This window comes from Lonchura striata, chromosome 2 (genome assembly GCF_050655825.1).
Source record: "Lonchura striata isolate lonStrDom1 chromosome 2, ASM5065582v1, whole genome shotgun sequence".
NCBI lineage: Eukaryota > Metazoa > Chordata > Aves > Passeriformes > Estrildidae > Lonchura > Lonchura striata.
The window spans coordinates 154,827,944-154,898,737 of NC_140704.1; the positions used below are offsets into that span (position 1 = coordinate 154,827,944).

General features: G+C 47.0%; 1 protein-coding gene and 4 non-coding genes across 5 annotated transcripts; 2 read left to right on the plus strand and 3 right to left on the minus strand.

The window, feature by feature from the left end:
* Positions 1-13,575: 13,575 nt before the first annotated feature.
* ARC (activity regulated cytoskeleton associated protein) lies at positions 13,576-20,194 on the minus strand. Its single transcript, XM_021539103.3, has 3 exons — positions 16,523-20,194; positions 15,686-15,852; positions 13,576-15,332 (listed from the first exon to the last, which is right to left on the minus strand). Exon 1 carries the CDS (start codon positions 19,277-19,279, stop codon positions 18,065-18,067), a length of 1,215 nt encoding a protein of 404 aa, XP_021394778.1. The 5' UTR covers positions 19,280-20,194; the 3' UTR covers positions 13,576-15,332; positions 15,686-15,852; positions 16,523-18,064.
* Positions 20,195-36,067: 15,873 nt separating this feature from the next.
* On the plus strand, positions 36,068-36,140 carry TRNAF-GAA (transfer RNA phenylalanine (anticodon GAA)). Its single transcript has one exon. It is a non-coding gene; the product is annotated as a tRNA-Phe (tRNA).
* A 632-nt stretch (positions 36,141-36,772) lies between these two features.
* TRNAF-GAA (transfer RNA phenylalanine (anticodon GAA)) lies at positions 36,773-36,845 on the plus strand. Its single transcript has one exon. It is a non-coding gene; the product is annotated as a tRNA-Phe (tRNA).
* A 12,549-nt stretch (positions 36,846-49,394) lies between these two features.
* On the minus strand, positions 49,395-49,467 carry TRNAF-GAA (transfer RNA phenylalanine (anticodon GAA)). Its single transcript has one exon. It is a non-coding gene; the product is annotated as a tRNA-Phe (tRNA).
* A 4,467-nt stretch (positions 49,468-53,934) lies between these two features.
* On the minus strand, positions 53,935-54,007 carry TRNAF-GAA (transfer RNA phenylalanine (anticodon GAA)). Its single transcript has one exon. It is a non-coding gene; the product is annotated as a tRNA-Phe (tRNA).
* Positions 54,008-70,794: the final 16,787 nt, after the last annotated feature.

Below are 70,794 nucleotides of genomic sequence, written 5' to 3' on the forward strand. Positions count from 1 at the left end.
TGTGCTACAATTTTTATTTTTTTCCAGAGGGCATGAATAAGAAAAGGAGACAATATAGAAGCTTCTTCCTAACTTTGTCTTCTCCATAAAAATCACCTTAAAACCAATGGAAACATGGAGTTGCTTGGGTTGGAAGGGACCTTAAAGGTCATCCAATCCCAGCCCTTTCCATGGGCAAGGACACCTTCCACCATCCCAGGTTGCTCCAAGCTCCATCCAACCTGGCTTTGGACACTTCCAGGGATGGGACAGCCGCAGCTGGGAATTACATTCCAGACCCTCCTCACCCTCTCAGGGAAGAATTCTTCCCAATTTCCCATCTAGGCCTGTGCTGTACTGCAGACTGAACTCTGGTTCCTGTGAGCTCATGGGCTGCCAAAACTGTGAGTGATCCTAGAGGAGAACCATGAAAATTATTTGAGGCCTGGAGCACCTCTACTGTGAGAAAAGCTTGAGAAATGTGGGGATGTTCAACATGGAGAAGGGAAGGATCCAGGGAGAGCTCGGAGCCCCTTCCAGTGCCTGAAGGGGCTCCAGGAGAGCTGGAGGAAGACTTTGGACAAGGGATGGAGTGACAGGACAATGGGGAAAGGCTTTAAAGTGTCAGAGAGCCGGGTTAGATGGGATACTGGGAAGAAGTTCCTCCCACTTCTGGACAGGAACAGCTGCTCTTGATGTTCCAAGACCATCCCATGGCCCAGAAATGAATGGAGGCTCTGTAGGATCGGGAGCTGAGCAATGAAAGGAGCCTCCTCACCCTGCAGAACCCATGCAGACAGGACCGGGGGAGGAAATGGAGACCCAGGGAACAAAGGGATTCCTGAGGGAACCCCTTCAGGCTCTTCCCTCTGCTCCTGCTGCTGTGGCCCATATGTGTCCTTGTGCCTGCTCCCTCTGGAGCTCCATCTGCTCCCAGGCTGCTCTTTCTGCTGCCCGCTCGAGGAGAAGGCAGAGCTGGGAGACAAAACAGAGATGCTGGGTCTGGATCTCGGCCTGGTGGTGGCCAAGGCTGGCAGATGACATCAATTATCAGCTGTTGTTGCTGAATGTTCAACTTGACGCTGTCCATGGGGCTCTCCCTGCCTGGTTTTGGCTTTGTTCTTCTCGGTGAGTGGCTCTGAGGGGACAAAGACCATATTTAGAATTTTCATGGCTATGGCAAGGCCTCTTTTTCCCCCTGAAGGAGAATCCTTCCCTCTCCTGCTGCCCCTCTTCCACATTCCCATTCCCAATTACATCCAGAGATGCTTTTCCTTTAGCAGAGCTGAACTAATGCTGCCTCTTTTCCCCTTTATCATTTTGATAAGCTCCATCTGTCTCAGAAGGGAGAGTTTCAGAATATAATGATGGACCTCTGGAACCATCTAAAAAATAAAACCAAAAAAAAAGCAACATGCGAAGGAGAAAAGAGAACTGCAAGGGCTTAGCCATGGTGCTGGTACAGATTGTGGATGGTTGATCTGTCTTTCCATGAGGTCATTAATCATAATTTTTGCCTAGCTTTTCTTTTTTTTTTTTTTTTTTTTTTCCTTAATGATTTCTTTTTAATCCTGCAGTAAACAGGCAGGAGATGTGAGGGAAAATATTCAAGCTTCACATATGTGAGGCCGAGAGCGAGCTGGGAACAGGCAGCAGACGGGGAGTTTCAAAGGAGCAGACAAGATAAAAGCCCCTGCAGTAAAAGAAAACCTTGGAGACAGAACAGGAAGCTCCAGCTGGGATGATATTCAGGAGGGTTTTGTCAGGAGTCTGTACAACTCCAAGCAGAAGAGTTGAGCTGGTTTGTTTTAAGGGATGGGGGAAAGAGATTTAGATTATCCTAGACAATTCTTAATCCCTGCCAAAAATAAGTGTTTGGTATGCTGCAGCCACTCCTGAATTGGGGTTGTGTGGTGAGGAAAACACCCACTCTCCTGTGGAGCCAGGCTGGGAGAGCTGGGAATGTTCACTCGGAGAAGAGAAGGGTCCAGGGAGATCTTAGAGCCCTTCCAGTGCCTGAAGGGGCTCCAGGAGAGATGGAGAGGGACTTGGGACAAGGGATGGAGGGACAGGACACTGGGAATGGCTTCCCACTGCCAAGAGGGCAGGGATAGATGGGGTGTTGGGAAGGAATTTTTCCCTGTGAGAGTGGTGAGGCCCTGGCCCAGGTGTCCCAGAGAAGCTGTGGCTGATCCATCCCTGGAAGTGTCCAAGGCCAGGTTGGATGGTGCTTGGAGCAACCTGGGACAGTGGAAGGCTTGACAGGGCATGGAAAGAGAATCCTGAGTGTCCTTCTCAACCCAAACCATTCCATGATTTTGTGTCTTGGACAAGAGCAGGTTGATGGTGGGAGGGTTGGAAGTGTCAGCCTGAGCACCTGTGACTGGAACACAAGCAGCTCTGGAAGCATCACTGTGAGCAGTTAATACCCAGCCAGAGACTTCTCAGCATCATTTCCCAGTTTGAAAAGCATCCCAGCGGTCCAACACTGGGAAAAGTGTGTGATTAACAGGTCAACAAAGCAGCATCTTTAATCATGCCAAACAGGCAGCTGAAAGGTTCAGGGGCTGACAGGAAACCTGAGGTTCTCCGACAAAAATCCTTGTCTAGAACTGAGTCATCCTGGCAGTATTAATGATAGGGAATAAAGTCAGGGAAATAATGAGAAAATGCTTTTACTGTGTCAATTCAGGAAAAGGGCACAATGCAAATTAAGCCACTATTGCAGATAATTAGAGGTGAAAGAGTGTATGTCTGATTAAAACTGGGAGCTAAGGCAGACTGGAGCTGAAGAACAATGCCTTGTTTTCCCTTGAAAAATCCCAAACTGAAGAAAAGATAAACACGGATATCAGGGAGTTCAAAATTCTCTCTTCCAGGGGCAGCTTTGGGCTCACTTATTAGAGACACTTTAAAATGCTCAGCGTGTCACTCCAGATAAGTGGAAAAAAATCTATAGACCAGACCATAGATAGCTGCTTTCCCAGAAGATTCTGGAGCTGACCCGAAGGCCAGGCACAGCAGGAGAGCAGGAAAAGACAACCCAAAGGACACCAGGGCTGAGACCCCCTTGGAAACATCTGACAGAAATGGGTTCTCCAAGGTCTGAAAACCCCTTGAGGACTAATTCTGATCTGAATTTCTAAATTCTCTGCAGTCGTGTTGTTCCATCTCCTCCAGCTGCCCCAGCCATTCCTATCTTACATCTCCTGAGGTGCTGAGCCAGTCCCACACCATGGGAACATTCCAACATGTGGAATTGTCTCTTCTGTGGAGGGATGAAGGGACAGGGCCTGGATTCACAGCCCATTTCACACAGCATGGATCTTCCTCTTGATGTGTGTAATGCTCTGGATACATTTGTGGAAACCTTTCCTACCAATGCCAAGTTGGATGGGCCTCTAAGCAACCCAGTCTAGTGGAAAGTGTCCCTTTGCAGGGGAGGTGAATGATCTTTAAGGCCTCTTCCATCCCAAACTGTTTGATATTTTTATGCTTCCTCCTTCTTAGCCTCCAAAACGGCTCATGGCAGAGAATTCTTGCTGGGAAGAGTAGAAAAGCCAAACTCCACCCAAATGCAGAGCATCTCATCTCCTGACCTATATATTTGCTGCATGCAGAGGAAAAAAAAATTAAAAAAAAGTGGTTCAGGTCTCTCTTCACCATCCTCACCCTGCATCTGGCTCAGAGGCTCCATCACACCAGAACAGCAGCGGTGTGGAAACCCCTCCTCAGTCCCACGCATGTGTGAAGAGCCCTGGATTTGTTTGGTTGCTGAAGCCTCCGAGGGTGTTTTCCCCCTTAAAATTCCGGCTCTTTCTGTCTGTCTCCTCATCACTCGGTACCTGGGAGCCTCGTTTCTCCCGGAGTTAATGGTAGGGGAGTGCTCCCTATGCAGATGCCAGGGAAGCATCTCCGTAGCAACAGCAGCCATGGAAGCGCTGGGATCTCATGGAGCTCCCCAAGCCATTCATGCCCCTTGCACTCTCAGCAGTGTCCTGCCTGAGGGACAACTTGGCTCCTGCATTTTTTCACACATACCGACGTACAGATAATTCCCTAAGTGCAGATCTGAGCTCACCCCCACCAGAAATCTCTCTGCGTTGCCATTAAAAAATGTATCACTTTAAAAAAAATCAGCTTTGGCGCTCAGAAATGCGTCCCAACAAAAGCATGGACAGAGGAATATTCCCAGGAAACAGATGCAGGTGGAAGCTGGGGAATTGCCTTCAAGTTTGGTCCTTCCAGTGATGGAATCGTCTCAGGGAAATTCAGATTTCAAAAGGGAAAAGCTTAGTCTCTGACATCCCAAAATGGTGTAAGTTGTGACAACAGAGAGATTTAATTGTAGGCTATAGATAAATACCCTCCAAAATCATGGATGGTGATGTCAGATGTTCCATCAGCAAAATGCAAGCCCTTGGCAGCTGCTCTGTCTGGGCAAGCACCTACTGAGGAGACACAGGACAGGTCCAAGTGGAGCTGAGACATTTGTAAAGTTTAAACCAGGGACTTAACTGGGTGAGAAATATGAGTGGGAGGACAGATTAGGAAAAAAAAGGGTTGCACAAGGAGGAACTCCTGTTGCAGAAAGTATTTTTGGTGTATTGATAATATCAACCTGAAGAAAACACCTGGATCAGAGCAGCAGCGTTGTTTAGGACACGGCCCCATGGACAATCTAATCAGTGAACAGGGAAGGAGCCAAAATGAATCTCCTGTATCTGGGAGTGTCCATCAGAGAAAGGAATGTGGAGAAAATTTACACCTATTTCTACAACCCAATTTCCCATATTCTGAAACTTCCAGCACAGAAAGCAGGAAGGGGCTGTCTTGCTCTCTCCAGCCAGTGGCAAAAATGAGCTAAACTGAGAAAATGTCAGGTCTCCACTACTAAAAGAGTTTTAAAAATAGTTTAGGACATGATCTGTGAGTTGCAATGTGCTTATAAATAATGTTCCTCTGAAGCAGGGGCACAGTACCATTCCCCCTAAGGGAAAATCTGTTGGAGCAAGTCCAGAGAAAGCCATGGAGATATTCCCTCTGCTCTGGAGCCAGGCTGGGAGAACTGGGGATGTTCAGCCTGGAGAACAGACGGTTCCTGGAAGATCTTAAAGCACCTTCCAATGCCTAAAGAGGCTCCAGGAGAGCTGGAGAGGGACTTTGGATGAAGAATGGAGGGACAGGACACAGGGAATGGCTTCCCACTGCCAGAGGGCAGGGATAGATGGGATATTGGGAAGGAATTCTTCCCTGGGAAGGTGGTGAGGCCCTAGCACAGGTTTCCCAAAGAACTGTGGCTGCCTCTGGATCCCTGGAAGTGCCCAAGGCCAGGCTGGATGTGGTTTTGAGCAGCCTGGCCTAGTGGAAGATGCCCCGCAGCAGAAAGGTTGGAGCAAGATGTTCTCCAAGGTCTGTTCCAGCTCTGTGATTCCATGAAAACCTCTGGCACTTCCAGGCAGTAGCACAGCAAGTGGGTGGGTGGCCCCTTCCCTTCCCATGGCATGGGATGAGCTACAGGGAAATCTTCACAGCAGGGGCCAGGCTGTGAATGGCATTTAAGGACCAACGAGCAGCAGGATTCAGAGCTGACACCATTCCCAGGGTCTCCTGCAGGGACATTTGTTAAAGCCCCACCCCAGGTGTGGCAGCTCCCGTTGGTTTGCAGTCGGTTTTTGGAGGGGATTTAATGACTCTGTGAGGAGCAGGGCCAAGGTCCTCATGGTTTGTCACCTCCACTGTCACTGCGTGGTCGTCACAGCCACGTCACGGTGCTTTTTATATCCACCTTGTGAAGTCTGTCTCTTGACCCTTCACTCTGTCCCCTCCTGGCACCCCCCAGTTCTGCCCTCCAGATACTCACTGCGTGGGAGCTTTTTAATTTGAAGATCTGCCTCTGAATCTTTCAGCCCTGTGACCATTTCAAACCCCAGGCTCCTACATGGCGGGCACAGAACAAGTCCTGAACTTTTCTCCAGTGGTGAATTCACCCCTTCAGCTCCTCAGATGTTGAATAACTCAACAATTTCTCTTTTTGTCTCGCTCAAGAGCTGGAAAGGGAGCAACAAAAGAAAAAAGGAAACCACCCACCCACAGAGCAGCTCTGAGGGCTTTGTTTCCTGGCTTGGCTTCTGGGAAGAAAAGGAACTGTGAGCAGGATGCTCCTCTGGGATGCTCAGGATGAGATGCTGGAGGGTTCTGAGATCAGCTGCCTAACAGGAAAATGTGGGGCTGTGTTTCAAGAAGTCAGGGCTGAATGAAGTCAGGACCTGATACTTTTTGAATTGAAAAACTCCTTTTTCATGTTCTCCCACGGACAGTTGTGCTGCAGTGGGGCCCCTGCCTACTCCCAAAAAATCCCTTCTGCTTGCACATCCCTGTTCAAATCCATCCTGCAGGGATGCAAATCCTCATTAGATCCTGACATCCTCTGTGGAAAGGATTCAGTGGACTGGATTAATTTTTCACCTACATCTGTAATTTAATCTTTTCTAATGTGGCACTAAATAAGTTAAACCAAAGGATTCACTGACGGAGGCTGGAGGAGGGAGAAGGAGAGGGAACAATGTGAGAATGTGCAGTCCAAGGAAGACAAAACACTTTTTATCTTTTCGAGAACTACAGTGGCAATAAAATCTCTAGCAAATGTAAACTGTGAGGATGGGAATCTATGCAGAAAACCTTTCCATAGGCACCGTCACCTCCTTCTGGTTTCCATAGAGATTTGGGTTCCTGCTTCCAGCAGAGAAAATCCTGATTGACACCTTGTACTTTCTGAAAGGTAAAGCCTCAGCAGCACAGGAACAAGCTCTGAATGTTTATTAAAGTCCTACATGGCAGGGCCTTAGCATTTCAGGGCTTCCTTATTTTATTTATTCTGAAAATAATTCCTTATTGCTTTTTATTTTTTTTTCCCCCAAGCTTTTCTCATGCCATGGCAAAGGTGCTGGATTGGCAGCTTTGGACTCTGTGATCACACCCCAATTTCAGCAAACAGGTAAAACTGCAGACAAATGGCTGAACAGGAAGGGAAAACAAAATTCCTTGATTTCTCCTGATAGTCTGAATTGCAAGGAAATTTAGATTAAGCAATGACTTCATGAGCTGTGGGGAGAACCTTTAATAAAGGCAGAAAAAAGTGGATGCCTAAAGCCACATCAGTGTCAAAAGGGGCAGAAAATTAGATTTTTCTTCTATGCCCTGAACATATTGGAAAGTTTTGGAGGACTTGGGTCCAATGAGTGGTAAAAAGAACTGATGTCCAGGTTTGTGACATCCATGGGATGCTGATTTTGGAAATCAGGCACTAAATATGTCCAGTTCCTGGAGAGGCAGCTCTGCCTGAGTTCACTGGGTCAAAGGAATTCAAAATAACCTCACCAGGCAGACATCCCCCTGTTTGTTTTCCTTTCTCCCATCTCTTCTGTTTCTCTCTGCAGATTTTAGCCAGCACAGCTCCACTCTTTTTCTAGAGGGGATGCCAGGCAGTGATTTCTGCTGACACAGGTAACAAACATCCCAGATTTCCTGAGGTGATTCTGTGTATTGATATTCCCCTGTTTTTCATCCTCTTGGTGCCTTGATCGAGGAGGCAACATCAGGGATGTTGAAAGGGCTCAGCCTCTTTATCTGACTTGATTTAAGGTAAAATAAATAAAAAATCCGGTGATGATTGTGAAGGAAAATGTAGATTTTGCATGATATTGCTTGATTCTATGTGACATATTAAAAAAAAAAAAAATACATTTAGCAGCTGTTCCAAACTCGTATAGGAAAGGTGTAGAGGAAGCAGCATTTCCTGGATTTTCATGGCATTTCTCTGCCATTCCAGTTGCTGAGGTTGTACAGTCAATATGCAAAGCTGCATCAGTCTGTGCTGAAGTGAGCTTTAACTTGAATTTCATTTGTATTAACTGTGATGGAGGCAATATCCTGGTGCTCAGCAAAATCTGGGAATATTTGGGAGGTCTTGTCCTGGACAGGCACTCATGGATGAGTGGGAAAGAGAAAGACAAGATGCCTGCTCTTTCAGTATCACAGAATCATGGAATAATTTGTGTTGGGAGGGACCTTCAAGAAGATCTCATTCCAAACCCTGACATGGACAGGGAAATCAACACAATCCCAAGTCTCTCCAAGCCCCACCCAACCATTCTGTGATTCCCAGGAAAGCGTCCACGGCGCCACGGAGCAGAATTTGCCGGTGACAGGTTTTAGCAAAAAATATTATCTCAGCCTGGATGTTCTTCCAGCAGTTTCTGTGCAGATTTCCAGCCTTCCCTCAGCCCTCAGCACTGATTTTTGCAATGAAAGAACTTAGGCTGGCCGAAACGCCCGGGTGTCCAAACTTAATGAGTATCAAAGGTGGCATTAATTCAGCCAAGCTTAATTCATTCCCAGACACGCCTTTCTGATCAAGCCAAAGGGAAGTGAACCACACTGCATTCAGGTCACCTTAATTCTGAAATTAAATTGAAGACACGGGTCTGAAATTCTTCCAAGTAATTTCCGACATGGCCATAGCTCGGTTCGCTTTGGATTTGTTTTTTCTGGAACTCTCTGTGCAGGGGAGTCCTCAGGGACAAAGATCTTTGGGAAATAATGAATTGGTGTTTCCTTTTCTTGATTGCAAGGAGATTTAGGAATCTTTACTGAACATAAATGGAAAAAAAATGGTGATTTCTGAGGAAACTGGGTAGGGGAAGCACAGAGCAGTGATGGAGATGCTTTCCGGGAAAGGCCACCCTGTCCTCTGCTTCCAGTTCATCCACGTCCTTCATTTTCTACACCAGGAAATGGGAAATGTTCTGCGTGAGGTGGATGTGAGCTCAGAAAATAAGATATTGGTGGAGGTCCTACACAGAACAGAGAGGTCTGCAGTCATTTTCCTTCCTGCCTTCACCCTTGGATATTTAGTAAATTCCCCTCTCCAACCTCTGCCTCCTCTGGAAAAACAGGGAACACCACCTGGAATGTCCCCAGTGACTCTAGGACTGCAGGGAATGCAGGTTGATGGTCTTTCTGTGATTGGAGAATCATGGAATTGTTTAGGTAGGAAAAGAGCTCCAAGATGATTGAATCCAACCTTTAGCCCAGAACTGCTGAGGCCACCACCAAGGACACCTTGCTGTGGCCTTCCAGGGCCTGAAGGAGCTCCAGGAGAGCTGGGGGGGGACTTTGGACAAGGGATGGAGGGACAGGACAAGGGGAATGGCTTCAAACTGCCAGAGGGTGGATTTAGAAGTGATGTTAGAAAGGAATTCTTCCCTGGGAGGGTGGTGAGGCCCTGGCACAGGTTGCCCAGAGCGGCTGTGGCTGCTCCATCCCTGGAATTGTTCCAGGACAGGCTGGATGGGGTTTGGAATACCCTGAGATAGTGGAAAGTGTCCCTGCCCTTGGCAGGGGTGGAATGAGGTGATCTTGGAGGTTCCTTCCAGCTCAAAACATTCTGGGATTCTGCGATCAGCACAGACTTCCTCAAGTACTGCCCTGACACCACCGCCCAAACCTAGGATGGATTTTAAGGCTGTTATTTAAGGTAAAAACCTGAAGTTTGGCTTTTTTTCCTGCTGTCAAAATTACCAGTGAATTTGGGCCCTCCACTAGATTTGTAATTTTCTAAGTGTGTAAAACAGGTTTTGTAATCCTGGTCACAAAGAGAAATTATCCCTTCACCCTCTTGGGCATATATGTTCTGGGTGAGGAAGGGTTTCACACCATTCCAGTGACACTCAGAATATTCTAAGTCCCTGAAATTCCCACAGCAGAAGAGCACAGAGAGTGGAAATCCTCAACAAGGGAAATATCTGAGTTTATTTAGTTGAATAATCAAATCAGGTAAGGGCAAAATAAACCACAGTCAGGTCAGATACTCTCCTGATATTTCCGTTGATTAAAATGAAGCTGGAAAAAGACATTTCTTCTTGCACTAACTCAGCACAGACCTCAGAGTCCTAAACTAGTAAATTCAAGTTCTTTTTTCAGCTTTCTAACCTTTTTCTTACATTTTTTTCTTTCTTTCTGTTCTTTTTTTTTTAAATTGAAGTCAGTTTTTAAGTGCTGTTTTTCAGAAAGAAGAAGCCAAAAAGCTCATTTTGAAGATGTCAAGATTCAATTCCCTTAGAAAAATACAAAACACTTTATGCCACTAAGTGGTTCTGTAAGATTCATAAATACTGATTTTTTTACATTATTTCAATTTTTTTGAATGTAGTATTGTCTGAGCATGTGTAGGAGGGATGGAATCAACTCATCAACTCCGTATCAGAAAGATGAAGGCTTTCAGTGAGCTTGGGAATTCCTGGTTTTGCAGGATATAAATTCATGGGATCAGAAAATTGTTTGGGTTGAAGTGACCTGAAAGATCATCTAATTCCACCCCCTGCCACGGGCAGGGACACCTTCCACTGGACCAGGCTGCTCCAAGCCCTGTCCAAAGGGTCTTGGACATTTCCAAGGATGGGGCAGCCACAGCTTCTCTGGAAATTCCATTACAAAACTTCCCCAACCTCACAGAGAAGAATTTCTTCCCAATGATCCATCTAAATCTAAATTCCTTCATCTTAAGGCCATTCCCCTTGTCCTATCACACCATGCCCTTGTAAAATTCCCACTCCAGCTCCCTTCCAGACATATGAATTAACGAGCTGAAAGTTGATAAATATCCAAGATGAAAGGACTGAAAACCACACACACACTGCAGGCTCACTTTAATTTAACAGGATACTAAAAATCCCTAAATATATCTTAAAAGTAAGGAAAATGGCCATGTATTCAAAAAAAAATCACCACAAACTGTGTCAAGAATTGAGCCGGACGTACACAGCAAGTCTCCTTTCAATTCCTAACGATTAAAAATCAGCTGCAAAAATAGAAAAAACTGCCTTCAACTCATCCTTGGTACAAATAAGTGTTGAAGGAACAGGTCTGGGACAACTTCCTGCTCCATGATGGGCTCGAGCACCCCGGAGCAGTTCGAATGTGATAAGTGGAGCCATTAGAGCCCATTGTGTCAATAATGGAAATTTCACAGCCTTCCTAATTATGTGGAAAAAGGAGATCCAGGGGAGCAGTTGGGCTGTGCACACACACAGGGCCTGCCTGGAAAGTCAATAAATATGATTTACATCACTGAATGGTGCAATCGCTTTGATTAAAAAAGGAGATAAAAGACAAACAAAAAGGCTAAAAACAAAGGGAAAAAAGAAACAAAGCAACCTGGTCTAGTGGATGGTGGCCCTGCCCTTTGCAGGGGGGTGGAACTGCATAATCTTTAAGATCCCTTCCAACCAAAATCATTTTATGAGTCTATAAAATAATTTGTATGTGCAGTCTTGGCTCCGTCTTGACTTCTTCTTTAAGCTGTCCTGAATAAACAAATAAAGGAGCCCATCAGTGTAGTCACAATAAAGAAAGAAGAAAATAAAAATTATCAAGTAAAAATTATCAAGAATTGATGATCTTTTTCTCAGTTCTGTAAGTGCTTGGCCTCACACACCTTCTCCACCATTTATGGAATCATGGAATTATTACAGCTGGAAAAGACCTCTGAGATCATCCAGTCCAACCATCAGCATGGCCAGAGCCACCACTAATCCCTGTCCCCAAGTGCCACATTCACAAGGCTTCTGAGCACTTCTAGGGATGGTGATTCCAGAGTGTTCCAATTCTTCCAGTGAAGAATTTTTTCCTGATATCTAAACCACTCCTGGTGAAACCTGAGGCTGTTTCCTCTGTGAATACCTCTGCATTTTGGGTCTTGACCAGAAAACATAGGGATGGTTCCAACTCTGGTTTTGAATGGGATTTCAGTAGTTTGAGGCAGTCAATCCATCACTGGGCTGCATCTATTCCTGGTCACTCCCTACTCTGAGAGCCGGGAGCAGTAATAAGGCAGTTTTTCATTAATTAATGAGTGTAGGTCCTATGACTCTCTAGTGATTTTCATCTGGAACTGTCAGAAGTAAGGAAACAATAATGATTGCAGTCAAACCTGGAAGACTCTGGGACAAAATTGGAAACCTTATGAGTTTACCTGGTGTAGGCAGGCATTTTCCAGTCTCATCTCCCTTTCCCACCTCCCATTCCCATCCAGTCCATGTTCCTCCAGTGCAGTTTTGGCCGTCAGTCCTCCTCCCTTCTCCACACAACCTCTCTTTGCTCGTTCTCTCAGACCTCGCTCACTGAAGCAGCCCCTGATCTTGTGTCCTGTGGGAATGGGCCATGTGGGGATGGATGATGACAAGGACAGATTTTTCCCTCTTTAGCGTTTTTCCTGGTTTGAATTCCCACAGTGTACAGTGGAGTTCTGCCCCCCTCTGCTGGAAGAGCTCAGCACCTCCAGCTGAGCTCAGTACCCTCAAATTTCCTGAATTGAAAGGGACCCACAAGGATCAGCAAATCCAGTTCCTGGCCCTGTAGAGAACACCCCAAAAATCCCATCAGGGGCCCGAGAGCGTTGTCCAAATACTTCTTGAACTCTGGCAGGGTTGGTGCAGCTCTTGCTGTTTTGTTCTGCAAGGATCAGGTTGTTGATGGCACTTTTGGCCATGTCCATAGACCATGAAAAGCCTAAACCTGTTCACCTGTAGCTTCTCTACACTGTCACAGGTTGAGGTGACACTGGAAGAACTTTTGTCACTGGTCTGTCCCCTTAATGCTTTTTTCCCCCCCACTTTTTCACTGATTCTGGCAACAAAAGCAGAGTTCAGTGGTGGAACCAAGTCGCACCTTCAAAAGTTTCCTTCTCAACCTTGCCAAGAGTTTGTGGTTGAAGAGTTGCAAAGAGCTGGAGATTCCAAGGCCAGCAGCTCTCCTTGAGGCACCTTTGGCCTTCAGATCGTCTTTGCCTCTCCAACCTGAGCTCAAAAGGGACCTCCGGGAGGTCCATTGGGCATTTATTCCGTGTTGTAAACGGAATTACTCCTTTTATTTCTCCAGCTGACCCACTCAAGTGCACATTGCCAGTTTCAACCCACCCTGGACTGTTTTACTTCATTGGAGAAAGACCAGGGATGGAGCAGGGAATGGGGCTAAATCCATCTGAGCGCAAAGATTTCTGGAAGAGGATTTGCAGAGGCAGAGTCCTTTAGCTGAACATCTTCGGGGCCAATCAATCTATTGCTAAAAATAAACATTTTGTTTCAAAACACTTTGAACTCCTTTCCCTGCTGTGTTCCCTGACTCCAGCCTGGATAACCCCAGGATGTTTTAGAGGTAATGAACCCAAGGAATTGAGAATGCATCAGATAACAAAGCCCCAGCTCCTGGATCTCTGCTGGGTGTGGGTGCTTATCACCCACAAAGGCTCTCTGGTTGTCAAAGGGAGCTGATAGAGGTTTAATTTCTTTACCTAGTCCTGTCTTGCCTCAGCTCTTCTGTGAACGGCCCCTTCTCCCAACCTTATGGGCTACCTCTGACTCAGTTTTGGGGTCTGAACAACTCAGTGCATTTCATTTTTATGTCAACCACATGCTTTTGCTGAGAAGAATGATTTTTATAAGCCAGATAACCCCAATAACCCCAAATTTTCAGAGGGCAGTAGATACTCGAGTCACCCATGAACCAAGGAAGAAAGACCAGAAAATGAGGCAGGAAGCGATTGAAGCAGATATTTCAAAGTTTTATTGTATAAATCTACAAAAGGCTTTGCTACAATAGCAAATCGAGTGTAGCACTATTCTACCCACAGGCTCTAGTGGCTTGGTGTGATCTTGTAACTCCAACATGACCCATGAGGAATAAACTGCCTGATCCAGTCAGATCCAGGGCAGGTGATGTCGGCTTACAAAGACCTTTTGGCTTCAACCCCTACAACCTGCAGCGATTCGACGTGTTTGCCTTTTGCACAAGGTTGCTTGAATTAATAATATCTCTAGTAAAAATAAAAACTCTAAAGTTGTTTCATCAGTAAATGCAAAATCACCTAGGGAGGAAAAAAATGCAGTGGTTGAAATCTGCTAAAGTTCTAGAGGTACAACACATCCACGCTTCTCATTCACGTGTCTCTGCCCCAGGAAAATAAACTACCAGTCCTTCCTGGAGAGGCTGGTAATAAAAACCAGGGTGCTACAAGTAAAGCTCCAATTCGCTGGGAGCAACAATTGAAATCAAATCAGTCCAGGAGATTCAGTTCTGCACACTCCAAAAAGCCAGCTGAAAATGTAAAAAACTCAGGACCAAATGTAGCACAGACAGGCTAATTCCCTAAAAGAGAAGGAAAAATAAAATGCCTATTGAGGCAGTCTAGTCCCTTGGAAGAGACTGTGGAAATTAAGCACCTCAAAATCAAATATCATTTAGACCTTAAGATGATTCCTGGGAATCTGCCTTTACATGGTTTTATGGAATTTTCTAGTCCTGGACATTTTTGCTGAGCCTTGTTGGAATGTGCCTTAGGTCCCTCTGGCTTAATTCAAATACAACAAAATATCACAGAATTTAATTAATGTGGATTTTTTTTTTTTTTTTTTTGCTCAACACACACACACCCCCCACACTGACACCCACACCCACACCCACACCCACACCCACACCCAGGACAGTTGGCTCTGGAAGAGAGAGGAACCAACTGGACCTCTTCGGCTGAGAGATGAACCAAAACTGTCTTGTCCAGCTCACTCGAGCTCTTTTTGGGCTCCCTGGGTCTGGATGGAAACAGTCACTCCAAAGCCAGCACAAGAACCCCAGTTCTTGCAGTAACTCTGGCCCATGCAGACCCAGAGAGCGCCTGCTGTCTCACAAGGCTCCTTGCTGGCAAGACAGCTGGCCCAGATGTGCAGGCTCCAACAGTTCAGACAAGCATCTGGACGGTGGGATGCTTCTCCAAACTCCGGGAGCCCTTTGAGGTTTGGAACTGATACCCGCATGAAACGACTCAGGAGAGGTGAGTTACAGCACGGCCAGCGGGGAGGGTTCGTAGCCAAGGCAGGATCAGCCCCTTGGCAAAGTTAATCAGGAAAGTTTTTTCAGTGAAGATCACTTTCTAGTGAAGATTTCTTCAGGCGAGTCCCAGCAGCCCCAGACTGCAGAGGTGCAGAATCCTCTCCACAGAGAGTCAGCATCCCTGCTGTCCCCAAAGCCTGGACTTGGTTCTTCTGTTCCAGCCTCTCTTTCCATTCTCAGCACTTTCCTCTGTGCTTGGAGTACCTGGACCAGCTCAGGCTTTTCTCTGTCCTGCTGGAAGCAGCTTCCCAGCTTCATTCTGGCTCTCAGCACCTCGAATGTTTGCATTGCACTGCATGGGAGGCTCTTTGGTGCATGGTTTGCCCTCTGTCTTCCTGCAGCACTTTCTTCTCCGTTGGAAAAGCTCTTGGACACAGAGAAGGAATCTCAGCAACAGCAGCAAGGGATTGCTGGAAAAGGAAAAAAAAAATGCACCATGATTAGATTTTGGAAGTGGGTAGAAAGGGGGGATTCTAAGGAGCTGGGATTAAATTTTGCTGTGCCTGCAGCCTGGAGGACCCACCAGCTGTTGGGGTCTAAGGATTTGCCCATGATCCAGCCAAGGGAAAGCCACGATGTGCAGTCCCTGGAGCATCAATTAATGGGGCTGGTTCTTGGTTTCCCACCTCTCTGGTGGTGCCAGGCTGCTGCAGCCCCTGGGACTGAGGTTTCAAGACCAGCAGAGGTGTTTGCACCTGAGCTGTTCAATATCTCAGGGCACTGGGGAGATTAAGGCCCACAAGGTAATGTGGGATGTAATTACCTGTGCCAGTCTTTCCTTCAGGTGGTGGATCTGGCTGTTGGTGGCTGAGGGTCCTGAGTGCAGGTCTGATGTTGAAGCCTTTGTTTTGCAGCTTTTTCTGTGGCTTTCCTCCCAAATGCTGCATGCTGCGAAGTGATTCCTTCTCAGAGGAGGATCTGAGTGAGTCACTGGAAGCAAGAGGAGACAAAGCTTGTAATACACGGCCAGCTCATCCTCAGCAGTGACTCCCACTCCCCCATCACTCAGCCCGGGTCATTAGTGAGAAATGCTCCTTTCCCTGCACACAGAGCTGTTGACAAACTGGGAACAAGTGAGAGGAGAGCTCACACCATTCCCGAGACCAGCTCCCAGCAGGGATGCAGAGCAGACCTGCAGCTCCTCTGGGCTGTGCATGGACCTGAGCTGTGCTGCCTCAGGTGGGGACTCAAGCCCAGAGGTTCTCCATGAAAGACAAGGCAGGTCCTGGGGCTGGGCTAATTAAGAAGCTTCCCATTCTTTTGCCACATTAATCAGAAAGGATTAATACAGGATATCAGGGATACTGCCCTCTTTGGAAACTTTTCCCTTTCCTGTATTTCCCTTGGGCTGGCTCTCCCTTCCCCTTTTTCCCAACCCCAATGATTCATATCCCATTTCATCTGAGTTTTTATCTCAGGGCAAGTTTTCTACAGGACATTCTACGACCAGTTTAGTGTGGATATTCTCAGTTCAGTCAGAGAGAAACAGAGAAGGATTTTTCCCAGGCTAAGCCTGGCAGAAATCATCTGTTTCTCTCTGACTGAACTGAGAATATCCACAGTTTAGCTCTGAGGAGAGAATGCCAGAGAGCTGCCTTACCTTCAGCCTCTTGGAAGGAGTCACAGCAAAGGCCTTCTGAGCCACCAGGGCCACATGTCACCACTGTGGCAGTGCCAGGAGCATCCCAGGGTCACTCCTGCTGCTGCATCCCTGCTGTTTATTTGGTCTGGTGGTGGATGCAGATGATGCCCAAGATGTGTCCAGCCTCAGGAAGCTTTGGAGAGCCAAACTTCAGGAATGTCCTTCTTCTCTCAGTCCTGTCATCAAACACTGGCCAAAGGTGAGTGCTGAGCGTTTCCTGTCTCAAATATGGAAGAAGTCACAAAGTCCAAGTCCATCTCCATCTGTGGCGAGATGTTGCAGGAATTTCTCTGTGAGCAGACAGCACTCTGTCCTCAGGTGCTCCAGGACAGGGGTGCCACGCTTTCCAGGAGCATTTGGAGTCTGTCTGTGTGAGCAGAAACTCCTTGCAGCCATGCACAGGCTAAAACTGGGCTGGGGCACACAGATCCTCTCTTCACTTCTTTTGGCTTTTACATGGCAAAAGCTCCTGTTGTCTCCACACATCAGCATGGACTCGATTTGCTGCTCTGGGGATATTTTGCTCTGAATTTAGGGTGTGTTTGTTTGTTTCATTCAAAGAATAAGGATTTATTTCCCTTTCCTCCCCCCCAGTCTCTCTCAAAAGAGCTCTGGTGTCTCCTCTCTTTACCTTGAACACCCTTTCTTTTCTGAAAGGAAGGAAGCTGCTCCTTCAATAAATGAGCTCAGCATTTAATTAGAAAATCTGTTTCCTGCTGAATACACAGGATAATGTGCAGAGAAAGGATGAAATCTGCCTCTGCACTGCAGTGGCCTTGAACTAGAGTGAGCAGAAACTAAGACAAGAAGTAAACCAGTAAGAGCCTCTTGAGAGGAAACACATTAAAGCAGGTATTAGGTGCAGTGAAATGAGAACCACAGAAAATAATCCAGATCCTTAAAGCTTTCAGTTCCTGAAATAATAGGACTTTTTTTTCTTCTTTTAACAAAAAATAATCCAAAAAATTGCTTTAATCCTTTGGAGCAAGTAAGAGCAGGAGATTGCCAAGTGAACAGAAACCCAGAGGTTAATCAAAACAAGGCAAGGGTCAAAAAGAAAGCTGTCTCCTCAGGACAGGGCCTCCCTCAGAGGAGGGAGGAGAGAAGGAAAAAGAGAGATCCAGATGGGTAGGAACCCTCCACCAACTGCTGCACTCGTATAAAGTCCTTGAGAGCTGCCAGTGCCGCTTCACAAGTTGGGAATTGTCTCTAGTTTCTTGTCAGGGAATTCTCATGAAATTGGCTGTCCCCCGCAGTGGTGCCAGCAGGGTCCCCAGCACCACTGCTTGGCACGGCCTGGGTGAGGGGGGCAGCCCCATCCTGGGGCGCCTCTCCCGCACCACCTCCCTCCCCCCAGGAGCAAAGCCAACCCCTCTGCTCTGGGCTGTTGGACTGAGCACTCCTCAGGTCTCGTCTCAGCCAGAACTTCCCTCCAAGGAGAAGCTTCCTAAATAAGCCCCCTTCTCCCTTCCACGGAACCCAGACCCCCCTCGGGGGAGCTCATATGACAGTGGCTGGGGGGCTGGGGGGCTCTGGTTGAGTCCCATTGCTCGGCACGGGACTGGCGGTGGTTGAGGGGGGCACGGTCTCCACGGAGTCTCCTGGCTGAACCTCAGGGGTCCTCTGTGGGCTGGGCTCCTCGGAGTGCTCCATGTTGCCTTGGACTTCCTTCCCCCTCTGGATCAGCTGCTCTAAGGTCTTGGGCAGGGGGTAGCTCAGGAAACGCTTCAGTTTGGGCTGGAGGGTGCCTACCACGTACTGGATGATCTCCTCCTCATCTGCATCCACATAGAGGGTCTGGTACAGGTCTCTCTTGCGCCAGAGGAACTGATCCAGGGGCTCCCCCTCTTTCTGGGGCAAATCCAGCTCCCTTTTGATCGCATCCCTAGTCAGAGTTCCCTCGCTGTACTGCAGGAACTCCTTCTTGAACTCGACCCAGTTTTTGACGGAGTCCTGCTTGTACTCCCACCACTTTTTAGCTGGGCCGTTCATGTGGTTTTGGATCTGAGACAGCCAATACTCCTCTGTTCCACCCACCTGCTTTAAGTATTCCTCCAAGTGGCTCAAGAACTCCCGGGGATCCTCAAACACCTGGGTCTCCACCGGGGAGGCTGGAGCGTCCTCCGACACGGAGACCCACTGGTAGGAATCGTGGCCCTGGGGGATGCTGGGCACCTCTCCGGGAGGAGGGGTCAGGGCATACATCTGGCTCATGTCCAGGGCATAATCATAAATCTCCCCCTCACTTGGCCTTATCTCCGGGCCTCCCACCCCGACGGACACCGTCTGCTTGCCCTGCTCCCCAGGGCAGTATTTGCCTCCCATGGACTCCAGGCGGTCAGCCCACTTTTCCAGGCGGAAAAAGACCTCCTTCCAAACATTCATCTCCCTCTTGACCCACCTCTCCAGGTGGGCAATGGTCTCCTGGCACCTAATCAGGCAGGCCTTGATGGACTTCTTCCATCTCTGGTTTTCAGTTGGGACGTGGTCCTCTAAGTTGTTCTCCAACTTCCCCACGGATTTCTGCAATCCCTTCAGCTCCCGCTCCACCTGCTTGGAGACCTCTGTCAGGAGGTGCCGGTGGGTCCTCCGGACATGCTCCAGCATTTCTGCCCTGCACTTCCCTATCTGCAGGATCACATTGGGCTTGTTGGCAACCCCACGGTGCCCCTGGAAGGAGTGGACGCCCGCGCTGGTGACGTTGTCCAGCTGCATGGCTCCGACCGTGCGAGTGGCAAACACGGAAAGAACTGGGTTATAAGCCCTGGCACTAAAGCTGGATCCCAAAAGCCCCCACCACAACACTTCCTGAGAGACACACAGAGACTTCTAAACCCCCCTCCAAGGACTTTTGGACACAAACACAACCCAATCAGATATCACCGCAGAGCAAGCCGGTCGGTCCACGTGGATCCCAGAGAGAGTTGTAGGCAAATTTCTCCCGGTGCCAAGCTGGAAACGCCGGTCTCACGTGTTCAGGGGCGTCCCAGAGAGAACCAGGATCCTCCAGGAACAGGGAGAGGAGTTGGATAGGATGTCCAATCCCGCTGGGAATCTGGAGCGCCGCAAAGTCCCCGCCGGAGAGAATCACAGAGATGCACAAAGAAGCTGGAAGCTGCAGCAAAAATCCGGGTGATTTCTCCTCGGGCAAACGAGGTGAGTCAAAACCCGCTTTCACTGGAGATGCAAGGAGCTGCTTCTCCTCCCTGTCTGATCTGCCACTAGTCCCGGCTCCTCCATCTACTTATACTCCACGCAGCTCAACATGTGGGTGGTGCCCAGCCTCCTCTGGCACTCTCAGCGCAGCGTTCATTGGAGGAAAAGCGAGGCCGGTGTCTGTGGCAACCCAGATTTTGGCAGCATCCCCTCGCTCGCCACCCCCTCGCTCACGCCCCCAGACTCGACGCGAGAAGCGCTTGAAAGGTGCTGGAGACAGTTGGAGAGATGGATGAGTAATCGCACCTTCCGCCTCTCGGAGCGCAGGAAAAACACTTATTCCTTCCACAACTCTTTACTCAGCAAGGTCATCATTAACATGCGTCCCCTGGCAGGGCTCGGGGAGGGAGGGATGAGGAGGAATCCGGTGTGTCAGACGCCCACGGTCCCCCCGCACACCCCCTGAGCTCTCACACACACACAGGGTGAGCTCACTCCTCATGCAAATGCCTGGGGATGGTGGTAAATCAGCAGCAGAGGAAAAAAAAAAAAGGGAGAGAAGAGAAAGGAAAAGCAAAGAGGAGGGGGGAAGCAGAGGGGGAAACACTCAAAGGAGCCACTTCAGCACAAATTGGAGTGCTCTGGACTTTCTCAGGCTTTGGTAGGTGGGAGTCATCCCCGCGGCTTAATTGCACCAGACCAACCACTATCTTGGGAATATGGGTGAGGGAGGGGGACGACATCCTGGTTTTTACACCGAATTAAATCCGCCCATCAAAAGCCTGTTCTGTACTTAGCTTTGAATCAGATGCTTAATCAGTGAGCCAGCCCACCAGTGCAGATGAAGCTACATTTGTTCTTCGCTCTTGACAAGGCAGGAAAAGCCAACCATAAAAGGAGTCTCCGGGTCTTACATAAGCCAGAGATAAAGGATTCCCTAATCCGAGAGAGTTTCCCCGCCGGAACACCCTCAGAGGGGTGCTGAGGACATCTGGGCCTTCTCATCCCTTCCCAGTGCCAGTGGCCCGAGGCAGGGGGATGCTGATCCATCAGGATAATCTAAAAAGGGGGTTTGATCCTGTTGGCAGCAGGGTTGTGAAGGGGGGTGCCCTGCCTGTGCTCGGGGATGGTGGGCAGTGTGCCTGCGAGGCTGAGGATGGGTCCTCACTCCCAAAGATCCTGGCTCGGTGCTTCCTGGTGGGAATTCAGCCATCCCAGAGGAGCAAAAGGAGGAGGAGGCAGAGCGTGTTTCAGTGAAGTCCTGCTTGGAAGGAGGCCCCGATGAGCCCAGGCATTTGGTTAAAGCAGAATCGCAAACTGGTGGTGGTTGAGTTGAAGGGCGTGAGGGGCAGCGTCAAGATTCCTTTTTTTCTCCTCAAATCTATGTGGTGCTGAAGGGCTGGCATCTTTTCCCTAGCAGGTGATGGTTCTCAGGGAACAAGAGGGTTACTTAGGGCAGCAGCAGCTGACCTTGAAGGGCTGCATGGCTTGGTTGAAGGGAGGGAGGGTCAGTGAGTGGGGAAGGGGACAAAACCCTGAGGATGTAACACAGAATTCCTAATCCAGCAGCCCCTCCTTCTGCCACTTCTTCTGACTGCCCTCTGCCTTGCTTACTTCTGCAATTTCACCTAGTTTTCCTCAGATTTTGGGGCAGCTGTGTTTGTGTTCAGATAAAGTCAAACGTCAGTCACCTGAGGGGTTAGGACAGATCTGGAGCCTTTCATGCTGCGGTTTCAGTGCCCCAGAATCTGCCTCAAACCTGCTCTGCCAGTAAGAGATAACATGGACTGGGAGAGGCTCTGCAACCTTTGTACCTCTGGATTGGTGCAGAGATATTCCCCGGAGAGCTTTTCACCCAGGAACCGCAGAAATGACCCATAGGATTGGGACAATATAAAGTGGCATTTTCTCTGCAGGATGACCTGCATTCAGCCTCTCCTTGTCCCATCAAATGCCAGAGTCTGGGATGAAATGGCTCCTAAACCTGCCCTGATAAACGAGTCCCTTTCCGGGCCCTGCTGCCTCTCTTTGCTCCTCCCTTTCGTTTTCAGCTGGGGAGGAATCCTGGATCTGAGCGGCCTCGTTTGGCACTCAGCGCAGGATCTCAGTGTTATTAAGGATGAAGGAGACTCAGGAGGTTTCTAGCTCAACCTCCTACTCCGAGCTGAGTCAGCTGCTGGGTCAGCTGAGCTGGTTTCAGATACTGAAATCCCCAGGGATGGCGATTGCTCGGAGGGAAAACCTTTCTCCTTGTACCCAGGCTGAGTGTCCTGTTGGAATTTGGACCTGCTGCCTGCCAGAAGATCCTGGTTTTATCTCCTTGATTACCCCCCACAGGGACAGGACGCTGCTGCTAGGTCCCCCAAATCCATCACTTCTCCAGCATGTAATCCCACACCAGGCACCAGCTCTGACCATCCCAATGGCCCAAACTCATTCCCGGTGGTCAGTGTCTTGTATTAAGAGGCCCAGACCTGACTGCAGCAGCTAAATATTATCTAAAATGCTCTGACTGGAGTGGGATAATAATTTCCACAATCTCCTGTCTGTATTTATGCTCCCACAATCCAGGATAATTATTCTGCTACCAGGACACGCTGCTGTATCATTCTCAGCCTGCTGAGCGCTCCCAGGTCCAGTTCTCCCAGTTGGTTGCTGACAGGGACTCTTTTTCCCCAGAAATTCCAGAATTAGCCCTTGCTGAACATGACTGCGATTCTCTTGGCTCTTCTCTCCAGCTTTTCCAGGTCTCTGGGTTAATCTCATTCAGCCTCCTTTCACAGAGCTCTCCCCCTAATCACTCTCCTCCTAATTCTGTGGAGGTGGTGGGGGAGGTGGGAGAAGTGAGGACAAATGGGGGTTTTCCTTCTGGACCTGCTGGGGAACGAGTTGCTGATTAAGACGTGTGTGATAAGCATTTTCTTTGTATTTCTAATTAAAGCGAGGTGCGTGGGAAGGGGAGGAGGAGAGAGGGGAGCCGGAAGCCAAGGGAGGAGGGAGATGTGGAGCGAGGTGATGGAGAGAGGCAATTTGAGGCAGACAGGCAGATTCTGGGCACAGAGAGGCAGCCAGGTATTGGAAGGACAGGATCCATGGATTGGGACAGGATGGGGAGGAGGCAGAAATCTTCTGAGTGGCCACAGGGTGTCCAAGATAAGAGAGGGGCAAGAAGAGCAGAAAGGAAAGTGGGAAGTGAGGATGAGGGCAAACAGTTTCCTCCAGAAGAGTGCAGCTGAAGCAAGGGAAGGAGAGAAAATAGCAAAAAGCCACATCTCATAGCTCAGCAGGGATGGTGTCAACATGGGTTGTCTTCCTAGAGCTTCCTGGAGAGTTTTAAAGCACTGTAGGTTAGGATCAGATCCAAAAAAAAAATGAGGAGAGAGAAAGGGGAAAGCCAACAGACCAATTCAAGGCAGCAAAAGGAGCATGTGGCAGTGAGCAGCAGCTGAGCCTTCCCCTGAGGGGAGAGGGACCAGAATAAAGGGACACTGAGTCACTGGCACCTTCCCCGGTGCTGTCACTGTTTGCTGAGGACACGATGCACCCAGAGCCTGGTGGCACTCACCCCTTGGCATCAGTTCAGGCTGTGGGCTCTGTCTGCACCTCGCCTGAGAGCAAATGTGTTTGGTTTGGGGTTTTTTTTTTGGGGGGGTTGCCAGGCCTTTGCCACCTCATCTGGATGAGCGCTCTGCTCAGAGGCACCTTATGGCAAGAGATGTCACTGCTTGGAGAGCAGCCTGAGCTGTGAGCCAGATGAACCTGGTGGGTGAGTGAGAAGGGAGAGATCCCGAGGGAAACTTGGGGAAGTTTCTGGTGCAGCTGATTTAGTGCTGCACACTAAATTTAGTGCTGCACACCGCTCTGAAGAGCTCTGGTGGGTGCTCCTCCTGTGCTGCCAGGGTCCCTCCCCAGTTGTGCACTGAGATGTGCATTGTGTTCCTCCTCGGAATCGCTGCCTGGAGGAGCCTTTCCTTCACCCAGGACTCTTTGGAGCACCTGAAATTAGAAACCTGAAGCCATGTGGGCAATTCATCCCATATTCTTGCAGGAACTAATATCTTCGAGAGGTGAACAAGGGATTTTCTGCATTATCCTGTATTCCCTGTGCTAGAATTTTCCCTTTCCCTTCCATAATTGCTTCCTCTTTCTAGAAGAAAGAAGAAAATAATAAGAAACCACATTTTGCCCCCATCTGCCTCCACATCCTTTCAATCCCTATTGATTCTCCTACAGCTCACCAGACAAAGCTGCCCAGTCATTTGTTTGGTAGCAAAACCCTCAGAAGGAAATAAAATTAAGAAGAAACTAAGGTGTTGAGCTTTTAAACTGGCAAGGAAAGAAAGAGGGAAAAGAATAGCTCATTTAATTTGCACCATACGTTTCTATTCATCCGTCTCCAGCCCTGGAACACTTTATTGCACCGGAGCTGGCACTCACAACGCAGAGTTTTGCTTTTAAAACATGGCTCACACGTCAGTAGGTCCTTTGTTCCTGGCCACCCATTGTCCCCCAGGCCCACGTCACTTACTGGGAGGGTGTGGAAGCAATTGGGAATCCGAGGGTATCCTGCTATCAATATTACCCCATAATGATGATTGTTATTAGTGCTGCTCCTTCTGGTGCAGAATTCTCTCCGTTATTCCTTTTCATCTGGAAAGCCCTACTTTGAGAGGAAGATAAAGTGCTTTGTTTTCCAACTAAAAATATCTCCTGTGTTTTGCAATTCTCCCCTCTTCTTATTTAATGAGATGTTTGTTATTTTGGTTTTCTTGCTGGGCAGAGGAAATGTTAATGAATCTCTCCTTGTGCTGCTTTTTGCCTCCTCAAGCCTGCCTGAGGCTAAAGCAAGGAAGCCAAAGGAGGTATCAGCATTTTTCTCACCCTGGCATTGGCTGTTATGACCCTCCTGAGGTCAACACAAATAGAAAGACATCTCCAAATGAACTTCATTTTCCTTCCCCTGCACAGCCCAAACAAGGTGGAAAAACACATTTGTCGCCATGTCAAAGGGCCTGGCTCACAACTGGTTTGTGATATTTCTTCTGCCACATTTTACAGCTGAGTTTGGCCCACTTTGGGCCTCACACTTGACTCCTCGCCCACCTGCCCCTCCTTCAGGGTGTCCCTCTAAGTGTTCCAGTAAAAGTTTCTGATTTTAATTTTTTTTTTTTCACTCCTCCTCAGCAGCAAACACTGCAAGTCACAGCTAAAAAAAGGGAGAGCGGTGGGGTGGCTGTGAGGAGCAGACCTGGTTCCTCTTGGCTGACAGAGTCCCACCAGGCCAGGAGAGCTCTGCTCCTCATCCTCTGACACCATCCCACAGACATCTGCAGATCATTTGTGGCCCATGGAGCCAGTCCACTCCTCCTCTGCATCCCATTTCACTCTGAGCTTCACAAGGACACCCCCAAGGCCGTGTGAGAGGAGTGGTGGTGCTGGAGCATTGGGATATCACAGCCACACGGGGAAAATGAGGCATGGTCCTTGCTGGTGGCATTGAATCCTGCCCTGGATGATGATTCCTGACCAAAGGCATCTGTGCAGCCACAGGTTTTTGGCTGTACCAGCTGCTCAGGTGATGAGGAGTGCTCCAGACCTTTCCTGCTCCTGCTCATCCTGCTGTTCCCATGGGTGAATCCATGTTAAGCCTCTCTTTCACTTTTATTAGCGCCCACATGGATTTTTCTCCTGCCCTAGAGCACATGGGAAGGACTTTAGGGATGGTGGGAGCCTTGTTTTCCATCACTGAAGTCAAACTGGCTCATGGGAAGATTTCCATCTTCAGACTCCCTGTTATGGGCTGTGGGAAGGATAGAGAAATGGGATTGTCCTGTGGCCATAAGAGAAAATCCTGCCTTGTGGTGGTGAACAGCCAGAGCTGATTCATTCCACATCAAATGACAGAGTCCTGCCTCTCCTGTGAGTGGCAGCACCTCTGCTTCCATGAGGGAATACTCCTGAGGAAGCTAAGGAATGCTCAAGGAAGGCTTTGCACGTGGTACTGCAAGTGTCCTCCAAGGTGTCACCCAGACATTTTCCTCTCCCCCTGAACCACTGAGCAGTTACTGCCTTGCTGAGTGGTTGGATGGTTTTTCTCTCTTCGGGAACACCTAAGCCCCCACTCCCTAAATGCTTTATTTTCCCTCATTCGGGCTGAAATCCCAAAGCATTTCCAAACCTGTCCAGGATTTGGCCACAGAGGTGTCTTAGGACAACACCTCAGGTAAAGCCATGTTTAAAGCCATGTTCTGCCTAATTTGGCATCAGGGTTTCAACCCAAGTGCCCTCAGTGATGAAACATCCCTAAAAATAAAGGGAAAACCTCAGTGCTTTATTACAACTCATTTTGTGGGGATGGTTTGTACCTGCCCCTGAACAGGGATGTGTGTCTGTCTGTCTGCCTGCATTGGGCTCCACTTCGGCATTCCAAGGGACACTAAGGGGGCACGGAGCCTTTCCATGATCACAAAAGGACACAAGGCTGCTGTTCCCAGCCCAATCCATGTCCCCAGAGCTCTGTCAGCTCCCTGCTCTCACAGCCATCAAAGACACAAACCAGGCCACTGATCTCCTTTTTTAGCAGTTCTATCACCAAGCTGTGACTCAATTTACCTTTTTTTCCTCCACCTCTCCCTATTGCTTCTCCTTCTTCTAAGCTGTTTCCCTTATTTTTGTCCCCACCAGGCACTGCTGTTAACAAAAGTTTTCCTCTGAGCATCCTTGCTAATCTTGCCTATCCACAGGGAGCCACAGCTGGAGTCAGTGCAGAAATTGTCCCCTTGTCCCAAGAAAACAACAGAGCACCTGCCTCATGTGGCAAAGAGGCTCCTGCATCGCCAGGAACAGCAGGGGTGATGCGAGGTCACTTCTGGAATAAAGGGAGCCTCATTCAGCCCATCCTCATCCCAACTCAATTCCACCAGCTTTCCCATTTCCTTTATTTAAGTACTTGTAAATGAGAGATGGGTAATTAGGGCCAGCAGGGAAGCTTGAGGGGAAACGGAATAACGTGAGAAACAAGCAGCAGACTGCTCTAATTTCTTCCTTCCAAATCTAGGAGGCCCCAGATGTCACTAAAAGCCTTATTAAAACAGGGGTGGGAGGAGCAGGGGAGTGAGTTGCTGTGGAAAGATTTTTCAGGAGTTCCTTGCTCCTAAAACCGCTCACAACTCCTCAGCACATCACTTCCCCAGCACTGAACACAACTCCTTGGTGGTCTCAGGCTGGAGGTCATAGAACCCTAGAAAAGTTTGGGTGGGAAGGGACCTCTGAAGGGCATCAAGTTCCCACCCCTTTTTCCCCTTTTCCATGAGCACCTTCCATTAGTCCTGATTTCTCCAAGTCCCATCCAACCTGGCTTTGAACACTTCCAGGGATGGGATATCCACAGGACTAGAAGCATAAATTCGGGACAGGAGTGATCCTGGCACCAATCTGTTCCTTGTCCCCACAAGATCACAGAAATTTATTCTATCTCCCTTCTCCTCGGGTCGTTTTTCAAGAGGGTTGGTCATATCTACAAAAAGGAAAAAAAAAAAAAAAGCTGCTGATGGAAATTTTTGTCCCCATAGATCTGTTGGATCTTAGCAAGACCAAAAGGGGGAGGGAATAATAAAGAAAACAAGGGGGGAGGAAAGGGAGGAAAAAAAGAGAGAGAGAAAAAAAAATAAAAATAAAAAGCAAAGAAAATGGGGGGGGGGGGGGAAAGGAAAAAAATCTAACAGTACAGTGACAGCTGGAGTTATTGAGCCTGATTTTAGTGACAGATCCCTAAGGATTGCAGAATTTTTTGTTGGCGTCCCTCAGACATGACGTGGGCCGGGATGATCCCGCTGGAGGACGATTGGGATGGGATGGGCAGCACTTCCCTGTCGCTGGGCTCCTGCTCCCAGCCTGGCGGATGGCGGGGTGGCGGTGGCAGCTCGCTGCCAGCACAATGGATCGAGCTCTCCATGGATCCCCGCAGGAATGCTGCGACAGAGAAAGGGAAGGATTTTGGGGAGGGGGATGCAGGGTCATTCACCCAACCCTGCCAACACTCCCCTGCCCATCGCTGCCCTCTCTCCTCTCTCACACAGAGCGCTGACCTTCCCCCGCTGCGGGGGAGGATGCGCTATCCTGGATCTCCCACCTCGCTCCCGCAGTTTTCTTCCTTTTATTTATTTTTTTTAATTTTTTTTTTTTTTTTTTTTTTTGCTTTCCAGCATTTCCAGCAGCCAGGTTTGGCTGCGGGGAGGGAGGGAAGGGCGAGGCGAAGCGGCAGCTCCGCGTTAATGTGTTCCTTGAGGAGAAGCCGAGGGTAGAGCATCCATCCCCGCAGGTACCTGGAGAACCATGAGCCATCCTGGGATGAGACACCGGCGGTGGGCGGCAGTGCGGAGGAGAAGGGGGGAGTGCGAGAGGGGCAGACAAAAGGGATGAGTAGTGTGTGTGTGTGTGTGTGTGTGTGTGTTTGTGTTCGGGGGATCTGCCGCACGCTCCTGCCTTTCTTCCACCTGCCTGCCGACAGGGAAGGGAGGCAGATGCCGGGTGAGCTTTCCAGGGGGTGAAGATGAGCCACGGTAGCACCACCAAGGCATTGCTAAAATGGGGATGCTGTGGGCATGGCTCCCCAAATGTGGTGCCTACTCCGGGGGGCTTAGAGCCAGGTTTTCTCATCTTTTGGAGATGTATCAGGGAGGGGCAGAGAGCCCCTGCAGTGCTGCTTTGTTTGGAGCCAGGAAGGCTCTCTGAAGGGATCATACAATCCTCGAATCCTAGGATTTAGGTTGGAATGGATATAAAAATAATCCTATTCCAACCCCCTGCCATGGGCAGGGACACCTTCCTCTGGACCAGGTCCTGAGAACAAGGTTTGGGGAGTTTGTGACAGAGGGAGAAACCTAAGATTTGGAGCTTTATGGCCTCTACAACGTACACAGGCAGATCCTTCCTTCCCATCCACTGCTGGTTCTCCAGAATCCTTCAACTCTCTCCCAAGTTTTGTGAGGGTGACACAATCTCACCAGGGTACCCCCAGGTTTCTGTCAGTGGTCGTGCAGGAAGCGTACTGAACATGAAATCTCTACCCAAACCTCAAGTTTAAGTGGGGATGAGGAGGTGGAGGTTGTATTAAAATTGTGTTTATCACTTAAATGGAATCATGGAATTGTTACTGTTGGAAAATGCCTCTAAGATCACTGTCACGGGGTGTCCAGAGAAGCTGTGGCTGCTCTATCCCTGGAAGTGTCCAAGGCCAGGTTGGATGGAGCTTGGAGCAACCTGGGATGGTGGAAGGTGTCCCTGCCCGTGGCAGGAGGTGGAACTGGGTGATCCTGGAGGTCCCTTCCAACCCAGACCATTCCGTGATCAGCAGTGATCAAATTCAATGATCGCCAAGTCCAGCTGTGACCCCAGCAGCACCACTGTGCTCACCACTAAACCATGCCCTCAAATCATTAAAAATGAGTCTGGTTTTGTCCAAAATAGATGTGGGATAGGGTTTCCTTCCCAGGAATTTTGGGAAACCGTGTTCAGAACACGTCTGTTTTAACTGGGACGTGAATTGCGATTTCTTCACGGCTGAAGAGTTCTCACCCCCCCCACCACCATCAGCAACTACCTAACTTCTGCAAGAGCTTTGCATTTTGGATAATAATAAACATCCATCAGGCCAGACCAAGGTATCAACGTGACTGTCTTAAATCTCGGAATACACACCCCAGGCTATGCATCCCAGATGTCACAGGAAAGCCAACACCAGAGAATTGTGTAGGTGGGAGAACACCTCTAAGATCATGAAGCCCAACCATTAAACCAGCGTTGCCAATGCCCTCAGGTGCCACATCTACACATCTGTTAAATATTTCCAGGTGTGGGGACTCCATGACTGCCACAGGCAGCCTGCTCCAACATCCATCCCCCTGAGTGTGCACATTTGGTCCCACAGAGCACACAGAGATCCCACCAGGAGTGACCAAGCCTTGCTCTGACCCAGAAGTGTTCACAGAGGTCCGGACACAGAAGGGATCTGAACTCACCACACCCAGGCTGACCACCCCTAAGAGTACCTTATTTCCTTTCTCAGCCCCAAAACCAGAGGGTTTCCCCTCAGGCTGTTGGGTCTGGATGAATTCGTGGTTTGCATTGAAGTCTTGTGGGTTTAGGGGAGAGCCCTGAGGCTCAAAACGCAGTCACCCAAGAGCTTCCAGGTAGGGTCCTGGCTGATTTCTGAAAGAACACCCCCTTCTCCTTAATTTGGGCACTGAATGACCAGCACAGAACTTTCTTCCTCCTCTTCTCTCCCCAAGTACTTGTACAAGATTGCCTGTGACATTTAGAGCAGCTAAAATTATCTCAATTAAGTATCTCCACTGGTTTCCCTTTGTTCTCATTTCCTTTCTAGTTCTTTCCTTTCAGACAGCTGGAACATGTTCTTTAGACACTCTTTAAAGACAAAAGGAAAAAAAAACCCTCCCTACCCCAAACACCCAACAACTGAATCTCACATAGCTTCAGCTCGGCTTTATATAGAAACACATTTGAAATAAATGTTGTGAAGAATATTTTATGTTGCTCCGGGATTCATCCATAGGAGATAGGAGAGTGCCCAATAAAGTAATTCCAGATTGCAGGCCTGGTGGAGGTGTGGGAGAAAGGGATAAAGGGTTGTGCACTGATTTTTGGGGCATACTTGGTGCCATGAGATAAAACACGGTGTTGTTGTCCTCTGTGATGTCCCCCCTCTTGCCCACATGTCCATGGTGGTAACACCTGGCCCTGTCACTGACCTTTCATCTTTACAAATTCCCTGCCAATCTGTTCTGGGAGAGAAAATTCCTTCCCAGCATGAAATTTGGCAGCCGCTTCATCCCTGTGCCTGAGGCATGAATCACCAGAGTTAAGTAACAAACCCGTTTATACATTGAGATGCAATCACTGTCCAAGCAATCATCCTGTGCTTTTCCATCTGAAGCCCATTATTTGTAGATTCTGTTTATATTAATCTTTAACCCCCCCCCCCCATCTTTTCTTCCATTATTTTTTTTCTCCTGTACCTTCTGGATGTTTTGGAAAACAATGAAAAACTTCAGAAGGAGGCTGGGATGTTAAGAAGAGGCAGAAAATATCTCCCAGTGCACAAGAATGGTTGTTTACTATTAATTTTAGGGGTTTCTGGGAAATGTCTCAGGGAACCTCACCAAAGAATGTTTGGCAAGAACAATTGGTTCCCTAATGAAGTTCAGGGCCACCATCTTATAAATATATTAACAAGTCCCTACGCACTTTAAAACACCTGTTATTTTTACAAATAATTTCTTGGTGCTTCTCTTCCGTCTTTTTAGCACCTATTTCATTCCTCTGGTCTACTGACAGTTATTAAATAAGTGATTCCCAAATGTGTTTGGTTCATTCTGCTGAAAATGGAGTTTAGCTGGGTTGACATAGCAGTGGGTGATCCATATTGGAAGGAAGATGTGGGGAAGGCACAGGCACTGAGAGTTTGTGGGGGCAGAGCAGGATCTGCCAGTGTTATTAAGGCTGGGGAAAGCAGCAGGACTTGAGCTGAGCTGCAGGGCTGCAATATTCAGGAGCTGGCACAAAGCAAATTTAGGACAAGGCTTGTGTCTCTCAGTGCTTGCTCCAGGACTCTCAGACGAGGTTTCTCCTGCTGCCTGGTCAGCTGTGTCCATGCAGGACACAACCATGGACATGGACATTGTTCTCTTTTTCCACACAGAGCTGAGGTGCCCTCATCCAGCCAAGAAAGTTCTGCCTTAAAAATATTCCTACCTCTGAAACTACAATTTGGTGAACGCAGACCTCTGCTTTTCCAAGTTTGCTCTTCCATTCTGAGTGAAATGCACCCAGGATTCTGTCCAGAGCAGCTGTGGCTGCCCATCCCTGGAAGTGTTCAAGGCCAGGTTGGACAGGGCTTGGAGCAACCTGGGATAGTGGAAGATCCATGGCAGGGAGATGGGAATTAGATGATTTTCATGGTCCCTTCCAACCCAAATCATTGGAGGGTTCTAAGATCTCTCAGGTCTCTCTCACTTTGAGAAAATCCACTACAAAACACCAAAAGATTGGTTTTCTCAGGAAAAAAAAAAGGCTTTAAACTTGGGGAGGGCCTAAATTTCAGGTCTGGAGTTTGTTGTTTGTGGGTACTTCATCACAGGGCAGGTTGCAAATATTCACCCAGGCCCAGATTATTTCTGCATTCCTCCACCCAAGTTCTGTGTTTGCAGCACAGGGATACTGCACCTCAAGGCAGCAGAGCTGTTACTCATAGCTTGAATTCCTAGCTTAAAAGAAAAAATTAAATTAAATAACGTCTAGTGCTACCCCCCTGAGTGATGGACTGACAATCTCAGCATCTTTCAGACATCAGGAGGGAGAGGGAATGGCTGTGTGACGGGCAGAGTTTGGCAGCTGGGCTTCATTAACTCTGTTTTTCAAAGCTGCATTTGTGTCTCCAGAATAACAATGATGTTATCCCAGGCCTCATCTTCCATCCCCTCACAGCCATTGTGATGGGAAGCACCCCCAGTGCCCTTTGGGCCATTATCCCTTTCTTTCTCTAAAATATTAAACTGCTATCAAAGTGGAGTTTTGCAAATATGGTTTGTTGCTTATTGGAGCCTTACATTTCAGAGGTGCTGCTGCTGTTGCATATTTTGTACTATTTTATTTTCAAGCAGTCCATTTTCCCCCTAATGGTCTCACTTGGGGGTCTGTTCAACCAGAGGGGAAAATGGAGCTGAGCAAACTTCCTGCTGAGAGACCTTTACAAACCTCAAGAAACCATTCTCAGAAACAGGAGTTCCATGTTCCTAATGAGATAATTTTCATAAAAGTCTGGGGAAAGAGCAGAAAGAGAAAATAGTGACAGCAAAATAGAGATAATCACTAAAAATGTTTTCAGGTAAACCGAGAGCCCTCTTGGTATAATGAGACAGAAAAATTTTCAAGAACCCTAAAGGAAGAACACATGTTTTTTATGACACATTGGAGCCAAGTCAGGGAGTGAAAAGAAATCACATCCCAACCCTGCAGCTGGATGCCAGTCCCCTGTGCAGAGCTGGGGAAAGAGTGAGGAAATGGGACAAAATCCCATCAGGGGCAGAGTTTGGTGCCTGGATGTCTGCAGGTAAAGCTGACATGGGTGACACATCTGATGTGCTGGGTTGGGTGAAAAAAGGTGACCTCTCTGTGCCTCCTTCTGGGTGATGGCCTTGCCCAGACTAACAAAGAGTGAATTCCACAAGAGATGGTGAATCCAGATTGGAAAATAAAGGCCAGCACGGCTCTGGATGGGGACAGGGAGGTTCGGATCATTTGGTGGTAACTCTCAGCAAATCATGGAATCACAGAATGACTCGGAAATGGGTTGGAAAGGACCTTGAGCATCATCCAGTTCCAACACTCCTGCCTGGGCAGGACACCTTCCACTATCCCAGGTTGCTCCAAGCCCTCTCCAACCTGGCCTTGGACACTTCCAGGGACAGAGCAGCCACAGCTTCTCTGGGCAGCCTGTGCCAGGGCCTCAGCACTCTCACAGGAAGAATTTCTTCCTAATCTCTAATCTAAATCGACTCTTCTTCATTTTAGAGCCATTCCCCCTTTTCCTGCTACTCCAGGCCCTTGTAAATTGTCTCTCTCCATTTTTTGTGGGCTCCCATCAGGTACTGGGAGGGGAGAGTCACCCCAGAGTCTTCTCTTCTCCAGGCTAAACATTCCAAATTTTCTCATTTTTTTTCCTCACAGCAGAGCTGCTCCATCCCTCTCATCATCTTGGCGCCTCCTCTGGACTCCTCCAACATCTCCATGTCCTTCCTGTGCTGGGACTCCAGTTCTGGATGCATAATTCCTGCTGGGATCCCTCCAGGCTGGAGCAGAGGGACAAAATCCACTTCCTCACTTGCTGCCTGCAGTTTTTTGGACAAGCGGCTTTCCAGGTTGCATGGATGTAATTCCACAACCTTTAAAAGCTGCTTCTGCCTGATGGCAGATGGATGTTTGAGAAAGCACAGGCTGGAGTGGCAGGAAAGCTGGAAGAAATGGGAGGAGGGAAAGCGGGGACAGAGGGATGGCCTGTCATCTGTTTGTCATGGCCAGAGCCTGAGACACCCGCGTGGGAGCGGTGATTAAACACTTGGCTGGTGGCATGAAATGACACCTCCAGCACGGCTCTGCACAACGTGCCAGCGAGGTTTCACAGCCTGACACCACCCCGGTGCCTCCAGAAGCCAGAGCGGGAGGACAAGGAGGTGCCAGAGGAGATGTACAGAAGAACATCCAGCTCAATACCCAGCCTGCAACATTTTCCGTGAGTTAGTGCCTAAAAAGGCAAAAACAGCAGGGTGTTATATCAACAGATGCTCTCCTGATCTCCAGAGGTTTGTGGCTCAGGCCCTGCATGAACCAAAGTAGCAATTTCCATATTTTCATGCTCTTTGCAGAGTTTTTTTTCCTCCATAAATCTTCCCGGTCATCTTTTAAACATTTTTACAGTTTGAGGATCTATAATAGCAGGGATTTGCACAGATAACCAGACACTGTGAGGAAATACTTTCTTTTTCTTTGTTCCAAGTTTGGAACTTGCTCTTTTCCAATGATAACCTTTAATTCCTGCATCAGAAGAATCAATAAGTCATCAACCCCTAATGATTCCTCTCTAGATCTTAAAATACCATTTCTTTGTGTAGATCCTCTAATATCCTTCCCTTTACTCTTTCTTTTCATTGATTGGACAAGCAAGGTTTACACAGCGATTCCTTCTGCAGAAGGCACTTTATTGAGGGTTTTTTTTTTCCACTTCCTTCATGGGGTGAAGGCACCAAAAAACACCTTGAAGAGTAATCAGGATGTGAATGACACAGGGGTTTTTTGTCAGGGGGAATGGTGCAGGGAAGAGAGGACAACAGGAGATATCCCAATATTTCACTCCTTCTTCCACTTCATCCTCTCCCCACAGAGCTTCAGCCCTGAGGTCTGAACTGAGCTGGAAAACCACCTTTAATTTCTTCCTCTTCAACAAGGAAAAGTCTGATCTTCCAACTTCTTCCATGTGACTTGTCAAACTGGCACCACAAGTCTGACTTCTGATGACTTTGCCCACAGACTTTCAGTTCTGGTGTTTCACCAGCTGAAAAACCCAAGTTCCCAGTGAGTCAGCTCCCCAAACTTCTAATTTAACTGCAATGTAGCACTTCCATCAAGGCTTGTTCTTTATCAGATCCTTCACTTCATCCTTTCCACCAACACCGCTGAGCATTTGCAAAGCGGCAGCGCAGCTCAGCTTTCCACAGGAATTCTGTACCCAGCTGAAACTTCAGTGTTTCCAGCAAGGCAGAGTGGGCTGTCAAATAGCACAGTTTCCATGTTGGGATCATTTCTTCCTGTCTGAGGAAAGCTGGTGGGAAGCCGCTTTCCTTGACAAGGAAAAAGCTGCTGAGGCAAAAGTGGGACAGCTGGAAAGGCAGAGCCAAATCCAAGTGAGACAGGCATCCACATCTTCCCTTTCCTAGGGAGAGCCTGCAGATGGATCCTTGTCATCCTCTGAGAGCCATCAGGACAGGGATGATGATGGCAGCTCTGTGCAGCGACAGATTAGTTCAGCCTCTGAGACAACTCTGGAGCCTCCAACTTCAGAGGATGTGGAGTGAATCCAAAGGAGGCAGTTGAGTTCCAAGGGCTGGAACCCCTCTGCCCTGGAGCCAGGCTGGGAGAGCAGGGAATGTCCAACCTGGAGAAAGGAAAGATCCAGGGAGAGCTCAGAGCCCCTTCCAGTGCCTGAAGGGGCTCCAGGAGAGCTGGAGAGGGACTTGGGACGAGGGATGGAGGGACAGGACACAGGGAATGGCTTAAAACTGACACAGGGTAGGGTTGGACTGAATATTAGGAAGAAATTCTTCCCTGTGAGGGTGGTGAGGCTTTGGCACCGCTTTCCCAGAGAAGCTGTGGCTGCCCCATCCCTGGAGACATCCAAGGCCAGGTTGGATAAGGACTGGAGCAACCTGGTCGAGCAGAATGTGTCCAGGCCCATGGCAGGATGTGGAACTGGTCCTTTCAAATCCTTTCTATCCCAAGCTATTCCGTGTTTCCATGAAGAACAACTTGTCTGGGTGCTACCACTGCAGATGTGGCTGTAAGAATAGTTCCAGTCTTGGGTATTTATCCACCACAGCCATTCTCATTTGAAGACTTTTGATAATTCTTGACCTTTTTGGGGTCTGCTAGTTGATGTTTGGGACAGGTGTTTATATATCAAAAAGAGTCAAGTGTCCACTGAGCCAGTTTGAGTGGTGAAAGTCTGAAATCTCATCGTATTCCAACAGGTTTTGGGAAAACCTGAGCCTGAGGAGAGCTGAAGTAGCTCAGCTGGGAGAGCGTTAGACTGAAGATCTAAAGGTCCCTGGTTCAATCCCGGGCTTCAGCAGAGTTTTCCTGCACTTTTGTGTGCCCAGGGCTGGGCTCTCCAGCCCAGGAGAGACCTGGACATCCAGGACAGAGTCCAGCCAAGGGCCAGCAGTGCTGCGAGGGACTGGAGGGGACAGGAGCATCTCTGCTGTGGGGAAAGGAGGAGAAACTGGGCCCAGTGGCCTTGAGAGAGTCTGGAGTTCCCCTTCTCAGACATATTCCCAAGTGACCTGGTATGGTGCTGGGCAAGGGGCTGTAGGTCCTGCTTGAGCAGGGCTTTGGAGCAGGGACCTCCATGAGGTCCCTTTGGACCTCAACCAGTCTGAGCCTGTGAAAGAGGGACAGGGTTTTACAATTGAAGTATTTTGGCAAAAATCGTGATAGAAAGGGATTTTTGTTCCTTCCACTGCCTGTTCCCAGTCCTGCGGCCTGCCCTGAGAAGAAGCAGAAAGGTTGACCCACCTTTGGTGTATGGCCAAGCAGGAAATCAAAACTGGGTTTAGGGAGTAGGAAAAACCCCTGAAAGTGACTTTTAGCACCAATCACAACTGACCTTGAAGCAACCTCTCTCCCTAAAATTTGTATTTTCCATGCTGAGGGGTTCCAGTGTGTTTACCTGTTGTTTATAGGGAAAAAAATCTTGATATCAGGGCTGAAGTAGCTCAGCTGGGAGAGCGTTAGACTGAAGATCTAAAGGTCCCTGGTTCAATCCCGGGCTTCAGCAGAGTTTTAGCAGTTGGAATCAATGATGCATCCCTGGAAGTGTCCAGGAAATCACTGGACATGGCACACAGCGCTCTTGCTTGGTGGACAAGGATGTGATGGCTCAAAGCTTGGATTCTGTCTTGGAAATCTTCCAAAATCTTAATGGTTCTGTGATTTTATCCTTGAGGGTCCTTCCAGCTCAGTGTACCCTATGAGTCTCTGATGAAGTTTTCTACTCTTTCCTGACTGTTTCCTATTTTTACCCTGGCCCTTGTCAAATGATGGTGTTCAATGTGCAGACACCCCACCAAACTGTGTAACTCAGCTTTGTATTTGCTCCTTTGTCCCTTTCAAATTCCTGTTCCATGGAACCCTTCAGACAAACACCAGAGACAGGACAGGAAATGCCAGCTGTCAAAAAAGCCCAGTGAGAAACAGCAAACCCTTGACCTTCTCAAGATCAACCCCAATACTCATCCAATCTCTTCTTCATAGCAGGAGAGGGACTCTTCTTTCCCCTTTTCCTTCTGGTGGTGCTCTAAAAGCTGCAGACATCAGGTTGTCTGATGTCCAGAAATTCCAGAAAATATTTGACTAGGATGTGTTTAAAATAATTTTTGTATGAACAAAAAACATCATCACCTTCTTAAGCCTTGAAGAGATATCAGGGGTCCTGCTGGGCAAATGCCTCTGCCAAGAGCCACCACTCAAATACAACACCACAAACACAACACCAAAAATGCAACACCACAAACACAACACCACAAATGCAGCAGCTGCTCACCCAGGCTGGACCTTTGCTGACCTGATGCCCTCCGGCAGGATCATCTGGCTCAGGGATGCACCAGCTGGAAATTAGCCTTTACTCCAGCCGTCTTTGCCTGGATCTAAATTAGGCAGGAGCCTCCTGGTCTCCAAATTGGATCAAAGTAGGTCAGAACTCCCTGCATGGTCCATGTGTGCGATTAAATAATATCAAATTTTGTGCTTGTCTGGGGCCTCGTTTTGTTATGAAAGCAGAGCTCAGGTGTTGTGAACATCCCAAATACTGCCTTCAGGTTTAAGAACAGCTCACACACCGTGGCTGTGCTGAGGGGCTCCGACCTCATTAACCCCCTAGGGAAAGGCAGCCCTGAGCTCCCAGGAGAGAGGCAAATCCCATACCAGAGACACCAACCTGCTGGTGACCCAAATGGCTTAAATGTGACAATCTGTGTGTCCCCAGACAATGCCCAGGCACAGTTCCCGGCACTGAAGGAGCCAGGAACCACCCCAGGAAGTGGTTTGGACATAATAGGTCTGTTTTTGAAGGAATGCTGAGAGATGTGATTGCTCACATGGGAAGAGAAGGTTTGGAGATCTTAGAGCCCCCTCCAGTGCCTAAAGGGGCTCCAGGAGAGCTGGAGAAGGACTTGGGACAAGGGATGGAGGGACAGGACACGGGGAATGCTTCCCACTGCCAGTGGGCAGGGTTAGATGGAATATCGGGAAGGAATTGTTCCATGTGGTGGTAGTGGTAAGACTCTGGCACCTATTTCCCAGAGAATCTTTGGCTGCCCCATCCCTGGAAATGTTTAGCCAAGCTGGATGAGCACCTTGAACAACATGATCTAGTGGAAGGTGTTGGTGGAAGTGGTTGGAACCACGCGATTTTAAGGTCCCTCCCTACCCAAACCATTCCATGAATCTGTGATTCTGCAACTTCTGCTGGGGCAGAGAGAGGAAGAGGTTTGAACCCTGCCGGGTGGGTTTATTCTCAACAAACGGGACAGACCAGTTGCATTTCCTTTGGCCACTGCAACACCCGGTGCAGGGGGCCTGTTCCCCCTCCTCACCACGTCTCTGCTCTCAGCCAGCCCCAGGGGATGCCCAGTCAGAGCTGGCACCTTTGTGCCCATGGGAGGTGACAGTGACATCTGGGCTTGTTCACCTCAGGGGTAACTCCAGTGAAATCAGTCTCAAGCCTGACCCACAGCTGTGGGAAGGCAAAGGAAAGATCCCCACCCGTGTCAGCACTCAGGATTCGTGTTCCAAAAAATCCCAGAGTCCACAACACAGCTCTGAGAGGAGATAAGTTTTTTTCCCTCCTTTTTCTCCTGACAACTTTGACTCAAACCTCAGCACCAGAAGTTGCCAGGTTTCCCTGGATTTGGCTCAGAGAAGGGTTAAAACCTGCCCGTGCTCCCGGGGATGCTGCGAGGGAAGGAGCGGGATGAATAACCGCGGTGGGCGGCAGGAGCGCGGGGGTGGCTGCCCTGCCAGCACCTTCTGCAGCCCCCTCGCACTCAGCTCCCTCCTCTCAGCCCCGCTCAGGCCCCTGCAGGGCCCCCACACCGATCAATCACGGCGCATCCCAAAATCCATCTTTCCCCGAGTACCTGCTCCAACCCGCCGCTCTCCCCCACTAACAGCTCTGCCCTTCAGCTCTGCTCCTCTGCTGTTTATTCTGGTGATTTCTGCCTCTTTCTCTTAATGCTTTCAGTCCTGGTTTGCTTCTCGCCATCCTCGTGAACTTCCCTCTCCACCTTTGCTCGGGCAGGGATCGATCTGCACGCAGGGATCGATCCTCACACGCCCGCCCTGACCTCACTGCATCTCTCTGCTGGTGAGATGAGAAGCCTGAATGGAAAGACCAGACAGATAAATACACTGGAAGCTCTCAGCAGGAGGTTAAAATCATTTACTTCAAAAAGAAAGTAAAAAAAAAAAAAAAAAAAGCGCCAAATAAACCCTGGGAAATTTGGATTTTGCTGATTGTTTTCGTGACAGTTTGCATTCCCACAGAGTGATTTTGCTTCTGCTTTCTTTTTCATTGAATCATAGAATGGTTTGGGTTGGAAGGGACTGGAAATATCACATAATTCCAGCCCTCTGTCACAGTCAGGGGCACCTTCCCATCTACCAAGTAGCTCAGAGCTACTTTAATACACGGGTTAATTGCATGCCTGCTTTGTCCCTTGTTCTACCAATGGCTGGCACAGGAAAAGGCAATTCCCTTATCCGTGTCTCAGTTTCAGAAAACTGGGCAAAGTTCTCCAGAATCCTTGGGAAATCTGGGATATGCCAGAGGGATCTCACCATGGCAGAGGCAGCACACGCAGACAAGAAAAGACACTGCCAGCCCTGCAGATTAATTTTCTAAATTACATGGCAGCTACAAGATGAGGGAAGAGAGAGGATTATTATTTGCATGCCTTGGGAGCAATAATCCTGAGATTACTGCTGCAGGCACAAAGGCATTAAGGCAGCTCTCGGAGCTGTGCTGGGAACATGGGAGGGAACTCCCACTTTTGGGGGATGCAGCCCACCCCTGCTCGCATCAGGAGAGGGATCCAGCAGTGGGAGGCAGGAGCTGCCATCCAGACCCTCTGGCAGCAGGTTAGGCTCAGCTTTGCCCTCTCTCATCCCCTCTCAGCAGCTCAGGTTGGCCCCCAGTGTTTTGGAGGCTGAAGGCTGAGTCGAGGTCTGAGGCACCAAATATTCTGAATGACTCCAGAGGGATCCTGGGAATTGCCAGACTGGGAATGCTCCAGACCCTTCTCCCACTCTGTTCCCTTCCCTGGACACTCTCCAGCCCCTCAATGTCATTCTTGTCATGAGGAACCCAGTAAAACCAAGGTTTTTGCTGCTGAGAAGTTTCACCCCAGGGAGCCTCAGGAAGAATTCCATGACCTAGGAGCTGACTCTGCACCATCCAGAGGGGAATCCAGCTTCTCCTAAGAGCTCGGTTTTTCCAAAATCTGAGCTTAGAGCTGTAAATCCATCCCTGCCTGCCTTTAGCAGTGGGAGTTGTCTGGATCTCTGGGAAAGCACAGGGTCTTAATTCAGCTGTGGAGATGATGTTGCAGGTGACTTACACAGAGCAAATGTGACCTGGAGCCTCTCTGCTCTGGAGCCCGGCTGGGAGAGCTGGGAATGTCCAGCCTGGAGAAGGGAAGGCTCCAGGGAGAGCTCAGAGCCCTTCCAGTGCCCAAAGGGACTCCAGGAGAGCTGGAGAGGGACTTGGGACAAGGGATGGAGGGACAGGACAAGGGGAATGGCTTTAAATTGCTAGAGAACCAGGCTGGATTGGAAATTGGGAAGGAAATCTTCCCTGTGAGGGTGGTGAGGCCCTGGCACAGGGTGCCCAGAGAAGCTGTGGGTGCTCCTGGATCCATGGAAGTGTCCAAGGCCAGGTTGGATGGGGTTTGAAGCAACCTGGGATACTGGAAGGTGTCCCTGCCCATGGTAGGGGTTTGGAACTGGATGATCTTTGAGGTCCCTTCCAACCCAAACCATTCCAGGATTCTATGATCTATTCTATGTGGACATCAGAAAGGTTCTTTCACTTGGGTCATCCAACAAAACCCCAGAAAAATTTGAGTTAGGATTTCTGTCACTGTCTAAACTCTGTCTTAAATGGGGTGTGGACATGTGCTGTGCAAAAAAACACCTCAAAATTAAAAAAAAAAACAAAAAAAAAAACCAACAAACAAAACAACAACAAAAAGCCCATAAAAGACAAACAGTCAAAGGCAGAAAATGTCCAGGACTTGCTCTGAATACAAGCATTAAAACTGGAAAATAAAAAATACTTTTTGGACCAGCTCAGTTCCTCACATTTACTGAAGTAAAGAGACAGTCACAATGCCTTTAAAGGGTCTTGGCTTTACCATGAGTGGCTGATTAATTAAATACAATTTAGGTCATTAATGGGGCTGTTAACTTTTGGGGTTTTGGGTTCTCCTTTCTCTTAGGTTTGAATAGCAAAACCTAATTTTATTTGTGACTGAAGAATGCAAGTAGAGGAAAAGAGAGAATGTAAAGCACTGCTCATTCCAAGGGGAAATAGGTTATTTAAATATGCAAACTGTGCTCAGAAAAACAGAGCGAAATAAGATTGTAGAGCTCCCTGCTGTCGCTTATTAGATATGGAGATTTTTTTTATTCCCCTGCCCAGGGTGGGATTCAGGCTGGGACAGGAGTAAAAACTCTTCTGGCAGCTTCTGGGAGCATCCAGGAGGCGACAGCTTGGGGAGAGTTTGAAATTCCATGCAGAAAGGTGGGTGGATTTCAGTTTGGTTCCTAGCAAGTATCTACAGCACAGAAAACATCCCTGGCAAAACTCAGCAAATTCGGGAAAGTATTTAATGGAAAAAAATATGAGGATCCAGTAGAGAAGTGATTTTAATAACTCTACAGCATGTAAGGCTTTAAACTATGCCTAGATCAGCTTTTTAACCTCCCTGACCTGTTCACATGGGTTGGAAACTTCTCTTTTGCTTTGGAAATTCAATTTTGCCTTCTAATCCCTCATTGCAGGCAATTGGAAATGTTCAGGAGAAAGCTTGACCTGCTGGATTGGTATTTTTTTTTTTTTCCATGGGGAAAATATACAGCAGATTTGGGTACACTTCAAGTCCCAGACAAGCAGCAAAAGGATGACATTATGAATTAAAAGACAGCAGGAGGAAATGAAAAAATGTTTTCATAATGAGCCATATCCCTATCTGTGGTCCGAAGTTGCTGGGCAGGTGTCCCATCCCCCAGGAATTTTGGTGGAGTTGATTCCACGTTCCCATTTCTTCCACCCTGACACGGGGAAACTCCTCAAGTCGTTTCTCATCAGAGCCTCTGCCTCCGGTATTTTCATGCCAGCCTGGTTCCGTGGGTGATTCTCTGCTCCAGTTTTCAAGCAGAAGTTCTCACAAATTGATGGAGGAGGCTTTGGCACCTCCACAGGACGAGCAAGAAAAGGAGAATTTTAAGGAGGAGGAGGAGGAGAAGAAGTGAAACGGGCTTTGGAAAAACATAAAATCTGCATAGAAAACGGCAGCAGATTTTTGTTCCTTGGGCTGAGCTCCATCAGCTGCTGGTTTTGAAGTCACCCCTCTAAAGAAGGGTGGCCATGGGTGTGCTGAGGGAAGCTGGGTTTGCAGCCACCTGAAGCTTCCAAAAGCAGAGCTCAGATTTTCCCTCGGCTCCAGATTTGCCCCTCAAGCTCCCTACTCTTGCAGCCAATCCTTTAAATAAAAACCAAGAGTAGATGTATATAAAAGCAGGTGTAGAAGCCTTGAAAAATCCACAGAGGGTATTTTTTTTTCTTTCAGCCCAAGGATTTTTAGCTCTTAAGGGCTCAGATCATCACCTCTAACTTTAAACTTGGAGCTGAAGTTTCTAAGTTGAGCTGCTTTTATCTTTTTCTTTTTTTCTTTTTGGTTTTTTTCCCCAGCCTCTCAATATAAACAGTAGATGTAAAACTTAGTACCTTTGTAATTTTAGATCTTCTCTGGGAAAAAACTTGTTAGCTCAGGGTTTGGAGTGGTGGGGTCAGATTTCCCTAAAAAAATAGAATAACACCTCTCAGCTGGCTGATAATTTTGGGGTAAAGGTGAGGGACAGGGACCTGCACAGAATGTCGGCCCAAGTTTATGGATGGCCTGTGGTCATCCAGCAAAACATCCAGGTCTTGGATAGCTCTGGATATTTCACAAAATCACAGAATATTTTGAGTTTAAAAGGACTTACAAAGATCAAGTCCAACCCTTCAGTGAATGCCCTGTACCGGGATTGTTGTCTCAGGTCTCCTTAGTGTCTGCCTTGGAAGGGCCAATATAAAAAAATAGAAATCATGTAGAAAATAGCAATAGTATAGAAAATATTTTTCCTGACAGCTCTGTAAAGGTTCCTACTATGGAAACACAATGACACAAGATGCTGGAGCCTGGAGCTTGATGCAAAGACCTTCATAAAAATTATTTTACAGAGGAGCAGAACTGACAGCAAGAGAAAATATGCCCAGAAATATGATTTGTCAGCTTGTGCACAGGTTGATGGAGAATCCAAGGGAGTAGAAGGGGTTCTGAGTGACCTGGTCAAGTGGAAGTTGTCCCTGTCCATGGGGTGTTGGAGCTGGATGATCTTTAAGGTGTTTTTTAACCCAAACTCTGATTCTGTGATTGTATGAATCAGGGGCCAGAGAGACCTTTGAGAGCCTCAGCTCAGCTGAGGGAAGTGAGCCATGACTTCCCACATGGGTCAAACATCTTCTCTTGAGGAGATGCAATATATAAACTATTAAAAAAAAAAAAATTAGATAGGAGATGTCAGGAGAAGGATCCAAATCCCCACAAACACCTGCAAGTGTGCCTACAGCCATCTGCAGCACAGATAAATCTGTATCAATCCTCCAGCAGCGCTGAGGAATTTGTCCCATTCCAGGGCTGGCAGCTGTCAAGATAAATTGTTAAAAGTCGGTCTCACACACTGCAGCAAATTAAACAGTGTTTGAAAATGTGAGAGAAAGACTTCCTGAGGAATATGCAAGAAATTCATTAATCCAAATGAGCCAAACTTTCTGGACTGAATTGTTAGAGATGTTAGGACACCTCTTGGAACCCTTTGTCCCCCTCACCACCTGCCCAGCTTTCATGCACCCAGATCAGGTTCAGAAGGCTCCACAGAACACAGCCATGGCATTTCACAGGATCCTCCTCTCTCACCTCCTCCTGGTTTTCCCTTCCAGGTGAACTTTTCCCTCCCGGCTCCCCCTGGCAGGTGGGCGGGAGGCACAGACGGAGCTCGGCAGGGCTCTGGAATGTGTTACGAGTTATTCCCACTCCTTGTTTGAAGGGTTCTGCTGTCACTCCCAGGAGACAACAGATCCTTCCCATGTCCATCCTCCCTGGAATTTCATTGCTGATAGGATAAGAACAGTTGGGACAGGCTGAAAAATGAAATTACTGATCTTTTTCCCACTCTGACATGGCTTTTTATGAAACCGGATACTTCAAATCATGGAATTATTTAGGTTGGAAAAGACCTCTAGGATCACTGAGTCCAACCATCGAAGCAGCACTGCCAAGGTCACTACTAAACCATGTCCCAAAGTGCCACAAATGAAATTACTGATCTCTTTCCCACTCTGACATGGCTTTTTATGAAACCGGATACTTCGAATCATGGAATTATTTAGGTTGGAAAAGACCTCAAGGATCACTGAGTCCAACCATCGATGCAGCACTGCCAAGGTCACCACTAAACCATGTCCCAAAGTGCCACATCCTCACGGCTTCTAAATACCTTCAAGGATGGGGACTCCACCACCATCCTGAGCTGCCTGTGCCAGCACTTGACAACCCTTACAGGTAAATTTTTCCTAATATCCAACCTAATTCTTCTCTTGATGCAACTTGAGGCTGTTATCCCTTATCCCATTCCTCCTTACTTAGGAGAAGGCACCAATCCCCACCTGCCTCCATCCTCCCATCACAGGGAGTCGTGGAGATCTTCCTTTTCTCCAGGCTGAGCCTCCCCCGTTCCCTTCCCTGGGCACTCCCCAGCCCCTCAATGCCTTTCTTATCATGAGGGACCCAGAACTGAACCCAGGATTTGAGGTGCCGAGTACAGGGGGATTGTAGAAAACACAGAAACTTCCAGAGATACTGAAGGGTTTGATTTGCAACCTTGGAAGAAACTTGGGTTAATGTAAAAATAAAAGTACACAGATATTAGGCAGAAAAATTATAAACTTCTGTTTCTATAGCTGTAAGAAAGAATATGTCTCAAGCAAGAAACTGTCTTGAGTAAGATAATGAAGGGTTTTACATAAATGTAATCGGATAGAGTAAGTTTAGATGTTATAATAAAAGCATATATGTGTGTTTGTAATAGTAACCCACTGGATAAAAGTACCTTCAGTGCAGCAGAATTAACTAAAGGCAATAGGTTAGAAAAACAAAATAAACTTTGTGGCAACTTCCTATTGGATTAGAATGTTATATATTGCCTTGTAACGAAGAAACTTGTGATTGCTTTGTACTATGGCCGACTTCTTGGTCCTTTAAAGTCTCACAGCCTTTGAGGCTGATGTTTATCTGAGTAATAAATTGTTTTTAGCCCCACAGTACTTCCATCCCTTCTATGAGGTATGGATAATAGGGGATGATCACTGCCCTGGCCACACTATTCCTGATATAATGATTTAATAATTATTTAACTTTGTGATGATGAAACTTCCCAGTTTCATTTCCCGTTTATAACTGTGATTTGAGGTAATGGGGGTCTCCATGTGAATACAGGAATTGGAACAAAGAGGGCTTTCAATCAATCAAAATTGCTGGGGATTGATTTAGGAATAACTTTTTCTTTTCCCTGCTTCTGTGTGATAGCCACTTCTCTTGCCAAAATGTGCAAGTGTCCACAACCAGGAGCAGAACCCACAAAGAAAAAGTTATCAAAATGATCAAGAAAGTGTTTTAACACTTTTCAACAAAATCCTCACAACCAGGATTATCGATTTAATACCCAAGGTTATTAAACATGATAGTGCCAAGGTAGCAGATGTCTGAACACCTCTTGTTTTGGCAGCTGGGAGAACCAAAATAAAGATTGAACCATAGCTTCCCATATCAGAGTTCAGGGCTTCAGCCTCAAAATCAAAGGGTAAAAGAATTTCAAAAGTAGGTTAAACCCCTGAATTTTGTGGCTCAGTTTTTCACTAAAAAAAAAAAAAAGAAAAAAAAAAAAAAGGAAATAAACTGAACACTTAAAAGTTAATAGTGGGATGAGAATGGGGAAGAGAAGGATTTGATTCATCACACCTTCTTCATCCACTTTATTATGTCTAATGAGACCTGAGCATCCTCAGAGGGAGCAGCCACAGTGCCAACAGAGAGAGTTGTGAAGCAAAACGAACAATAGGGATGGGAGGGTGGTTCCCAGAAACCCATGGCAAAACCCTTTTCCTAGAAGTCCCTACAAGCCTCTTCTGGCATCTGTTGCTGTTTTTGGAGGACAGGAAAGAGCTCATTGAGAGCTGCCCTATATTGACTGGTGCGAGCCTCGGCATTTTCACTTCCTTAACCCATTTAAAACTCTTCCTTACATTGCTGGCCTCTGGCTCAACCACAAATTCCTCATCCTTGCAACCTCCAGATCCACATCATCAACACTCAACCTGGCTAAGCTCTGCCATGATAGGCAAACCATTCCAAGTTTTTCTCATCTCCAGTAGCCTCTCCCTTTCCAGATGAATCCCAAACTCTTTCCTGGCCATTCAAAAAGTTCTGTATCAAAGGTGACCCAGGATTCTGAATCATCTGATTTCCCACACAATTTCCTTGTTATTTACCTCATCTTGCAGTGTTCTGAGATGATCTGTTCTCTCCTTTCTAATCACTCCCTCCTCCCCATTTCCGCCCCACTTGGAGGTGAATCCACCTGAAAGTCTCAGGAGTTTCTCAGGAACAGCCTGCCAAGCACAGCTCCGTGACGCCGATGCTGGCATTGTCAGGGCTGTGTTTTCCTGGATAACATGATTGTTCCTAATTCTTGCAAATAAAAGGAATTAGAGAAGCAGAGGACTTGAGAGGTGTATGAGTAATCCAGCATCATCTCCGGGGACACGTGCTGGGATAACACAACAAAACAAGCCGGGAACACAGAGTATTTTCACCTGCAAGCTGACTCTTCCCATTCTTCAGGAAGGGAAGGTAAGGGAACTGTCAGTGCTGCAGAGAGGGAAACTGAGGCACAGGGATAGGCAGAGATTCAGCTGGTTTGGTGGAGAGCCTAAGGCAAGGCTCTTCATTATCTGTTTGGGTTGCAGCTGCCTGAATTATGCATTAAAACTCAATTTATTTGCATAAGAGGAAGACAAGACTGTGAACACCATCTGGGGAAGCCACGTGAGGAGCACCTGAGGGCTCTTGGTTTGTTCAGCTGGAGAAGAGGAGAATGAGGGGAGACCCCATCACAGTCTAAAACTACATCCTGAGAGGAAGAGGAGGGGTGGACACTGATCTCTGCCCTGCGGTGACCAGTGACAGGACTCGAGGGAATGGCCTGAAGCTGTGTCAGGGGAGGTTTAGGTTGGATTTCAGGACGAGGTTCTTCCCCCAGAGGGTGTTTGGGTACTGGAACAGCTCCCCAGGGCAGTGGTCACAGAACCAGCCTGACAGAGCTCAGGGGTTGCTTGGACGACACTCTTGGGCACAAGGTGGGATAGTTGGGGTGTCCTGTGCAGTGCCAGGAGTTGGACTTGATGATCCTTGGGGGTCTGTTCCAAGTCAGGTTATTCCATGGATCTGTGATTCTGTGGTTCTGTGACTCTGACCCAGAGCAGTCACGTGCTCCAGTGCAATTTGGACCCATCCATGATTATCCCCAACTTGGCTCTTCCTCACCTCACCACTCCCACCCTCATCAACACCCAACACCCCAGTGAAGCCTCTCCCATTTCTGGCAGCCCCATAACCAAGTGTTGTCTTTACCTCTTCTTTGGGCTGCCCTGGAGCCTGATTTGGGGCCGTCTGACCAAGGACAAGCACCAAAATCATCCCACCACCCAAGGACGCTCTCACAGCACAGCGCACGGAGCTGGGATCCGTTCCACCCGCCGACTTCCCCACCTCTGAAGTCTGCAGCTCAGCAAGGGGAAGGAACATTCCATAGAAGGGAAGCAATCTCTGCCAGGCGCTGCAGAAATGGGACACAGATGGTGCCTGGAACGAGAGCAGAAGTTTATTTGGGGGCTCTGGGTGTGACGCCGCGCTGCAGATCCTGCAGCAGATGACAAGCACCGGGATTTCAGAGCGGGTGAGGAGTTCAGTTTGAAGGAGTCTCTTTATGCTATTACAGCTATTCGTTTGACTCAAAAAAAAAGGAAAAAAAAAAAAAAAGAGGAGAACTTTACCTTGATAATATTTTAAGGGTAGGAGTGTTTAAATTAGCTTTTATTCATTTGTAGGTCGGGTTCTTCTGACACCCTAATCTTGGTCCCAGCTCTTTGTTGGCTGGTTGGTCAGCCAGGATGATTGTGCAGATTGGCCAGGTGGACACTGCTGATGGAAAAACCTGAGGATGACATTGGCCTGGCCTTTACCTGCCCTACACATAAAATTTGTCTTTGTCCTCTACTTGCTGAAGAGTTGGAGGAGATTTCTGGATATCATCTAACGCAACTCTCTGCTACAGCACGGCCAACCAGAGCCAGTCCAAAGGGCCACAGTTAGGTGGCATTTTAAAATTTTTCAGAATGGAAACTCCACAACCTTTCAGGGCAAACAATCCTTCTCATCCTCTCCTCATAAGAAAGAGGCTCCAGTCCTTTGTTTATGTTCGACTGGGGCTGTTCAGCCTCAAGAAGAGACAACTGAGAGGGGAGCTCATCCCTGTGTGTCCCTGTCTGCAGGGAGGGCTCCGAGCAGGGCCCAGGCTCTGCTCTGTGGGGCCCAGAAATGGCACAAGAGGAACAGGCAGGAACTGATCCCAGGAAATTCCACCTGGACATGAGGCAGAACTTCTTCCCTGGGCAGTGAGCAAGCCCTGAACAGAGATCAGAGAGGGCGTGGAGTCTCTCTCACTGGAGATATTCCAGAACCCTCTGGACACAATCCATGTGCTCTGGGATGACCCTGCTTGAGCAGGGAGGTTGGTCCAGATGACTCCACTGTTGCCCCTTCCAGTCTGACCCCTTCTGTGATTCTTTGATCACCTTCCTGGCCCTTGGATGGATCTCTCCTGCATGTCCAGGTCTCTCCTGTTCTGGAGAGCCCAGCCCTGGGCACACAAAAGTGCAGGAAAACTCTGCTGAAGCCCGGGATTGAACCAGGGACCTTTAGATCTTCAGTCTAACGCTCTCCCAGCTGAGCTACTTCAGCTCTGCTCAAGCTCAGTTTTTCCCAAAATCTGTTGAAATACAATGGCCTTTCAGCCTTTCAGGCAGCTTTTGGTTGACTTTATCTTGGGAATCAAATAATTGTTTCAGGGAACAGGTTAGAGACAGACTGAGATCAAAAGTAATGACTCAAGACACATGGAAGTGTTCAAGGCCAGGTTGGATGGTGCTTGGAGAAACCTGGGACAGTGGAAAGTGTCCCTGCCCATGCCAGGGGATTGGAAAGAGATGATCTTTAAGGTCCTTCCCAGCCTGAAACATTCTGGCATTCTGTGATAAAACACGGCTAAATCTGGAATTAAACAGCAGCCCTGATCTGGGAACCAGCCAGGAGCAGTAGCACTGAACAGAATTTCCTGACACCTTTTCACAGAGCCCACGGAAGGATCTGAAACTATCCATGGAGCCTGGCTAATCTTTTCACATCAATCTGTCTCTCTCCACCTAAGGAACGGGAGCCAGGCATCTTCATGCAGTGATATGGGAGATGTTTGCCCAGCCCACCAACTTATCCTGCAAATTATTCACTACCAGGACAATCTCCCATCTTTCACCAGCTTCAAAATCACATCTTTCCAAAATACATATGTGGAACGCGCAGCAAGTTTTCCATGTCTGTTAAAAATCTGGTAGCGAAAGGTGTCAGAAATATATTTAATCTGGGTTTGAATGTTCAGCTTGACAGCAGTTGATACTTCCTCACTGAGATTTATTAGATAACAGTTCCTGATATCTCAGGCTCCCAAACTAGGATACAGAATCTCTTGAAATATCCAGACATCAGGATCATTCCCCAAGTGGGTTTTTTTCTCCAAAAACACTTCCAGCACTGGATCCCAATGGTGATCCCACCCATGGTCACTGAGGAACTGGTCATGAGTGGCTGAGGGTCTCAGCATCTTTGTGCTTGACAGGCGGAGAATTTTCAGACAGCTGAGCAGTGCTGCAGCATTTCTGCTTCTTGACTTACAAATTGTCTCCTCTATGTCCAGATCCAGCTTTTGAAAGCTCTGTGGGGCCAAAAATAAAAGGTGCACATAACAAATCCGGGAAGATTTGTTACAAAGACCACAGCCAACAGGCAACATAACCCCAAAAGCAATTCCAAAAACCAATTCCATTTTGTGTCTGGTAGAGCTGCTGATATGAGAGGGATCTACAGTGTTGCCCAGGAATTAATTAGAGCCACGGGATGGTAATTAGGCCTCAGTCCTGAAGTGGGAATGAGCCATCCTTGTCTCTCCTGTTGTGTGTCTCTCATCTAGACCAGGACCTCAGGATCCATAAGAAGAAGGAAGCTGCGCATTGGCACCAGAAAGTTTTTCCTATTGTCCATGAAAGAGGATGAAGAAAAAATCTTGCACTGCGTCCTCTGCAAGATCATCCCCAAACCAAGGCTGTGTGTTCAGAGCAGGTTATTTTTACCTGCAGAAGGTTTTTAAAGGAGCAATTTCTTGAGCTCAGTGACTGCGGATCTTACAAGTACATCTTGGATCAGAATTAAGGAACAGAACACTCTTCCTGGTATTTTTTTCCCACACTTGGATGCTGAAGGGAAGTGAGAATTGCACAGATGATTTCTTAGCTGATTATTTTGAAGTGTATCCTAAGTGTTTACTCACATGTAAAGCTTTGCTTTGAAGGGTTTTTAATGTCTGGAGTGTGGACTTGCTCCAGGCTTAATTTTTCTTCAAAGATTCTGTCTTTGAAAGCAAATCAAAACAGACCAATGCCTATTTTAAAACATAAGAGCCTCTAATTTTGTGAAATAGTTCTGTTTTGTTCTTCCCTGAGGAGCTGTGAGCTGTTTGGCATTACCAGCAGTGATGATTTCCAAATTTATGGAAGGCCAGGTGGGCACATCTATGTGACAGGGAGCAAAGACCACAAGAGAAGATCTGGCATGGCATTTTTTCTGTAAAACACAGCAATCTTGAAAAGGCTCCTGGGGTGGGATTCATCTCACCTGCTTCTCTGAGGCCAAAAGGCAAATCTTTACCATTTACCCAATCATAGAATTTTTGGGGGTTTTAAAAGACCTTCAGGATCATTTAATTCATGCCAAGAGCAGCCAGGTTTTGTCTCTCTATGGGGTTTTCCAGAATCTGTATTAAAGATAGGCTGGGTCCTATCAGAAGTTTTTCTCCAAATTAATTGCATCAAATAACCCACAGCACTTTTAGCTCTTCACAAATCTGATCCATTTTCAGCTGTTTCTGAATTTTTGGGAGGGAGAGATCAATGCATTTGGATCTAGATGTATCTGGCCGGATGGAGCCAGAGCAGATGAAAGCCTTCCCAAGGCCAGTGGTGCCACCTAATGGGAAAATTCCCAGGGAATCCACGTCTCGGAAGTTCAGTCCTTAAGTGGAGTGTTGCTAGGTGACGTAGAAATGGAAATGAGGAGCTCTGACGTCAGTCCCTCTTTTCTGCTGCCTTTACGACCATTCCTCCGTCAATCCACTCCCTTTTCCCAAGCAGGAGATTGCCCTGGGAAATTTGTTCTATTTCCTGTTTAAATCCAGTCTCAGCAACCCCTGGAGCTCCTGAAGCGTTTTTGTCCTTCTTGGCGCTCAGTCTGTCTGAGGAGAGGAAACGATCCCAGATTTTGGGATTATGGAGAGCCAAGCAGGAAAGGAGATGGAATGAGGAGCTGCCACCAGGACTCTGGGGGTTTTCTTAGTTGCAGATTTTGCAAATGAGGGGCGAGACAAGTTCTCTCTGCATTGCAACACCCGCGCTCAGATCCGTCTGGATCCACGCTGTGGCTCTGCAAAAGAAGGGATAATATCTCAAATATCTCAAAAGTTCCCACCTGGCAACCCCCTGCAGCCACTCCAAATCATGGATAACCATGGGAGTGGGTAGGGATGAGCTGCCAAGCCTCTCCTGGTCTCCAGGGGTTGTCGCATTCCCTGACTGCGTTGTTTGCCCAGCACTCGGCTCTATTTTTCCATGACAGTATCACTCACCACCGCATCCCTGCCACCTTTATTTTTCAGAGTTGTGTTACAGGGGTTAGAGCAGGTTTTTCTCAGGTCTCAGCTCTACCCTTGATGAGTCACGAGTTTTAATCTGTCTCAGCCAGGTTTTCTCTTTTTCCTTTTCTCTGAAGTTCAAAAGTTATTTCCAACACTCTTTCATTTTTTTTTTCTGCAATAAAGATGTTTGCAAGTGCTCAGAAGAAGAAAATTATGTAATGTGATGCCAAAGCATTGTTTTTGCTGTTCTGGGGAGGGGGCAACAGTGAAGGGAGAGGAGTGTCCAGCCCCTCTTTCAGTGCCTCACTGACACAAAATATCACCACTGGAGGCAAGAAGGGAGCTCACAGATCCCCTGTGAAATTCCATGGCTGGAGAAGGGATTAACATTTAGGGCAAAGGTGAGAAATCTGTAATTAAGCTGACTCAAATCATTAATTCTAGCAAGGAACTGAGCTCTGCTGGTAGTGATGACTCTGCAGCTGTGGCTGGTGTTGCTCAAAGCCTGGAATGCTGCCTGGCAGAGGTGGTCAGGCCCCATGATTGGCCTCGAAGGGTCATAAAATCATGGAATGGTTTGAGTTGGGAGGGGCCTTCAAGATCATTGAGTTCCAGCACCCCCACCATGGGCAGGGACACATTCCACTATCCCAGGGTGCTCCCAGCTCTGTCCAACCTGGCCTTGGTCACTTCCAGGGATCCAGGGGCAGCACAGCTGCTCTGGGCAACCTTTACCAAGGCCATCCCACCTTTACAGGGAAGGATTTATTCCTAATATCCCATCTAATGCTGCCCTCTGTCAATTTGGAGCCATTACCTCTTGTCCTGACACTCCAGGACCCTTTCCAAAGTTCCTCTCCAGCTCTCTTGGAGCCCCTTTAGGCACTGGAAGGGGTTTTGAGGTCTCCCTGGAGCCTTTTCTTCTTCAGGCTGAGCAAACCAAGCCTTTCCTCATAAGAAAGGAGCTCGATCTCTCTGTGGTTTCCTCTGGCTCACTCCAGACTAAGCAGCCCCCACATCCTTGACTCAATATTACCATCAATTTACAGGGCAGTCCATGCCACAGGACTGGGAACAGGCAGTGGAAGGAACAAAAATCCCTTTCTATCACGATTTTTGCCGAAATACTTGAATTGTAAAACCCTGTCCCTCTTTCACAGGCTCAGACTGGTTGAGGTCCAAAGGGACCTCATGGAGGTCCCTGCTCCAAAGCCCTGCTCAAGCAGGACCTACAGCCCCTTGCCCAGCACCATACCAGGTCACTTGGGAATATGTCTGAGAAGGGGAACTCCAGACTCTCTCAAGGCCACTGGGCCCAGTTTCTCCTCCTTTCCCCACAGCAGAGATGCTCCTGTCCCCTCCAGTCCCTCGCAGCGCTGCTGGCCCTTGGCTGGACTCTGTCCTGCATGTCCAGGTCTCTCCTGGGCTGGAGAGCCCAGCCCTGGGCACTCAAAAGTGCAGGAAAACTCTGCTGAAGCCCGGGATTGAACCAGGGACCTTTAGATCTTCAGTCTAACGCTCTCCCAGCTGAGCTACTTCAGCTCTCCTCAGGCTTGGATTTTCCCAAAACCTGTTGGAATACGATGAGATTTCAGACTTTCACCACTCAAAGCAGTTTGCCCAACATTCATCCAAGAAAAATCAAGGAATGGTTTGGGTTGGAAGGAGCCTTTAAGATCACCTCATTTCACTCCTCCACTGTCCCAGGTTGATCCAAACTCCATCCAAACCTGTCCTTGGACACTTCCAGTGATGGGGTAGCTGCAGCTTCTCTGGGAAATCCATTCCGGTGTTGGAATGGTGTGACTGACCACACAACAAAGCAATAAAGAACAAATGTCAGGAAAACCCAGGCCAGGAGCAGCCTCTCCCCAAAAATAAGAGTTTTCCCTGTTGGACCATCAGCTGGAAAGCTGACTTGGAAAAGAGACTTGGAAACCTTTCAGTTCTCTTGGACTATTATGTCATACATTGCACCAAAATGTGCAATTGTTTAACTACACTTAAATCACTCTAAACTACATAAATTGTTTCCAATGATCCCTCTTCTTTCCAAATGCTGGCACTTTTTTATTTCAGAACACTGCCATCCTGCTATCTTCTATATAATTATGTAACATTTGCAGTTCATTGCTGCCTCTCCAATAAGTGCTCCCCAGTATGCATCCAGTAACACCTCATTTTCCCTCTTTTAAATTGTCTTAAAAAGAAATCCATTTAGAAATGATTGGGGAGTAAATTTGTGCTTAAATGTAAATGTAAAAAATAAGAGAAATTTTGCCATCTAAATGTTCTAAATGTTATTTTTTAGCAACTTGACTTATAATCAAAGTCCCCAAAACTGCAGAGAAAAAGGAATATGTTGTTTTGTTGTGCCACTGCTTGGGAATCCAGCTCCATTTCTTGAGCATTCCCAGGCTTTCCTTGCTCCAGGGATTTCAGAGGGAACCTGGAGAGGGTCCTCATCCAAAGCACTCCAAAATCCGTGTGTACAGTGAGGATAAATCTGGGAATGTAGGCAATGGATACCTTCCAAGAAGTGACACTCTCTGGTTTCCCTCAGCTCAGAAGGAAAGCAGAGAAACCACAAAGTTTCCCAAAGTTTGCACCAGGATCCTGCAAGGCTCCAGAACATGTGGAGATGAAGGAAAAATCTGGAGCATCTTTAGCTCCCTCCAGAGCAACCTCCTGCAGCTGAAGGTCATCAGTTCACTCACGTGCTTCATTCCAATGCAAGAAGCATCAAACGTTAGAAGCAAACATGGAATGGTTTGGGTTGGAAAGGACCTCAAAGATCATCTCATTCCCACCCCCTGCCATGGGCAGGGACATCTCCCACTACTCCAGGTTGCTCCAAGTTCTGTCCAACCTGAGGGATGAGGCAACCACAGCTTGTCTGGGCACCCTGTGCCATGGCTTCCCAACCCTCACAGTCAAGAATTTCTTCCTAATATCCAATCCAAACCTACTCTCAGTTTGAAGCCGTGTCCTGTCCATCCATGCTCTAGCAAATAATCCCTCTCCATGTTCCTTGTCAGCTTCTTCAGGTACTGGAAGGCCACAATTAAGTCACCCCAAGGCTTTTTTTCCAGGCCAAACAATCACAATTCCCTCAGCCTTCCCTCACAGCAGAGCTGCTCCATCCCTCTGACCTCCTTGGTGCCTCCTCTGGACTCGCTCCAACATCTCCATGTCCTTCCTGTGCTGAAGGCAGCACTCAAGAATCCCTCCTGCCCTTAGATGTGGCTGCTTCAAGAGTGGGATCCAAAGCTTTATGCAGCCTTACATCTGGGTGAATGATTCAGCTTCATTATTTGTCCATAAAAAAACCAGGAAATCTCTAACAAGGAGGAAAAACCTGGGTGTGAGAGATGGAAAAGAATTATGGCACATGGCAATGAAGTGTGTGGAGGTTCTGCGTTTTCATGGATATCACAGCTCTGATCCAATCCTGGTGTGCAGCTCTGTCTCAGCCCTGGGAATTGCTTTTCCAGCCTCGGGGAACCCCTCCAGGTACTCACCCCTTTCAAACTAGGGTGTGTGCTGCAGCTTCCCATGATTTCTCCTCAAAAATTCCACTATTGCACATGGCCAAGCCCCAGCTGTGGATTTGGCAGCTCCAGCCACGCACAATCAGTTTTCCTGGGTAGACAGACATTCCCTGCCAAGATCTGAGACTGCCAGCTGGAGGTGCTCCATAGGACCTGTCGGGAAAGGGGAAGCATGAGCTTCCAAATCTGCTTGGAAGTCAGGTAGGTCACACCAGGCTGTTGGGAGGTCTCCATTTAGGATCCAGGTCTGAAAATCTCTTCTGGCTAAGACAACCTACTCCTTTAAAAAGTGTGCTGCTGAAGACAAGTGAGGCTATAAATAGGATCTCACTCTTGGAGTTAGACAAGAGATGAGGTTCAAGTCCTCAGCCTGTCTGAGAAGAACTTTCAGAACCTCAGCAGGTATCCTGGAGACCCTACTGTGGCCTTCCAGTACCTAAAAGGGGATACAGGAAAGCTGGAAAGGGACTTTATGCAATGGCAAAGAGTGACAGGGCAAGGGGGGATGGCTTTAAGATGAGAGAGTGTAGATTTAGGTGGGATATTATGAAGAAATTCTTACCTGTGAGGGTGGTGAGGCCCTGGCACAGGCTGATGCTGTGTCTGCCCCGTGCCTGGAAGTGTTCAAGGCCAAGTTGGACAGGGCTTGGAGCAACCCGAGATAGTGGAAGGTGTCCCTGCCCATGTCAGGAGAGTTAAAACAGGTTGATTTTTAAGGCCCCTTCCAAGCAAAACCATTTTATGCCATTCCCAGAGAACAGAGAACAGCATCAAGCCCTGCAAACAACCCAAGCCTGGTGGGGCAAAACCCCTGAGTGGATCCATCTCCATTTTGACATCTGAAATATGGGAATAATTGGACTTTTCTTTGACTCGGGGTTAGAAGGGCACTGCTTTGAGTCCCAGAACATCCACAAGCCATAAACAAGATAATGGCATCAATAACCCAGCCCCAAGCCATGCAATTGATTCTCCACAGATAATGCATCCAGAGGGAAATGGACCCAAGTGACACCGAGTTTGATGGAAAGATTGACAGCTCTGAGGCATAGAAATATTGACCTAAAGGGACTTTTGGTAGCTTGTCTGGGTCCTGACTTTTGGTAGCTTATCTGGGTCCTGTGTGGCAGGAATGACATTGGATCAAACATCCAGCCAGGATTTGGAGGCAGGAAAGGCTCATTTTCCACATTCCCCACATATTTCTCAAGTTAACAGGTGCCAATAAACCCTCTGAACAGTCTGGATGTAAAGCAATAATGATATCCCCTCCGTGACCAAAACAAAATTTTCCTTCCCCTTCTCCCCTTTTCCATTTTCCAGCTTGTCCTACAGGCACCAAACTTTCACCCTTCATTGGGAGAGGAGGAAAAAACAAACAACAACAAAAAAAAAGTTCTAGCCACAAAATGCTGCACTCTGGCTTTCAAACCCGTTGTCCCCCAGGTGGGAAATGACAGCCAGCAGAGCCGGTGCACAGAAAATAGCAGAGCGACTCCCACTCTCCAAAGGCAGCCCAGGGATGAGTCAGAACTAACTAAAAGCATCTCTCTCCCCGTGGGGCCGGGGCTCTGCCTGGCCCACCTGCCTTCCCCCGCTGAGGAGGGGGCTGATGCAGCCCCCCGGGCACTGCCTGTGAGTCAGGAGACCCAGAAATGTCCCCAGGGAGGGAGGCAAAGCCACCTGCGAGCTCCTGCTCATCTGACATTTCAAGGGGGTTTTATCCCAGCGTGGCGTTAGAGGGGTGAAGCCTCCATCAGTCTTCTCGTCAGCTCTGGGAAGTCTGTGGTGCCGAATCTTTTTTTGGGGATGGCTGAAAATCGGAGCTGCCTGAGGTTTTCGGGAGGGTGGTCAGACTTCCTGCCACATCACAGCTTTTCCTGGTGAAAAAATTCCTTCAGGATCAATGAACAGCCCCAGAGCTGCATGAGGGGGATTCCAGGGATTTAGCCACAGACTTGTGTCCCTGAGGACAATTATGCAAATGGGCATAATTAAATCTGTGAATAATCTTTGTGTCTCATAATTGCTGCCTGGATTATTTTATGGCTTCTTTAATCCTCTGTCTCTGGCTGAGAGCTGCCCCCATTGAAATGTCCTAGAGCTGGTGGAAAAGGGTGGGTTTTGTATGTCTTATTTCTTATTTTCTGGCTGTCAAAGCCTCATCCCTTCCCTAAAAAATGGAAAATGCTTGAACTGAGGGTTTCCACTTAAAGGAAGACAAATCTAAGTACAAGGTTATGAAGCAAAGGGCTTCTTTTTTATTTAATATATAGGAAATTGAAGGGGAAAAAAATGTTTGGCCCTCAGTGAATTTTTAAATTATTTCAGCACCAAACCCTATATTTCTGTTAGTAAAGGAATTTAATTTAGTTGGATAATAATGGAACAGTTTAGTTTGGAAGGGACCTGGAAGATCATCCCATCCCAACTCCTCTGCCATGGGCAGAGACACTTTCCACCATCCCAGGTTGCTCCAAGCTCCATCCAGCCTGGCCTGGAGCCCTGCCAGGGATGGGGCAGCCGCAGTTTCCCTGGGAATTCCATACCAAGGCCTCACCACCCCCATAGGGAGGAATTTCTTCTTAATATCTAATCTAATCTAGCCTCCTTTAGCATTTCTTTGCCCCAAGTTAAGGGTGAAGATCTGTGATAATCCAAATAAGGCTTCTCCTGATGGTTAACAAGGTAGAGGGAAGATAAACCAACCTCTAAAAACTCCCAACAGCTGACAAACTGTGCATTTATTAGGCCTTAGATTTATTCCAAACATATAACTATGCTCATCAAGCAACAGCCAGAGGGAAAAGGGGAAAAAATGGGAAAAAAAAGATGTTGTTGGAAAGTTCTGAAGACAACAAACTCTGTGTTTGCTGAGTCTTCCCCCATCTGCTGCATTTCACTCTGTTCTCACAGCCTTGAGTAACAGACCCCAACTAATTGCACAGTTTTGCCTGCAAATCCACAGCCTGGTTATTTTTAACCACCCTTTTTTTTCTCTTCTCCAGAATCTCTCCAGGATGCAGAAAGGCCATAATTTTCCCACCTTCCTAATGCAAGCAGCAGTGGGTGGCAGGGGGTTGTTGTGTCCATTAGGACAGGACAGGGAATGTGGACAGCAGCTGTTGGCATCTCCCAGGGGTGGTGAAATCTAAGAGTGAATCCTGAATATTTTTGGGGGGTTCCAGGCCACACCCTCACCAAGGTAGTGTTTTTGGAGCTGACCCACCACACGTAGGGAGGATCTTGTGGATTCTGGGATATTGTCCTTTCCTTCTGGGTCATGTGGGCAGTGAGAGTCCATCCTCGCCCTTCACTTGGTTCCAGCAACGCAAAAATGACAGCAAAGGGCTCAGAATTGTTTGGATTGGAAAGGACCTGAAAGATCCTCTCATTCCAACCCCCTGCCAAGGGCAGGGACACCTTCCAGTAAACCAGCTTGCTCCAAACCCTATCCAGCCTGGCCTTGAGCACTTCCAGGGATGTGGAATCCAATCTCCTGATGATTAAACCTCTGAGGAGGGGCCTGGGGTTTCATTTTTACTCCCTAAGATGGAAGGGTACAAGCTGGTAACTGATAACACATAGAGATTTTAAAAAGCCTAAACTTCTGTTAATTAAATGTCTGACTTTGAGAAATGCCAGCCAAGTATTGTATGTAGAGAGGGCTATAGATACCCAGGCTTAGAGGCAGATACACATTCTTAAAATAAAATTATTCTTTCCACGAAATATCACAAATATCTGTAAAACTGCGGCCAGCCTTGCCAATAAATTATATTTTCCCATCAGCAGTGGGAGTCTCTATTGCTGGCAGGATTCTGTCATGCAGGACACACCAGGATGTCTCCGTTATCTCACTGACAACGTGAAAACAAATTGGGATAAAACCCCCACGCGGCTTCTGGGCTTCCCCCAGGAGGAGACACAGCCCACGCGTTGGGTGGGTGGGTGTTGGCAATGTAGGTCATGGCAAAAAGCTTTGTTTTGTGAGGGCCACCTTCCTGCTGGGTGAGTGACAAGCGTCTCCCTCTGCAGCCCCAGCAAGTCTGGCAGACACCACCGCTGCCACTGCCTGATGGCACCCAGGATTTCAGGACAAGAAAGAAGAGTTGAGCCTGTAAAACCCAGAGCTGGGTGAGAATTTAGGGCAAGGTGGGCAGTTCGCACCTTTTTCATCTGGTTCTGGGGCAAGAACATTGCAGGGTCAGGATGTGGAGGAGTCACCATCTCTGGAGGTGTTGAAGAAACGCCTGGATGTGGCACTTAGCGCCATGGGTGACAGGGATCAGCCAAAGGTTGGGCTTGAGGATCTTCGAGGTCTTTTCCAATCTAAAAATCCTGTGATTCCCAGCATGCAAACAGCCTGAACCTTTCCCATATGTGCAATGAAAAAGGCTCTAATGCTGGAGGAATCCTAAAAGTTTCACACATCTGATTCCTTCGGAGGGATGGAGCACTGCTCCAATGAGGAAAAGCTGAGAGAGTTTGGGTTATTTAGCATGGAAAATAGGAGGATCTGGGAAAAACTTATTGAAGCCTTTCAACTCCTTAAAACCTGTAAACTCCTTAAAGGGAGTTTAATAAGAAAGATGGAAACAGATTTGTTTGTAGGGTGTGTAGGGACAGGACAAGGGGTGATGGTTTTAAACTGAAAGAGGGGAGATTTAGACTGGCTCTAAGGAAGAACTCTTTTGTGATGGGAGTGGTTAAGCACCAGATGAGGTTATCCAGAGAAATTTCCATCTCAGGAAACATTTCAAGGTCAGCTTGGATGAGGCTCTGAGCAGCATGATCTGGATGAAGAAGGCCCTGACCATTGCAGGAGGTTGGACTAGAAGACCACTAGAAGACCAGAAGTTCATTTAAAGTTCATTTCCAACCCAAACCATTCCATGATTCTGTGGTAGGGGGGTCTGAATGTGACCAGCTGGGATGGAGTTCTCTGAAATGAGATGAGGTGGATCCCAACCAAAATTCCTCCACACAATCCATCCTGAATTGCATTACACTGCCAAGAAAGCATCCAAGTCAAGGTCCTCCCTAAATATAATAAAGTGTCCCCACTCCCCATTTCTTTCACAGGACCAGACATTTTTGCTCTTAAGATTTTTTTGTTGCTGCAAACTGAGCTGAGTTAAACGCTGCCTGGCCTGAAAACTTCCAGCTGGATATCACACACCCCCACAGGTCCAAACTGCTTAAAACTCCTGTGCAGACAGTGAAGTCTGCAATGTCCCATCATTCTGATGGGTTTGATAGCTTGGCTGTAAAGTTAAGGATGTGAAATTCCTGATGTGATCCTTCACCCATGAACATCTTTGCTTCTCTTATTCACCACAGTCCAGCCCAGACACTGTGTTGGACACTCAACTTTAAAACAAAATAGTAAATAATAAAATCCCTGAAAATGAGTTCATTACTGAATAAGAAACTCTGTAAGTTTATATATGATAATGCAACTAACAAAAACAACAACAATAATAAAACCAATAAAAATATTATTAATAATAAAATCTATAAAATCTAAAAATATAAAATAATAAAATATATTAAAAATAATAAATTATCTTTGTTGATGGCACCTTGAATCACACTTCTGCTTTTGTTCCTAGGTCTTTCCCACCTGTCCACCCAATCCAGGTCCTGATCTCTCCTAGCTGTTTTTTTTTTTCCTTATGGAACTCCATGTCCCATCCCAAGGACCACCCAAGTATGGAGTTGGTGGAACCCTCACGCACAAGGAGACGTGGTGTACCTCATCCCAACCACAATGCATAAATTCTTGTCAATGGTTTGGATGTCCAGCTCCAAGTGCTTCTGGAAATAACTGAAAGACACCTTCACCCCACTTTCTCGGGGTGCCCAGCTCTATTCAAACTGGAAGAGGAGAGATTTAAACCAGATTTTGGGTGGAAGTTCTGTACTCAGAGTTCCATACTCATCTCAGGTTGCCCAATGAAGCTGTGACTGCCCCTTCCATGGAAGTGTCCAAGGCCAAGTTGGATGGGGCTTGGAGCAACCTGCTTGGAACAAGATGGTCTTGAAGGTGCCTTCCAACCCGAACCATTCCATGGTTCTGTTCTGTGATTCCATGATAAATAACTGCCTCCCTTCCCTATAAACTTACCTGGAAAAGTCCAGACACATTTCAGGACACCAAAATCATGGAGAAATGTTCCTGTCTGTGAAGAAGTTCTCTCTGTCCAGAGGACACAGTACAAACCTACCAGAAGAAAACAATAGCCATTATTTCCTTAAGGGACACATTCCAGGGGTTTAAAAAGGAAGAATACCATGGATTTCAAAGGCAACTTGAAGACTTGTTTCTTGTAGGATTGGTTTGGGAAAAGGGCGGTGAGTCCATTCTGTTTAATTCAATCAATCACTAATTCAGATGACAGGATCTTTATTAAAGCTGGAATTTGGGATAATTTGCATTTAGAAGCAACCCCAAATCCCCCTTTTTGTGGCTTCAGCTCATTTGACACAGAGAGAGCAAAGGCCACATTTAATCCATGTTCTTGTGTAGAAATCGGAGACCTTCTAGAATTTACTAAAAACAGAGCTTTGATTGAAGATTTTCCTCTCTCATTACAATTTAACATGGTAATAAATTTAACTAAGGCATATTTAAATGGTAATTAAGTTTTTAAATTGATAATATAGTAGCTCTGAAAGTCCCAATATTATGTGCCAGACAAATTAATGTGAGGTCACAGCTCTGAGGAGCATTTGGTCGGCCCTGAGTCACTCTTGCCACTAGAAGTTTCCATTAAACCTAAATTCTCATGTTAAAAACAGATGAGAAATGCCTGTTTTGAAAATCAAAATTATTCCAGAGTTTGTCTTAGTTTCACAAATTAGTCGGTCTCAGACAGACAAACAAAAAACAGCAGGAAGCAGAAAATGTGTGGGAGATGCAGCCTCTCATTTAAAAAATATTTTGATTTTCTGATTGGAAATGGCATTTATTCCATCAGAAGTACTTTTGAACATAAATCAAAATCTGGGCACTGAAGTAAAACATTCCCTTCTAGTGAAAGCATTATCAACTTTCCAGTTTACCAGAGGAAAACAATGTTTGATCAGACTTTATGCAAAATAGGCTACTGGGCTTTTTCTTTCTGCTGCAGGCCACAAGGAAAAGAATAAACCCATTTTCCACAAGGTCTCCTATTAAGGGGGTCATTTCTGGGTTGGAAAATGTGTTTATCAGAAATGAAGATGCAGGATCTGAAGGGACTTCATGATACTTTTATAAATGCTCTGATAAAGTTTCCCACTTCCAGAAAGCATTTGGAAGCCAGTTTCTCCCTGGAACATCAATATTCAGAGTAGCTAGAAATTAATTTCAGTATTCCACACACAAACCTTAATAAATTGGTCAGCCAGTGTTAAAGCTGCAGAAAATATCATAGCAAGTCAACAAGTTACGAAGACAACATTTTAAAATAACACCGTGTTGCCCCACTTTTCCAGCAAAGTTCCTCAATATGGGCATCACTTCCAGAGTTGTGCCCCACCCAGACAAAATTCCCACTTGAGATTTATGGAGTGGACTTGGAGGTGCTGGAGGAACTGGGATTTTGTGCCTTCTAAAAGGAGATTTACAGGCGTGTGCACAATTCTATTTCTGCCTTGCTGCTAAGTAGAGCACGAGCCATCCCTGCTCCACACGAGGGGGAAAACACATCCACGGCTCTCAGGGAAAGTGGGGAATGTCAGAGTCTGGGCTGAGGAGATGAGAGAGGTGCTGTTTGCATATAAAAACTCACGTGAAAGTCGCTAAGAATAGGTATCCACTGCAGAAAGGGAAACCAGATTCCTGAGGGCTGCCCGGGTTGGTCTCCATGAGCCTGAGAGCAGACTTTGGGGGGAAGAATATTTTTTTTCCCCTTTCCCTAACTTGGGTAAGGCGATTTTATAGCAAAAAAGGGCAACTTCTTCTCTGTGCTGCAGATCAGGAAATCAAATCTATGAACTCTGAAACAATGGAAAAATAATCTTTTTGTACTCAGTGGTGCCTGGAACATTTAACTTCACCTTGAGGGTTTTATTTGATACTGATCTGGACTTTTGCTTCAGCCTTAATAAATAACAAGTGAGATGTGACTCTATTTTCCAGAGCAGTTTAAGTCTGAATGGAGCCTAAATTTATGAAGGTGCTTGTCTCTTCTGTCTGGTTTACACAGCTTCCCTTGTTCCTGGAAAAATCAGTCTGAGACGATTTTAAGAATTCTATTCAAAGAGACTGAAATTCCTGGGAAATCTACACCACCATTTGACTCATCTCAGCATTAGGAAGTTTCTTCACAACTTTCTTCTGGAGGGAACACTTGTGGCTTCTTGTGGTACCTCCCACAGTCACAGAATCATGGAATTGTTTGGACTGGAAGGGGCCTGAAAGATCATGGAATTCCAACCCCCTGCCATGGGCAGGAACACCTTCCACTATCCCAGGTTGCTCCAAGCCCTGTCCAGCCTGGCCTTGGACAATTCCAGGGATCCAGGGGCAGCCACAGCTTCTCTGGAAAACCTGTGCCAGGGCCTCACTGTCCTCACAGGGAAGAATTCCTTCCCAATATCCCATCTAACTCCACCTTCTGTCAATTTAATGCCATTCCCTGTGTCCTGTCCCTCCATCCCTTTGTCCAAATTCCCTCTCCAACTTTCCTGGAGCCTCTTCAGGCACTGGAAGGGGCTCTGAGCTCTTCCTGGAGCCTTCTCTTCTCCAGGCTGGACATTCCCAGCTCTCCCAGTCTGTCTGCAGAGCAGAGGGTCTCCAGCCCTTGGAGCATCTCTGAGGCCTCTCCTGGATTTGCTCCAGCAGCTCCAGGTCCTTCTTATGTCAGGGTCCCAAGAGATGGAGACAGTGTTCCAGGTGGGGTCCCTCAACCTTCTGATCACACATCATAAGTCTGGAAATAAACCCATCTCTTCCATTTTTCCCAATCCAGGGTTCAGTACTTCTCTTTCAGTGAAGAGAACCTTGGAACCATGAATGCCACAGTCCCTCTACATCCAAATTCAGGTTACAAAACTTGTTCAAACTTGAGCAAGGGTTGTCTTACACAGACAAACTCTCTGGTGTTAAGGGATTGGAGTACACTGAGCTCTGCATTCCTGAGCGAGCCAAGATAAAAGTTCAGCCCTTGGCCAAATCCTGAAGGGAGCTGAGAGAGGACAGCACTTAAAAGCTTTAGATTAAATCTGATTTATGTGTCTGTCTTCATTTGCCAGCAAAGTTAGGAGGAACTTTAGGTGAAGGCTGGAAATTTGGGAAATTTGAAAAAATGGTCATGTAGGGAAAGATGTAACAGGGTACAAAGTAGAATCAGAGAATCAAAGAGTCAGACAATGCTTTGGTTTGGAAAGGACTTGAAAGATCATCCAGCTCCAACCTCTGCCATGGACAGGGATACCTTCCAGTATCCCAGGTTGTTCCAAGCCACATCCAGTCCCTTGAATACTTCCAGGGATGGAGCCACAGATATTCCTGCAACCTGTAGTTCAACTCTCTTTCCAAAGCTTAGAATAAATCCACATTTTCTTGTGTGCAGTGGGATGGTCACCACAAGCTGAGCTGACCTTCCTAGGCCACAAATTTACCAGCAACAACGTTCTGGACATTTGTTGCAGCCAGTATCCTCAGTTCAGTCAGAACAGAGACCAGGCCTAAAAAAACCCAAAGAAAAGCAAAATACGAGCTGTCTAGCAGCGAAGTCACTGCCAATGCACAATGCACAATTCAATTTTGAGGACTGCACTAAAACACCAAAAGCTGCTGCCTGTAATACTCAAAGAGCTGTTGTTTTAACATTCCACTTGCGTCAGTGTCTGGCACCTTTTAAGATGACAGCTTATTTGTAACTTATCCAACCTGATGCCTCCTGAGCAATGAAATGTGCCCCTGGGACGTTCTTTTTTCCTTTTCCTCTCCGTCTCACATTTTACATCCCTCATACATTTCAACAAGTTCATAATAACTTTGCTTTGCCTCACTACTCTGATTGCTCCCATCTCCAGGTTATTTACCAAGCAGAGTTGCTGCTGCAGAAAGGACAAACAGATTAAGGAATTCAGCACTTTGCTGTGCCAGTAAGAAAATTGCATCTCCGTCTGCACGTGGAGATGAAACGGGGCTGGAAGTGGCACAGCAGTCAACCTTTGCTCTGCCTTCTTCATCGTGGGGACAAGGAAGCAGAAAATAACCCCTTTCTCCTGAATTTTCAGAGAACATTGTGGTGTTCTGGCTGCAGAGAACACATCACGGAAATAACAGTGTATTTTTATCTTTTAAACTTTATTGGGCATGATGGGGGAGCCACTGAGAACACTGCCTAAACACACATTTGGGCTGACAAAATTCTACATAAATTCCTTTATGTAAAGGAGAAGGGCTGTAGCACCTGGAGGCACCAAAAATTCTCTCATCATTTGTGAACCCCAGGTTTTGTAGTGAAAATCCATCAGCTGAGTGTTGCAACATCCCCAGTGCACCTGGATTAGTGAATGCTATTATGGCCATAAATATCCAATAGATTTAACCTACAAACATTTATAGAATCATGGAAGGGTTTTGGGTTGGAAGGCATCTCCAAGATCATCTCATTCCAACCTTCTGCCATGGTCAGGGACACTTTCCTAGACTGGGTTAATCCACTTAAATTTTTACCAACCAAGGCCACAGGTGTTGCAATGAAATATTGGAGAATTTCAGCAGCATGGAAGTTGATATTCCAACTTCTTACGAAAATTTAAAGAGCTTTAGAAGCTGGTTTGGGATTGAATTCCTCTCAACACATTTTCAAAAACTGGAGACCTTCCAAAGGAATGAGGGCCTGTGGACATTTCATCAAGTCCTTGTGGGCTCCTTCTAACTCAGTATAATTCTGTGATTCCATGTGGTAAATGCTGGACTGTAAAGTCTGATCCTCACAAGCAAAATCCCTGTTAACTCAGAAGTTCACCAAAATAGAAAATTCAAAGTTAAAAATACCTCTCCAGCACCAGATGACTTTGTTCCCTGGAAAGTAGGGCTCGTCAAAGAAACCTGTTCTCTGTTCAAGGAGATTTCATGTCTGGGTGATAAAGAAATTCATGATGATAAAACATACTTTAGTTCCACTGGATTATAACCAGGTACCTTCAGGATTGAAGCTGCTGCCAAATAAAGGAACAAAAATACACATCTTGCATCAATTAAAACCCGTCTCAGTCCAGCAAATTCTAATTTGAATGGGGAGGGAAGGATTTTCAGTGATTTTTATCTTTGTTGCAATCACCTTAGGAGAAGATTCTGAGCGAATACTGTTCAATATTTTTATCACAAGGGTAAATGGGTTGAAAGAGAGTAGGGTTTAGATGGGATCTGGGGAAGAAATTCCTTACTCCGAAGATGGTGAGGTCTTGGCAAAGGTTTGCCAGGGAAGCCATGGCTGCCCCATCCCTGGAAGTGTCCAAGGCCAGGCTGGACAGAGATTAGAGCAACCTGGGATAGTGGAAGGTGTCCCTGCCCATGGCAGGGGGGTGAAATTGGATGATATAAGGACCCTTGCAACCCAAAATTCTCCATGATTCCATGATCCTGTATTAATTTTAAGGTGCAAAATCACATCAGTTCATTCAAGTGGATAAGGAGGAGTTTTCTTGTAAAGTTTTTCAGCATTTAACACAATAGCTGAGATATCAAGGAGGGAAAACTTTATAATTTTGAGTTGTGCAAGAGAAAGCTGCATGAATTAATGTGTTGGAAATTGAATTTAGTTGACTTTAGCCTTGAAACAAGACAGTATTTCCAAGATGTGGAAATAATTATATTCACTTGGAGTTTAGAAGTGGGTATAATGTACTGAGTATCCCCTGGAATCTCTGAGATAGCAGAGTTTGCTGATAATCAGAATTTACCATTTGTTGGTCCTTTTGAAAGACATCTTTTAAATGAGGAAAAAAGCAAAAATCATCCACATTTCCATGAAACTGGAAGCTCCGAGCTCCCAGAGGCTGTTCAGTAAATCTGACACTCCTGTACACTTCATTACTAGCTGGCAATTAGCAAGCCCATTAAATGCTGGTTAATGAGAATGCTAATTGCACTGAGCAGCTGCAGGTGGTTCCCAGCACTCCCAGTTCTGGGGCAGATCCTGCATCTCACTGCCCAAGGCTGGGAAATATCCATCTTCCCAAATCCCCAGCTCTGGAACAGCCCTAGGAGAGCCACCTGCTCCAGAGCTGGAGAGGGCACAGCAGATAAAACACCCAGCTCTGGATAAATCCAGCAAAGGACCAACATGATGCGAGGAAAACTGTTCTTGGCTTTGAGGAACACAGCTCTGGACTTGATGAAAGGTCATGGAATGAACTGGGGCAGTGGTGAGGTACCACCAGTCCTGGGGTCAGTTTGGGGGCCTCATGAGAAGAAGAACATTGAGGGGCTGGAGCGTGTCCAGAGAAGGTAACGGAGCTGGGAAGGATTTGGAGCATCAGGAACAGCTGAGGGAGCTGGGAAAGAGGCTCAGCCTGGAGGAAAGGAGGCTCAGGGGGCATCTTCTGCATCTCTACAATTCCCTGAATAGAGATTGTGGTGTGGTGAGGGTCAACTTCTTCTCCTAGGCAATGAGAGCTGGGAAAAGAGGAAACAGCCTCAAGTTGCACCAGGTAAGGGTCAGGTTGGGTATTTGGAAAAATTTCTCCACTGAAGGAGTGAAAAAACATTGGAACAGGCTGCCCAGGGAAAGTTTGGAGTCACCATCCTGGGAAAGTGCTCAAAAAGCCAGGCTGACGTGGCACTTTGTGGTGTGGTGTAGTGGACATGGTGAAAATTCAGCTGGAGGTTGGACTTGATGATCTTGGAGGTTTTTTCCAAACTCAGTGATCCTGTGAACCTCAAGGAAATTTAAAATAAAATCTTTCATTCAAAGGTTCTGTCATTTTCATGTGTTTTTTGTGGCAAAAGGAGCACAATGGGAGCAGCAAGGTTGATTCTGGGAGGGAGGAAATTAGAATCCTGTGGCAGAGCAGGCCCTGGTGTTCCTTTAAGAGAGGAACTCAGCTATGGAGTGGCTGAATTGCAAAAGGGTTTTCTTCCCAAAACCTTCACACCTGTGGCTTGCAAAAATGAAATATCATCCCAATTCCCCCTGTGTGACAAACTCCTGTCACTGTGGCAGCATTGGGAGCCCAAAGTACGGATAAACCACTGCAGCTTTTGATGTTAATTCCAACAGAACCTTCCAGCATTGAAAGTTCAGCATCATTAATAATACAAAAACCTTTGAGTGCAGCACTCCACCCCCAGCCCTGCACTCCACACAATTCAACTTACTTTACTTTTATCTAATTACAAAGCATTACTCACGAGAATGACGGATTATATTACTCACTATTATACAATTTCTGTGTTCTCCAGTCCTAACAAAAAGAAAGTACAGAAAAAGAAGTTATTTGATGAAAAAAAAATACTCCCCTTAATAACAAATGATTTAATTTTAAGAAAGAATTTTGATGCCAAGACACAACTTTTGCTGAATTTGCCAGTTTGATTCAAACTTTTCCCATGTTTGATATCTAATAAATGCCACATGAAGTAATTCTGTAGTGAGCTTCAAATTTGTCACTCTCATGACTAATTCCTTTTAATTAGACTTAACAACATATAAGAAAAAAAATGTCATCATTTAAAGTGAAGTCAGTGATGTATTGATTGGATAAGGACTTAACAGCATAAGTAGTTTCTTAGAAAATGATTCAAGTGAGCATATTTTTAATTTCAGGCCATTTATTTTCTCTCTCCTGGGTCCCATTGTACATAACAGCAATATCCTTCCTGATTTTCCCTGCATCCCACGCTCAAGGTGCATAATGATTTATGGAATTCTGCTCAAAAGTATGGTCATTTCAAGCATATTAATTAAAATTATTAAATATTCTGATAAAATAAGGCCTTTTGAAGATATCCAGAAGATAAACAGCCCCCTTATCCCAATTATTTTGACCACACTTGATACATGGCTGTAACAGCAAAGACAAAAACAATGGAAATTTATCCCCAGATATTTGATGAAATAAAATGTGAAAAGGCAGATTGTTGGCATCACCTTCCAGCCATACATCCATGACATCACTCGGGATCATCCTGCACCACTTCACAAAATTTGAACAAGTTTGCAAGATTTCTTTTTGCTTGTATGGAAATGTCTGAAAAACTCCTCTTTGGGAGTTGAGATGAATCTTTGTGGAGCTCTCTCCAGTTCAGAATTTCACTCTTTTTTTTTATGAGAGTTGCCTTCAGCATAAATGGATTGCCCAAAATTGTGTCATCTTAACCCAGATATTTTTAAAGCATCACTGGAGGTTATTTCTTAGCATCACCATGGTCATGGAAATATCTACAATGATGAGGGGTTAATATTGTACTTTTATCCGTGTTTGCTTTCTCTGGAATTTCCTCCTCTTGTTCTGCTTTTTATACAGAATGAAATTGAATTTTTACTGAATTATCATTTAAGATGGCCTGAGTAAAACAACAGATCCTGAAAAATCTGTCCAGATTCTAAGCCATTTTTCATTTCCTACTGTGCACATGTCCTTCCCAGGCAGAGCAGCCTTGAGGGATGACTGCTGAATCTGGGATCATTCAAGTAATTCCCAATATTTCTTTGCAAGCAGTTACTCCACCCTCAGCAGTTTGGATTTGCAGAGAACTCTTTTGGGAAGAGTGGTAGGAAATTAAATTAGTTTGGGAATTCAGTATTAGATTTCTTCTCCTTTCCTTAT

Coding starts and splice junctions, on each gene's coding strand:
- ARC (XM_021539103.3), bottom strand. CDS start 19,279: ATGCAGCTGGACAACGTCACCAGCGCGGGCGTCCACTCCTTCCAGGGG.